Genomic DNA, 72,089 nt, shown 5'->3' with positions numbered 1-72,089 from the left:
TGTGGCCAAAAAAAAAAGCAGAGGGTGAAAGAAGGCAAGATACTTAAAGCAACAGATGGAACTCAGGACCATGTGAAAGGTCCCCAGTAAACAAAGTCACAGAAAGAGAAGAACAAAAGAACACATAGCAGCAAAGGCAAGATGTTGACATAGATATTTGCTGATTCTTTTGTAACTAACTGTACTTCCCTGATAATCCTGGATTCTCTTGTATTACAAAATTATGTTTAAATTTCTTGAATGCACGTAAAAGTTTATGGAGGCAGAAGAGTGCTTTTCAATCTTCATTATTTTTAAGAATTTTCAAAAATTCAGATTCCCATGTTCCAGCACTGAAATTGCAAATCAATGTGTTAGGTAAAAATAAGGAATCTATAGTTTAAGTGAGTATGGTAGGTGATCCTGAGGTAGATGTTTTACTGATTAGTCTTCAAGAAAGATTGCAATAGAGAAGGGAATTGTCCAAAGTTTCATATAGAATTGTTAACTTTAACCCTGGCTCTGTTGCTGACGCCTATATACAAATCTTTGGTTGTCAAATATTGAAAAAAAATATTGTATAGCCTTAGTCTAGTTACATAGTTCACACTAATTGAGACAATTTGGTACTCAACAGCTATTTTTCTAACCACCACCTTAGCTCTGTCAACAGTACTTTGAATCAAGATCACAAGAAATCTTGCCAGGCACCTCTGAGCCTCAGCCCAGATCCTTCCTCTTTAACAGAGATGTAGCTTGACTATCAAAGTATGCATTATGAAAATATTCAATTCTATGCCTTTAGGTTCCCATTTCTATGTCTACTGTTACATTTCTTCTTTTTTTTTTATAATCAATGCCAATCTGAAACATTTTCTTTCATATTTATAACACTAATTGGTATGTAACTTTCTAGCCATACTAAAACCAAAATCAAAGAAAAAGTAGAAAAACTAAGTAAATGAAATCTTACAAAACACATATGCTTGCATAATCGAAGCTGTGTATTCCTGAATATATCAAAAAAAATCTGAATATTGAAATATTCAAAGTCCATTTAAGGTATGTACACCATGGAATACTACTCAGCCATAAAAGAGCACAAAATAATGCCATTTGCAGCGACATGGATGGAACTGAAGACTCTCATACTAAGTGAAGTAAGTCAGAAAGAGAAAGACAAATACCATATGTCATTGCTTATATCTGGAATCTAACACATGGCACAAACAAACCTTTCCACAGAAAAGAAAATCATGGACTTGGAGAAGACTTGGAGTTGCCAAGGGGACGGGGAAGGGAGTGGGATGGATTGGGAGCATTGGGTTAATAGATACAAACTATTGCCTTTGGAATGGATTAGCAATGAGATCCTGCTGTGTAGCCCTGGGAACTATGTCTGGTTACTTGTGACGGAACATGATAATGTGAGAAAAAAGAATGTATACATGTATGTGTAACTGGGTCACCATGCTGTATAGTAAAAAATTGACAGAACACTGTAAACCAGCTATAATGGAAAAAAGTAAAAATCATTATATAAAAAAGTAAGAAAAAGAAAGAACTGAGTATACTTTAATCCATATACTGACATTGGTGATCTTTAATATTTTATCCACATCTTTAATATTTTATCCACGATGCTGAAAACCAAATTATGTATAAAGCAGTTTTTATATTAGTTTGGTTCCAAAACCTGAACTAAGCTAGTTATGCTTTTTGTTTTATGCATTTTGCCCAGGAAATATTGATGTGCTTGGTTATAGGATAAGTTACAAAATTCCACTGGTACTATTAATTTATGTATGTATATGTACATATTATAAGGTACAAAATTGTGAATCTTAAAATATATTTCTCCTCAAGTAACTTGGATACAAAATTAGGGACTATATTTGTATCTTACACACCATTTAATTTTCAGGGTTTACTTTTTAGAGAAATGACTAGAAAATACATATATAAAAGAACAGTCTCGGATATATTCTGCTTGATTTCTCTCTCTCTCTGCCCTACTGTTGTCACCTGCTTAACCATATTAGCAATGTCTCATGTTAACCTGGATTAGAATAACATTCCTTATAAAGAACACCTTTTTTTTTTTTTTTTTTTTTTATTTAGTCTTTTTAGGGCCACAGCCGTGGCATATGGAAGTTCCCAGCTAGGGGTCGAATCAGAACTATAGCTGCCAGCCTACGCCACAGCCACAGCAACACCAGATCCTAGTTGTGTCTGCAACCTAGACCACAGCTTAGAGCAACACAGAATCCTTAACCCACTGAGCAAGGCCAGGGATCACATCCGTGGCCTCTTGGATATTGGTCGGGTTCTTAGTGCTGAGCTGTGATGGGAACTCCAAGAACACCTTACTATTAATGGAAAAATAAGTTTTTACTTTAGATTGTGTTCCTGCTAAAATTGACATTTAAGTACAGGACAGTCTTACTACTGATTGCTAAGATCAGGTTGCTTCTTTCATTCTTATTTTCTTTTTTACTTTTTTTTGACTGCCCCGCGGCCTATGGAGTTTCTGACCAGGGATCAGATCCGAGCTGCAGTTGTGACCTACACCACAGATGCAGCAAAACCAGGTCCTTAACCCACTCTGCAAGCAGGATATCGAAACCTGCATCCCAGCACTGCAGAGACACCACTGATCCTGTGGCACCACAGAGGGAACTCCAAGAATAAGTTGCCTCTTTTAAAACACTCAGTAAAATTATGACTCTTCGATTCAATTTTTTTTCCTGGAATGATTTTTGCCACATTCCTGCTCTCTTATCCTGTCATGTGAATTGTCTGTCTTGAAACTTTCTGTTCCAATCACTCTTCTATCATGGTAACAGTTTAGGAGGAACTCAGAGAGAAACAATTCCTTTTAGAAAGTTGTATATACACAGGACCCATGATAATGTTTGTATGGTATTATTTAACATCTTTCCCCATAGTAGCTTAAGGGTGGTTCTTCTATGTTCTTACTTATTCATTATTTCCGTCTACAAAATGTCTACCTCTAAGCACTCTATCAGAAGAAAACACAGGTTAACAAAAAGATCTCGTGTAGATACATCTCTAGCATTTACAGTCTAATCAGTGCTTTATGACCCTCTTGTTATTTGACTTTGCACTTGGCTCTTTCCTCTTCCCTCCCTCTCTCTTAGTGGGTAAATGCTGTTATGATTCTGAATTTGGTGTCATTTCCTGTGGTCATGTTTGTCTGAATGATCATGACACAGGTAATAACAGCTAAAGTGATTGTGATCACCACAACCAGGCTTTAAATCTCCCTTTGGGTCTCTTTTCCTTAAGCTTTATCTTCTGTTCCTTGACCGGGTGTACGGCTTCAATTCCCACCATCTTTTGTAGAAGCGTCTTGTTTTATGAACAGGCAAGCTACCTCCTCTGCTCAACATTTACTCACCTCATCCCCAAGCTGTTATAGTCATAGGGAGGCTGGTGGAGGCGTTAAATGTTATTTCGAGCAGCAGCAAGTCTGCGGTTGGAAATATTCTATACTATACAATACACCTTTCTACCCACAGAGCACATTGAGCTGATGACTGAGGTCTGACCAAGAGGGCAGGACCAATCTAGACATCATTGCCAGGAAGCTTAATAACCTCCAACTTACTGTAATTAGTGACCTCTCTTCACACACACACACACACACACACACACATTCATACATATATATCTTAATGCTTTTGAGCACTTCTTAGGTGTTAAATACTTTGTTTATAAAGTAAACCATTCTCACAACATATTTCTAATAAACAATTTACTTGCATTTCGCTTTTTCAGAGGACAGAAACGAATATCAAAGGGGTCCTGTAACCTTCTCAAGTTTACACATCTAACAAGAAACAGACACTGGAAGCTACTGACTTTTATGACACCTCATATTTAGCAGGTTGAGGAAGGGCAGAGAAGAGTCAGGATCGATTAGAAATTGGTTTTGAATGCTAGACAGTCTACATTTGTATCGTCGTCTCATTTTCTCTGTGCTGCTATTTTTCTAGATTCTCTGCATGCCTTGTTTTGAATTATCCCACTGACGCCACAGTTTTCCTGGTGCTGAGGCAGGTGTGTTGATTCTGGCCGCAGTTAGTCGTTTTTTGTTTGCGGCTTTTTTAAAGTTTTTATCGAAGTGTAGTTGATTTATAATGTTGTGATAATGTCTGTTGTACAACACAATGATTCAGTTTTACATGCACACACATCCATTCTTTTTCAGATTCTTTTACCACATAGATTATCATGGAATATTGGATAGAATTCTCCATGCTATATAACAGGCTCCCATTGACAATCAAGAGACATTCAATTTTTTATGAACCTACTAATCTCCTGATTCCATTTATAAATTGATATATTCATTCATGGAAAAGGTAATTATTTTAAAAATCTGCTGTGTCTTGATTCTAGGAGTTCTAGAAACAGCAGTAAACAAGACGGGTAAAACCCTTGTTTTCATGTGACTTTTTTCCTGCAATCCTGACAGAGCTAAAGACAAAGCAGACGCTATTTTAGAGTCAGAGTTTAATGATACACAAATGAGTTTTCCTTTCTTATCCACCTCTTCTGCACTCTTGGAATTCAATTTGCCCTACAAAGAAGTTATAGCAATTTCTTCATTTGAACGTACTTTGGTGTTTTTTTGTTGTTGTTTTGTTTTGCTTTAGGTCCTGAGACTGTCATAACAGTTTATGTACTTTTTTATTCATATAATGAACTTCAGGGTTTTGTTTTTTTTTTTAGATTATTAAAAACCTGAGAGAGATCAAGATGGATATACAATAGAGGGGACAAGGTTTGAAATTACATCAAAGAGTCATTGGGGGAATGAAAGGGTGTATATGGAAATCAGTATAGTTATTAAATGTTATTATTTATAAAGTACTTAGAGAGTACATGGCTCATATAGTAAGTATTTGTTGTAGTTTGTTACAGAAATACGTAAATGCAAATTACTGAGAAAGTTCTCAGGCTCAACATCCACACTTCTCATGAACAGGCTGCAAAAAATATTATGCAAATGATAAAGCATTTTCCCTGTCTGTTACATAGTACAATAAGCACACAAGATGTCAGCACCATTCATTCCAATAATTCTTTCAGCAAATAGAGTCCATACTGGCATTTTCTGCATTACTTTTTCTAGAGAAGTATGTGATTTCCAGCTTCTGTGAATTTTTATCATCATCAGTAGTGATGCATTAGACGAAAATTGGCAATGAGCTTTTTATGTAAGAAGTGATTAGAAATACCTTTTAAGCAACCACCACAGGAGATAATTTATAAGAGTGTAATGAGGTTCCAAGACCTTATATGTTTGAATACCTCTTCCAATTTAGGAAAAGTGTATTCTTCTTCTTTGGAAAACAAAGCATTTTCCCCATTATTTTAATATTTCTCCATCATTGTTCCTAGTAGAGTTTCATTCACTCATATTAATTATAACTTCTAGCCAAAGTAACTAACTTCTATTGCAAAGAGAAAACTCCTAAGTTGGTAATTAGAAGCCATCTACTATGCAAAAAACATTTTATCAGACCAGAGGAACACACCAGTCCATATAACTCAACTTTCTACTGTTATACATATCCATTTTACATCTTGAAGTGATTAAAAATAAACACATTTTAACGTATTTATTGGAAAAATACACATATGCTTTTCACTGTCTTTAAGTTATTTTATAACTCTGTAAGTTGTAGAAAACTGATAGAACATTGTCAAACTCTAGCTGTTATCAACAATAAACTGTAACATAGTATGATTCTCCATTTGAGTGGTTACATCAGGAGATTATCAGAGTGCCTTTAGTTCTGATTTGTTTCAGTTTTTTTTAATAATTTCAAACATTATCTCTACTTTTATAATGAATATTATCACTTTATGAATAAACATTTGTTTTAATAAAGTTAAAATCTATTTAGAGGAAATATCAGTAACACCAAAAGTTAAAGCACGTTAGTGGACCACTTTTTATTCAAAAGAAGACAGAGATGCTGAACTCCTATCCCGGTCCTTGTGATTCCTTATTGCTTCATTGCTTTCCAGAAAAAAGATTGAGTTCCAAAGTTAGGCAGCTGTGATGACAAAAGCAGAGTGTACTCTTTATCCTCCTGTTCCTGGGTTCTCATTCTCTAATTTCTGCTCTCAGATTCCTCTCTTCCTTTGAACCAGCTCTGCATCTTGCTCTATTTTTCCATATGTATAGTTTCATATACTCTATAATGTCAGTATTTCCTGGAAGTGCAAAGTATGTTATGAGAAATAATATTCACACCAGTGAGTGTAAATCTAAGTATGACAGCCCCATTGAATGACTTCCAAAATCTTTCATTTTCTAGGGAAATGTTGCTTATTGCAGATAAGGAAATGGCCATGATGTTGGAGGGAGGGGGACTTTATTATTTATCTGATGTGAAGAAGGCCTGGGATAATAACAACCTACACAAGTCCACATTCTGCTGTGAAAAAGAGGAATTGGTAATGTATGCTTCTCCATATTTAGTAATCTCTCTACTTTGAATCCTGTGCCATATCTGGCATTTATCTTGTCATCTAACTACTAATAATTATAAAACATCATCTATCTTGGCAGGTTAGAATGGTTGTTTTACACTAGGTCCTTTGATTTACAGTCATCAACTTATTTAGTCGCCCTCAAACAAATGAGTTATACATTATGATTTTATGAACTGTGAAATTCTGGCTTAGTAGTTGTTATTTAATTCACCTAGCTAGAAGTGGGGGAGCTTCACTTTGAATCTAGGTCTTTCCAATTCCAAGGCCAAGTGTATGAATCTATGTTATTCATGCTGTGTTATTCACTACACTGGCTTAGGCCAAATCAATTCAATGAGTAGTCTGAATACTAGAATTTTACCTGAAATTAGTGCATCTAATTTAAGGAGAAAAAATGAAAACAACCATAGCTTGGAGTCAGTAATCATAACTGACCCAAATGGGAAGAAAAATCATTTATCTCAAACTATGGTTGGTCCAGTCAGAACTAACATGTTATCATAAAAGATACTTCTTTTCCTATGTAAAAGAATGTATATATTGATCATGCAAGCAGTCCTGATTTCTTGTGCCATTCAATTATTTTTTAATTTCAATAAAAGTTTAAAACAATGAAGGGAGTTGATGGGAAGAACTAAAAATTATAATTTACTTTATTTTATTATATTTAGGCTGCATATAGACGTTCCCAAGCCAGGGATCAAATCCAAGCCACAGCTGCAACCCAAATTGCTGCAGAGACAACGCCAGATCCTTAACTTCCTGAGCCACAGCAGGATCTCTAAAAATTTCAATCTAAAACAATAGAAATGCACCTTGAATTTTTCCCATTTCCAAAACATAAGATGTCAAATTTTATTGTTGGAAAGCTGCTAATATTTTAAACATAACCGTAGTCTTAATATATGTTTTTCTTTTTTGTTAACATCTTATTATAATTTAAAATACGTATTAGAGCTACTATTAGAAATCAGAGTAAATTTATTGAATTGTATCCTAAGTTTCTTGAATATTTATATTTGTAAAAATATAATAAAGGAAAATAAAGAGAAATAAAATTGCAAACAAAAAGAAAATGTTCATGTAATAATTGACATATAACAATGAAATATCACACACTATAAGGGGAAATCATAGAGGAGGTACTAAAAAAGATGGAGATTAACAGTCAAGAAGACATTTAGATATAAAAATAAGTTAAAGAAAATATGTGATGAATTAATCAGGTCTGTTGGCGGTTCCAAATAATGCCTTCTCTATAACCCCTGCTTTAAATTTAGCATTTGACTAGGTTTAAATATAAGTCAGTAATGTTACTTTTATTTTTATTTTATTTTGCTTTTTAGGGCCACACCTCTGGCATATGGAAAGTCCTAGGCTAGGGCTTGAATCAGAGTTGCAGCTCTCAGCCAACACCACAGCCACAGCAACATGGGATCCGAGCTGCATCTGTGACCTACACCACAGATCATGGCAATGCCAGATCCTTAACCCACTAAGCAAGGCCAGGGATCAAACCCACATCCTTGTGGATAGTAGTTGGGTTCATTACCACTGAGCCACAGTTGGAACTCCCAGTAATGTTACTTTTTGAATATATTTTCATGTTTATTTTGACCAGAATCTAAGAATGAACTAAAATTAATATTTTAATTAAAGTTGAAATGAAACTAATGTTTCTTGGTTAGATAGAATTTGCTAGATTTCTCAAAATGCTGTAGGTAACATGTGCATGAAGAAATGAAATAACATACAACACTTAGAGAAAAGAGTGGAGCAAGACAACACAAAAACCTGAAGTAGGTAAGTTCTTTTAGCTTTGAGTGAGCCTTCTAACCTATATGCTCATCTCATATTGTTTCTGTTACCTATTGCTGTGTGCCAAACCACACAGAAAGTTAATGGCTCACAGAAACAAGCATTTTATTATTTCTCATGTTTCCCTGAGTTGGACCAAGGCTCAGTGAGGATGGCCTTTATTTCTGTTCTGCATGAAGCTGACTGGGTTCATTCATGGAGCTGCTGTTTGGACAGAAGCATCCTTGATGTCATCAGTCATACATCTGGTTCCTCATCTCTACTGGCTGTGAGACTGAGATTTGTCTCTCCTTGGTCTTTATTCTCAAAGACTTCTCTCCCTTCATGGTCATTCATCTTCCAAGGGTCCTCTCACTCCGTAGCTTCTCCAGCACAATAGATTAGACTGCTTTCCATGGCAGCTTACTTATTCACAAGAGAGAAAAAGGCTCAAGGATTCTTATGGACTTGGGGAGGGAGCTTAAGAAACGTCCTATCAACCACATTGTTTTGCTTAAAGTAACCAGATAGACTCAGATTCAGAGTGTAAGGGGACAACACAAGGGAATGAATACAAGAAAACAATTTTCTTTAGGGGGTCATATTGTAATGATATACCACATATATGAATCAATTATCAATTTATTCATGTGTCAATAAATGTAAAAATTGAAACTGAACATCTGCTGTTGCTCATCAATGGTAGGTGCCAGAGATGCAAAAAGAGTAAAACACAGTCCTAGTCTGATGTCAGTAATGCTATGGATTCTGAGTCTCTACAAGATTTAATTCAATCAAAAGGACTTATTTTCATAAGATTGATTTGGTTCAGAAAAGTAAAAATCAAGAAAAATCTAGAAATGAGAAGGTAGCTCAAACATATCTAGGTTGTATTGAAAATCATAAATGTTGAGTTTTATTTTTTATTATTTTTTTATTTTTTATTTTTTTATTAAGGTATAGTTGATTTACAATGCTGTGCCAATTTCTGATTTACTTCACTTAGTATGAGAATCTCTAGTCCCAGCCATGTTGCTGCAAAAGGCATTATTTTGTTCTTTTTATGGCTGAGTACTGTTCCATTGTATATACATATATGTGACACATCTTAATCCATTCATCTGTCATTGGACATTTAGGTTGTTCCCATGTCTTGGCTGTTGTGAATAGTGCTGCTATGGACATAAGGGTGCATATATTTTTGAATTATAGTTTTGTCCAGATATATGCCCAGGAGTGCTTTTGCTTGATAATATGTTAACTCTATTTTTAGTTTTCTGAGGAAACTCCATACTGTTTTCAATAGTGGTTTACCAACTTACATTCCCACCAAAAGCATACAAAGGTTCACTTTTCTCTACATCCTCTCCAGCATTTGTTATTTGTAGACTTAGAAATAATAATTTTTTATTATTGGAGGTAGATGTTTGGCCATCTAAGTAAGTTGTTTCTTATTTTTAAATGTAGCAACTTTAGATCTTCAAAAGTAAATGTAGGGGGAAGTAAATGGGAGGGTACACCTAGCTCAGATATAATACTTCTGGGTTTTGTGCACTCCTTTGGTTTACAACTTAAAATTTTACTTGTATAAAAAGTTCTGCTCTAAAAGGTAAAATTTTGAAAATCACTGACTTAGATCTAATCCTTCATTTTGGAATCGTTGCAACTAATACCTAGAAAATGGACTTTTTCTAGATCACATGCTGGTTAATGGTGCAACTCTGTTTGCAGTACTTGTCTTCCGAGTCACACTTTAGCATTTCGGCCACCATACCTCCTGAATATAATTCCATTTAACTCATTTCTTTTATCCTGAACACGGAGATTTCTAGTTATTTTCTTTTTCTTCTAGGAATCAACATTTTAGTGTATAAATCATTTACTCAGTTTGTGTCTGAGATAAAGATAGTTGGGTTTTTTTAAGTTTTGACTTTTTTTCACTTAGGATTATAAGTATTTTTTCCAAGTGTTAGGCTCCTGTATGACCCAATGGACTAGCTCAAGTTAGATGCCTCCTGGCATCTACAGCCTCTCTACAAATATGAATCTAAGTGAAACCAGGATCATTTCTCTGTAGCACTATCTACAGTGACTTCAGTTGTGTCTAGCAAAGCATGCCTGTCTACAGTATAACCAAAGTCTGGGATAATATGTGCATTTTACTACCACTGATTTCCTTTGAATTGTAGCACGTAACATCTGTGGTGTTTGTCCTATTTCATTACTGGACAGTTAGTGCCCAGTATGGGGCAGAAATTACTCTTTTGTCCATAAAAATAATGACATTCATATATATATATGTATTTTTATGTAATAATCCCCAATACATCTGTGGTTATTTATGTTCTAAAAACCAAATAAAGACTCAAAATTACCAGGATAATTGAAACAAAATAACATACATTCTCTTACAATTAAACAAAGCAACTCTTTACATTTTTATCTGTTAGAGGTCAACAAAACTTAGTGAGACTATTTGGCCATTGCTAGTCAATTGACTTTGAGCAAATTTCTTTGATAATCCTGTGCCTTGTCTTCAACTATGAAATTTAAGAAATAATACTATAAATAACATGGGGTGAAGATTAAATGAGATAAATTATGAAAAATATCTAACACAAAACTAGCAAAAACTCCAAAATTGTTTTACTATTTTATGGATAATTATTCTATACTATAAATAAAATAAATTTTAGACTACCTCTCAACTAAAGAATTAAAGGGTAGCAGTTGCCCTCCTGGCTCAGTGGCATCAAACTGCCCTAGCATCCGTGAGGACGTGAGTTCAATCCCTGGTCCTACTCAGTGGGTTAAGTATCCAGTGTTGCCATTGCCATGAGCTGTGGTGTAGGTTACAGACCCAGCTCAGATCCTGCATTGCTGTGGCTGTGATGTAGTCTGGCAGCTATAGCTCTGATTCAACCCCTAGCCTAGGAACTTCCATATGCCACAAGTGTAGCCCTAAAAAAGGAAAAAAAAAAAAAAAAAAAAAAAAGAATTAAAGCGTGAATTACAAAATTTTAACAATAACCTTTCATGTGACTGTCTTTTCTCAGATTCATTTCTGGCTAGCTGAGCTCAAAAATGTGTAAATTGACATTCACCACTGGATAAGAGTTTAGCACAAAAGTTAAAAATTGATTTCTTGAGACTGACAGGTTTTTGCTGATCTGAATAATCTCCTGTTTGGAGATGCATCTCAGTATTCTTAGAGAATTCTTTTATTTACCCTGTCTTTTTTTTTTAATGCCCATTTCATCAACAGATACTGATCACAGAGTTTTTCAATAGAAATGTTTTTGCCTAAAGACCAAGAAAGAGACTCAGTGCCATTTTAATGATACTTCGTAAAACAAAACAAGACAAAATAAACTTGAGTTTTAGATTTCAAAAAGTTACCAATTTGTCACCTTTTGTTTGTTATTTGAGTGAGAACCCAAAGGGCCTCCAACAGTTCACCACAAACACTGCAGCCACAACAGCAGGCAGAGCAAGCTTATTACAGCTCTTCTGTGAAATTGGTACACATTGGCTTAAGTTTCAGGCAATGGGACTTATCAATTAGAAGAAATGTACACGGAGGGCTGAAGTTAAGAAATTTTGACACAAATTGTGCATTTTCTTCATTCTAGTTTTTATAAACTATTCCCAACCCTAAACAACCAGAGCATGCCAATGTTTTATCCAAAATGTATGTTACCAGTTAAGTCACCATTGTTTGAGTGCTTCTTTTTTTCTCCAAGGACACCTCATTTCATAAAATAGCTATTAGGTAGAGTCAAGTGCTGAGAAAGATCTAGAGAGAAGTCTGAAATTTTCACCTTGTTTTATTTCTTCCATTTGAATCTGAGTAAGCTCTTCCTGAACCAGATGAAGAATAGGTTGCTGCTATGTATTTATTACTAGTTTTAATCTGTTTATTTTTATGGGAAGCAGTACTTTTGGTTAATCAAAATAAACTTCATGTCAAAAAAGGAACACTTTCTTATGTTATGTTTCTGGTCAATATCCATGATTGAATGTGTAAATTTCAGTTAAAATTGCAACTATAAGATGGTACCATACTTGTCAAAACAAAAATACAGTATCCAAATCCATTAATATAATTATAAAGATACTGGGTAATGTGTCAGAGATCAAAGTAAAGTAATAAAGTTGAATAAGAACTGAAAATCAGATTCTCAACCATGATAAATAGTTCTCACTTGATTGGAGCCACAATGTGATCGCCTTAACTTCTTAGAAAAGGTCAGAGCAAGATATTTTAAAGGCCAACCCTAATCACCTCTTAGAAAAATTCCATCAGTGGAAATGAATGACCAGTAAGAAGTTGGCTACTCAAGTGTAAATGTTGTCAGGCTCTTTAATTCTAGGTAGTACAAAGTAATTCAGAGGTGTGAGAAACTGAAAGAATTTCCTATTGCTAGGTATACTTGTGTAATCTTTATATTAAAGAAAATACTGCACAGAGAATTCCTGGTATATTAATAAATTTCTGCAGCAGTGAAATAGGGGAATACCAAAATATTTCTTTAAGATTGAATATAGTCATTGAATTAATGTGTATGAGACCTAGACATTAAGCATTAGAATAAACATGTTTTGTGGGCTCAATAAATGTTGAAATTCTCCCCTACTGAACCAATTCATGAAATGAAAATTGGGAAACAAAGATAAAATTTCAGTTATTTGTTTTGCCTTTAACAACCTTACTTCAGAGTAACAAAATAATTGGTGGTAATTATTTTCTAGAATATAAAAATAGATTATGTAATGGTGTTTTTACATGAATTTACACATGTGATAAAATTTCATATAACTATATACACACAAAACACACATGAGCAGATAATATGCATGTGAAGCCTGAATAAGAGCTATAGATTGTACCAATGTCAATGTCTTGATTTTGACTGTGTATTCTAGTTATGATATTACCATTGGAGTTTCTGTGTTAATTTTTCAACTTTCTGCCCATCTATATTCATTTCAAAATAAAAAGTTAAAAAAAAAAAGAAAGATTAACAGACAACTGTATATTTATTCCCTCGGTATAAGCACTAGCCATCCTCATTTTTTTGTGCTTCCTAAGTCTTAGCTGCACTCTAGTTCTTTCGCTAAAGTAAATTCTGTTATATCCTTCAACAAAAGGTTCATTCCAAACCAGAAACTGTAATTCAGAGACTGTGGATGTGCTAAATGTTTTCAAATCAAAGCTCATGGAAGTCATTACTCCTTTATTATAACACTCTTTCTGGCTGAATTTGGACTTGAAGATTTCTAAACACTGCATTCCCAAATATGTACTTTAATTGAGTACAATTGGTACACAAAAGGTTATTCTCATCTTTTCACTGTAAAAACTCTAAACTGTAAAAAGTGTGTACTGTTCACTGTAAACTTGGACGTGGAGATCAGCGGTAGAGTCATTGCGAAAGACCAATCTTAAGAACATAGCAAAACAAAACCAAAAGCAAACATGAAACATTATTAGAAGGGGTCATCACTTTCCCAAAGGTCATCCTAGAAGTTCAGTGTCTCAAAATTTCCTTTCGATAATCATTGCTAGCCATTTTATTTTGAGTAAAATTGGCCCCACCTTCGTTTCCAAATTGGAGCCCCGTAGATGTAAGTCAGTCAGTGGAAATTTTGGATGATTCTCACAAGAACTTGAGCAAAATAAAAAAGAGGCAAAACTAAACTATAGTGTGAGAAGTCAAAATGGTGGTCATATCTGGAAGGAGAAAGAGGGTAGTCCCTAGAAGGTTAAATGAGGGAAAACCTTGAACGTGCTAGAAATCTTCTATTTCTTGACTGGGATAGTAGTAACGTGGCTGGTTACCTCTGATAAAATTTTTGTGCTTTTACTACTTTTCAGCATGAATGTTTTATTTTTAAAAAGAGTAAGAAGAGGAGTTCCCATTGTGACTCAGCAAGTTGAGGACACGACTTTGTCTCTGAGAGGAGGCGAGTTCCATCCCTGGCCTCTCCTAGTGGGTTAAGGATTTGATGTTGCCGTGGCTGTAGCATAGGTTACAGATGCAGCTGTGATTTGGCCATTGGCCTAGGAACTTCCATATGCTTCAGGTGTGGTCATAAAAAGAAAAAATAAAAGACTAAGAAGAGAAAACATGTCTGTTGAATTGTTTATTATTTAGGTTTTGATATGAGGCAGTTCTGTTAACTATTTCTCACTTTATAGTAAACACACTTCCCTATTTCCAAGTCTATTTAATTCTATAAAACCATGCTCAATTTTAATTTTATTATGAGTTCTTTGTTTCATTCTGATGTTGTCTCTCCCTTCTCTGTGACACTGCTCTGGACCAGAGTGGATTGGTAACAGATTCAGATCTGAAATCTGTGTGAAATTTGAGAGAAGAAAAGGAAGAGAAACAGGATAATGGTTCATCTCCACTTAGATTACCCTGGTAGGTTCCAAGCATGTTCCTGTGCCCATAGGTATTTTAGACTTATGCCCATTTGTATACTGATATGTGCATACAAACACACACACATGAAACCTCTTTACTTTCGTCCTGTAAAGTATAGGAAAAGGGGAATCTTAAAACCAAAACTACTCTATTTGTAAGAAACGGCTTATTTAACTGTTTACTTAGAAAAAAATCAAATCTCATCTGACTAAAACTGCAACCTCTTACATTTTAATAAATCATGCTTATTTCTCTACCTCTAGAAGACAATGAACTATATCAATGTATGTTTTATCTTATAATACATAAAGTACATTTGAACATGTGTATTGTTGATTAAACTTATATCTACATGAAATATTAAGATTAAGAAAAATTATTTTTACAATTTCCTTATTTTATGATAGTTTATTAAACTTAATTTGAGGCTTGCTTTGAAGCCATGGTTTCTCATAATGCTATACATATATCTTAAGAAACTGGGATCAGTATTCTTATTTTGCACCTAATTGTATAGTTTAGGCATTAATAATACAATTGAAGAGTATATGATTTGATTTCACCATTTCACCATACAATATGCCAATGTGGATAAACCCCATAATTTATTTCTTAAAATAGACAATGTGACCGTCAAATCCAAATCGTTTTTATTCTTGACTAAAGTGAGAATTAGGAAAAATAAACTTGTTATATGATAACAGATGCAGATTAGAAAATGCCGTCTTGGACTTCCCGTCATGGCTCAGTGGTTAACGAATCCGACTAGGAACCAGGAGGTTGAGGGTTCGATCCCTGGCCTTGCTCAGTGGGTTAGGGATCTGGCGTTGCTGTGAGGCTGTGGTGTAGGTCACAGATGCGGCTCAGATCCCACGTTGCAGTGGCTCTGGTATAGGCCAGTGGCTACAGCTCCAATTGGACCCCTAGCCTGGGAACCTCCATATGCTGAGGGAGTGGCCCTAGAAAAGGCAAAAAGGCAAAAAGACCAAAAAAAAAAAGAAAGAAAGAAAATGTCATCTTTCAAAATATATCAAGTCTAAAATAAGCTATGAATTATGTTTCTTGACGTTTAATTTTTTTTTTTTTTTTTTTTTTTGCTTAGCTATTTTTCTGCAGAAACAAAAGATGGCTATGCTTTAAAATTCCACAGTACGGAAGATCTTATTATGAAAACCAACAATTATTTTTCCTGTCTGTCCTCACTCCCGTCCTGCTCCAAGGGGCAGCTGATTCTCTTTCTGATGTTTCTACTTTCATTAGTTTTCTCTATAAAAGGATAGAAGGTGTTTATTATATTATCAGCCCAGGGTGAAATATTGGTCCTTTTTTTGTCTAACCTAGTAAATATTCAGAAATATTCTTTTCTAACTGATCATTAGGGTTCCATTCTGTTTTATTCTTATTCTTAATCTTATTCTTATTATTAATGCTGAGGACTTACAAGGATTTTCGGATATTGCAAGAAACAGGGATGTCTGATGGTGTTAAATAGGATAGATGCTGTCTCTTTCAAGGGGAGATTGTCTCCAGATGATAATAAGATGAATAGCTAGAATACATCTTGAGAGCAGGAAATGCATGATACCCTCCCACATAGAGGGTGAATCATTTTCAGATGTTTATCCATTTGCTATTATGACTCAAGATATTGAAGAAGGAAATGCTGACTTGAGTGGCAGATGAGTGTTGCCCAAAGCAACCTTCCCACTCACAATGCATTCTTTCCTCTCAGTAACACACAGCCTTGCCCTTCTGACCTCATTTTTATCTTCCTGCCTCCTCTGCCAGGGCACCAACTAGCTTATTCTCCTTTCCTCAGGCCAGGAGAATTTTTCTTTGTCTTAGGGATGGGTGACACTTTTTCCACACATTTCTTTTTTTGCAAACATGCTGCTGCAAATAGTTCCAGCATGTGAGACAAGCAAAGGGACCTGGGATATTTATATGCAAGTCCTGCGAGGTTCCTGTGCTTTCAGCACATCTTGGGGGAAAAGGAAAACTGGAGGAATGGGGGATGCAGAAATCTGTCTGTGTACAATGAGAGCTCCTGGGGATACAAAAAGGGCAATGATAATTTCTGCCACAAAGGAAGATGAGTCAGGGGTGGCGGGGCGGGGGGGGGTTAATTATGTACACATAACAGTATGCATGTTTCTCCTGATCTCTGTGGGCAAATTTTTACTGGTTCCTGAAGACGGTAGCACCAAGAATTGAATCATTAAATCAGACTCACAAGCAACATTGGAGATTTTACCCAGTAATAGGCTTTACTAGTAATTTCAGCGATATAATCACCGTGAGGTACAGACAAAGCCATGAGAAGTCCGGTTTCTTCCTTCTTGCTAATGCCCACTGACCAGGTCCTTCCCTTCCACCTTGAGATGTAGTGTGTTCCAGACTAACAGATCAGCAAGGTCTCCAAAAAACACTTGTGGCTGCATCACATACACAAAAGGAGATACTATGGTCATAATACATCATTTCATACTCAGATGATTATATGGGTTCTGAGACATTTTCTAGGATGCCATGCTCTATAAACTTAGAGATCTCAATTCCATCTCTTGCTTTGTTTTATTTTGACCATAAACAATGTTAAATAATCTAATACATCCTGCTAAAAACAGTCCATGATCAGGATTTTGAAAAGCAAAGCCCACTAGTCTTTGCTATTAGGTTTGTCATTTACATGTGTTTACACAAGGAGATTCTACCAGGTCAGAATCCTTTTTTTTTTTTTTTTTTTTTTCTTTCTCAAGAAGCCCTCCCTACCCCTTAAAAGGAGAATAGTTTGCAACCTGATGCTAGCAACTTTCTTTCCACTCAGAGAATGCACACATTTTCCAAGTAGTGAGATCAAAATAATATTCCCACTTGGGATCATTGGAAGGCATACTATGACCATGTTCTGGAACATTTTAGTTCTACATTGCTAGACAGGGGAAAGATCTCACTTTTGATATTTTAAATGGACAGTCCTTTATTTTCCCCAGCTCTTTGTTCGGGTTTGAATGATCTTTTATTTATTGGAGTTATCACTTATTTTGCTTTTGCTTTTGCTTGCAAAGGCAGTAGTAAATTACAACGGAGAAAAATTGTAGTTTCCTGCAGTGGAAGAAGAGTTCATACAAAGAGAGGGACATCTCCTCTGGAAGGGTACCTAACATCAAAAACAAACATTATAAGTGGAGTTGAACATTTCAAAGGAATTTCAGCCTGGGTTCTCTATGCAGCAGACCCTGATAAAGGTTGAAATGAAAATTTTATTTGGAATATATTTGCATAAAACTAGGAAAGGGGGTGTTAATACAGGAAAGGAAAGGCAGAACACATTAAAGTTTATTCTCTTAATCTAGATGCTTAACTAGAAGAGACTGGAGCCTAACACTATTGAGTGATTCTGGGAAATGGAGAAAAACACAATGTTCAAAATTGCCTCCCATTTGAGTCAAGATTACTGGACTACACTCAATCATGAGACCCATTGGTGGAGGGCCCTCTAGATGAGGGCTCCTCAGCACTTCCAGAGAGTCCTATGTGAGAGCAGCAGGGCTTTCAGCAGTTCAGGAGGAAAAAGTCTGCAGACACGGAGTTGCAGGTATTGATTGGCCGTAGTTTACAAATACCACAAGGGATGTGGGTGGGGCAATGATAACTTCTGCTCCAAGTGGAAATAAGTGACAGGGAAATTGGCACAAAACAAGTCACCTGCCTATGTACAAAAAGGGATCAATCAATCAGGGTTAATAGTTCAGAAAGAATTAAAAGATGTTTTATACATATGCACATATACATATATATGTACATATCACATATCACTATCATCTATCTATTTATCTATCTATCCATCCATCTATGTATATCTTGTGTTCATGCATTCAAGTGTGTATTCAGTTATTTTATTTGTGACTTGAGCCTAGAGGGTTTTTGTGTTTTGTTTGTTTGTTTTCCTTTTTGCCTTTGCTTGGGCCGCTCCCGTGGCACATGGAGGTTCCCAGGCTAGGGGTCCAATCGGAGCTGTAGCCGCCGGCCTACGCCAGAGCCACAGCAACGCGGGATCTGAGCCACGTCTGCAACCTACACCACAGCTCACGGCAACGCCGGATCCTTAACCCACTGAGCAAGGGCAGGGATCGAACCCTCAACCTCATGGTTCCTAGTTGGATTCGTTAACCACTGTGCCACAGCGGGAACTCCCCGAGCTTAGAGTTCTTGAACTGAACACATCTTTGACAGATTTTTACTTTTGAATCAGGGAACTAAAATAAAAAGAGAGAAAGAAAGAGAGAGAGAATGATCGATGTAAACTCTAAGCCTGCTTCTGAAAACTTAGAATGACTTCTGAAAGAAGATGGTCTGTTAGAGTGGGAAGTATAATAATCTTTTATAATATATTCTGTCAAAATTTGAATCAACTCAAAATAAAGCTGAAAACAAAATCCTACACTCCTATTTATTTAAGGCAATTTTACATGGGCCAAAAAATAAGCAAAATTAGGCCGCTTTTTCCTAGTCCAGCTTTGTACAAGGTTAAACGGAAGGAAAAAAAAAAAAAAAAGACTTCAAGAAGGCCCAGGATCATTTACAAATCACCACTCGACTTAGATTTGCATAAAATCTGGATGAAAAACTTTCATGTTTACATTCTCCACTTAAGATTTACGTATTAGCTGTTTCGGTAATTCAGTGAAAGCAGCCCGACACCCACCATGCAAATTTAAAAGACAGACACCTTTTAACTTCATGGAAATCAAGAAATCAAATCACAGGGCTTGGTTTTGCTTTTCTTCTTCTTCTATTTTTGCTTGAAAGGCTTGTCTTTTACAAAAAGGTTCATCTACGGTACTATTATAATGCTTCAAAATAAACAATATAAATAACAACAACAACGAAAAAGTTGGCAATCTATTTTTGTGTGGAGATGAATGGTAGATTGTATTTCTAGACACTTTATCATAGATCAAGGTCTCTGTTCTTTTATTCTGCCTATCTGCTCCACACCTGAACTTCCCACCATTAGGGTTAATTTTCAGAGGACAAAAGTTTGTTTTTGTTTTTGTTTTTTGTCTTTTTGCCATTTCTTGGGCCACTCCCGCAGCATATGGAGGTTCCCAGGCTAGGGGTCCAATCAGAGCTGCAGCCACCAGCCTACGCCAGAGCCACAGCAACGCGGGATCCTAGCCGCATCTGCAACCTACACCACAGCTCACTGCAACGCTGGATCGTTAACCCACTGAGCAAGGTAAGGGACCGAACCCTCAACCTCATGGTTCCTAGTCGGATTCGTTAACCACTGCGCCACGAGGGGAACTCCTGAGGACAAAAATTTGTAAATCGAACTGTTGGTATATTATCTGAATGAGACAACACAGTAAACAATTATAACAGTGTTAGTAAAAATAAGGACAGTAGAGCAGCTGCAGTCGTGTTAAAGACTCTAAGGCGACAGAACATGATGGAGTTAAGTATTAAAAGAAACATTTAAGTCAAGGTGAATGAGGTACTAAGTGTGAGCTTAGAACAGTTGAAGCAATTGTAGAGCATAGGGTGGGTGTGTGTGTGTGTGTGCATGGAACAGGCATGGGAAGTCTCTCTGGTTCTACCTTTTGTCTTTGCCTTCCATATCTGGATTAATGAGGCAGGGATCAGAAGCACAGAATGAGAGATGGAAATACCAACCACTCTGTACTAAAAAAAATAAATGAAAATTAACAAAATAGAGAGACAAAGAGATAGGCTTGATTTGAAATATAACCTATGTATGCTCTAGGCTTGACTTGAAATATATCCTATGTATGCTCTGGAAAAAGGCTACCTAGGTTTCCGGCTTACGTGACCTTGGTCAAGTACTTAGCTTTACTATGCCTTGGTTTTCTCATCAGTAAAATGAGTATGTTTGTATATCTTTATTATTAGCCATTTCCAGAGATAAATGAGCTAATGTATGCTGAGTGCTTTGAACTGTGTTTGGCACAGGTAAATAATAAGTATTTCTCATTATTAAAAAAGGAAAATTCTGTGTGGAATTTTGTTATACTAAGTAAATTTCAAAAGATGATTTGATGTTTAAATATTAAAAAAAAAAAACCTCCCTCTCACCTTCTTTTGTGATAGTCAAAGGGTTTTCATTACGCAAGTTCAGTGAGAATTTCCTGTACTGCGGTTCCAGAAACATTTTAGAAGATAACTGATTTACTGCTTCTTGTTCATACTACACATCCATGTCTCATCGACAGATGATTCAAGCAAACTTAAATACACAATTTTTCTTTACTTTTAAATTTCTTCATATACAATTTTTGGGGTCCTTAGCCTCCAGCTCAGCTCCGTGATCTAAGCCCATTGTCTTTCCTGCATCAACTTTGGGACATCATTTCTCATGGCAGGTACGTGCAGCCCAAGTCATAAAGTTAAAAAATAAGAATAACCAGGAATGATGTCTCATGAGTATAGCTAATTTCAGGCAATGCTTTAAGGGGAAAAAAAGTGGACTTTTTCAATTTCCCATGTATCAGCCCTTTCTACTTTAATTTCATTTTTCTGATTCTTCATTCTATAACTTGGCAATGACTTTGTGAAGCATTTCCAGCGGGTTTAAAGGGTGGATTCTGACAGAGATAGCTCTAAATTCTGATTGGGTTCTGAGTTTACCAGGAAAATATATAAACAACATAATTCTAAGATGGTAATAAATATAAAATGTTAAATATTGACCACACGATGTTTAAAAGTTTTGTTTTGTTTTTTTTTTTTTAATTTACCATTTGGGTTGTGACATCCTCAAACCATTCAGATTCTCGTTTAACTTACTGAACTGTTGTTAATGACAACCCTTTTTGGGAATGTCCAAATGTTAATACAGACTCTCCTGCGGTTGGATTGTTTTAGGGGAAATGCCTTTAAGCAAGTGATTTTGGGTATGAGAAAATATAATGTTTGTAAAAAAATGGTTCTTGTAAAAAATGATTGCTTGTGTATCATAATTCACTGTACTGTGAAAGGAGTCTAGTAGGTAGAGTATTATGAGTAGGTTGATTGGGGAACCTCTCATCACTTCAAGTCCAGAATATTCCTGTGTCTTCTTTTCCAGGTGCAGCATCTACGAGGCTGTGAGCAGCCTAACATTTCTGACACCGAGTTTAGCAGAAGGCATAGTCTCAAGTGGTCTTTGTGACCATGAGAGAGTATGTTAAATGAAAGACTCTGAGTCTAGACAAATTTTGATTTGATTTCTGACTTGGATACTTAATACCTTTGATACCTTGAGAAAATAACATGATTAATGGACCCTGAATTTCCTTGTCTACTTAAAGGGGATCATGGGGATCATACTCTAATCTCGTGATTTTTTGTTTGTTTGTTTTTGTTATCTTCAGAACTTGATACCCTTGATCTCTTCTTACTACCTATCTCTAAGCTGATCTTTCAAATGGAAAAAATAAATGGTAAATACATTTTATTGAGACAGGGCTGATAAGGAGGAAAGGGTATGGATAATCTCACTGAAGAATAAAGTACATACATCAGTTTTGGTCTTGGGTGGACTTCTGAATGGAATGTCCTCATTTTACCATGTTTCCTTGGCAAAATGATTGGGTTATCAAACCAAAGAACTTTTTGGATTTTGTCATTGATTTCTACTTTTGAGAACCTCACCTCCTATGTTTGTTCTTTAAATAATTACCCTACCTTTCTTTCTTTACAGCTTTTCAGACCACTGCATGGAGGTTGATTTCTGGTGTCTTAGGAGTAATATGCCTTTTGTTGATGGCCGCTTTGGGAATTTTGTTGAAAAATTGTGAGTTTTTCTAGTCAAGACTATATAAAGATCAAAACTGAAATGAAACTATTTTACAATAAAGGTTTTAATTTACTTATGTGGAATATTTTGTTATTTCATAAGCCTGTGTCTGCTTAAGTAAATTTCAAATCATTTCTTACAGCATTTAATAAACAAAATGTTCAACCAACTCTCTCTCCAGGACCCTCCACAGATCCCCTGGAAGGTAGGTTCTGAACTTTGGGAAACTTTAGTGTTGGTAGAGCATGAAATAGACAGTTTCTTGTTTTTCTTACAGAGAAGCATGATAGAATATTACACTTAGTCATAAAAGTTTATCTGATGATTGTAGGATAGTATCATTTCATTGTTCATTTCATAATTCATTAAATTGTATCAAATGTATATCATTTATGTATTTAAATAATAGGGAAAATATTTTTATATCCTGAAATGACATATATTTTCCTATGGGAGTGCTCATGTTTAAGTAACTAATAAAAAGTGAATTACGGTCAATATCATAGCTAACCCTAATAACTTGCTTGTGTTTGCACATAACCTATACTTTTTTAAATCTCTTTACCTTTACGTCTGTTTCTTCCATAACTGAGAAAGCAGCACAGAGATTTCTTAAATTCTGAACTCTTCATAACCAGTGAAAATCAGCTTAAAGCCCAAGTTGTTAAATGTATTTTTCCCCAAGCGCTCTCCAAGTCATGTCACCATTTTCTGTATTCATATAGCACTTCATTCAAATATTTTTTTTCCCTTAGCCTTTTCCCAGCTTTATTGAGATGTAATTGACAAAGGACCTTGCTTAAGTTCGAAGTGCGCAGTATATTTATTTGATATACCTATTACAATATAATCACCACCATAGAATTACCTGACATTTCCATCATGTCACGTAATTACCATTTCACTTTATGGTGAGAAATTTAAGAGCTACTCTTGAAGGAAGTCACAAGTAGATAATATAGTACTATTAACTCTAATTACAGTGGTGTGAAGTAGATCCCCAGAATGGATTCATCTTCTCCCTGGAAGGGTGTGTGTACTCTTTTGACCAACACCTCCCCATTTCCCACACATTCCAGCCCCTGGTAACCACTCTTCTACTCTATGACATAAGCACTGTTCATTTGGCTGATCTGAGTGCCTACCATGTGTTATGGCTTTTATCAGTGAGAAGAGTAAATATTGAGGACACCGTCACTAGTAAACTGGTTGGTTGGGCTTTATTTATCTTCATTTTGAAAATAAAATATCTGGAATTCTTTACTGACTCGGAAAATATGCTAAGATGCTTTCTTCCTTTAACTATCTCTTTCATCTAGTTTACTTTTAATAACACCACATAGATCAGTTTTGGGTCATTTCCTCACCAAAGGCTCTTCTAGCCACCCCTCATCCTACACACTGCTACATGACATTTTAACAACTGAATGTCTTGTGTATACCTATCCCAATTATCCTTAAATATAATTCTTAAAAGATTAAATTTGTATAATTTTATCTCTATCTCTAGAATATAATCTCCATGAGGAAAAACAGTCACATCTGACTCATTCACTACTTACATTAATATCCCCTGAACAGTGGTGTATGTAGTGAGTTCTCAAAGAATATTTGTATAAAAAAATAATTTTTGAATGAGAAAATGGCACTGGAAAATGGATTCAGCCAAAAAAAAAAAAAAATTGAATCTCCAATGTCATCAGGCATGTTTTATTTTTTCTTTTAGGATCTGACTGCTGTTCTTGCCAAGAGAAGTGGATTGGGTACCAATGTAACTGTTATTTCATTTCTAATGAATCAAAAACATGGAAAGACAGTAGGAATTTTTGTATTTCTCATAATTCCAGTCTACTTCAGGTGCAAAACAGAAATGAACTGGCATGTATTTAATTCTGATTTTCTACATTTTTTTTTTGATCTAGAAAAGTATATTATCTAAGTAAGCAGAATACTTTAATTTAAATCTTTAATCAGACAGTAAATGGATATTTATATTTGAACTAATTTCCTATACTTTGAAACATTCATAAAATCTACACAAATTTTCTCAAAGATTTACATTATAGGAATGTGACAGATAAAGTACAAGAAACTTTTTAGAGAGAATTCAAGTAATAAATAATAGGTAATTGTTTTTATTCAAAGTAATTTGAATGTTTAATTCTTTAAATGAATTTATAACTTATTTTGTAACTATATAGCTTTTGTTATCATTGATTGGTATCATTATCTTGGATATATTGTGAAATGAATGTGAAGAGTGCCCATTTCTTAAGAAAAGGTGAACATTTTCTCTAGCTGCATGCAGAATCTGTGCTAAGATTTACCCCTTAAAATAATGTTGATTTGAGATCAAATTCTTTTGTTGATCCCCTGAAGGAAGTGTTCCATGAAAACTCTAACTTCCTTTATAACATTTTTCATCTCCTCAAGAAGTGAAATTTTGTGGATTGTTTTTTTTTTTTTTTTTTTGCAGAAATGAATATACCTGATGAATGAGAAACATGAGGCATGTGACTGACTCTCCCTCCTAAATTAGGAGTTAGAATGATTTTACTTTGAATCACTGAAAAGCTGAATCTGATGCTGGACATTGACCTTCTTGAAAGTACATTATTCTTAGAGTAGATTCCAAAGAGGTTAATATGTTGGTCTCTGTTTCCAAGCAGGATTTTATGAACTCCAGTGCACAGTTTTACTGGATTGGACTCTCTTTCAGTGAAGAGCATCATGCCTGGCTTTGGGAAGATAATTCTACTCTATCCCAAGATCTGTAAGTTTCTGGCAGTCAAAACCTGTTTCTGTTCCATTTTTAATTTATCTTTAGAGCTGACTGGAAAATGCAATATCCAGGAACTCTTTAGCTGAAATATCCTGCTGAGGGCATGAGAATATGGAAAAGAGAATGGATACAACAGAATAAAATTTTAGCCCCATCTGTAACACCCAAATGTATGCTAAAGTAATATGAAGCTAGTGTACTTACCATACAAAAGAGGGTTTGTTGTTGTTGTTGTTTTCCACTTTTGGTCACCCTGTGGCGTATGGAGTTCCCAGGCCAGGAATCAGATCTGAGCTGCAATTGTGCCCTCACCAACACCAGATCCTTTAACTCACTGTGCCGGGTCAGGGGTGGAACCTGGTCCTGGTGCTTCCGAGACACCACTGATCCCATTTTTCCATACGGGAACTCTAAAGAGCTATTGATCTATGCTTTTTTTCCCCCTGACTTGATACTAGCACTTGGATATGTATGAGCATGTACAGAGTCTCACATACACAGAAGCTGTCCAGGGAAAACAGTGTATCCATTATTTTCCTCTTCTGGTGGATCCCCAAATTCTCAGCATTCTCTCATGTTTCAATCATTCTAAGCTTCTTTTCTGTATATTTGTAATCTTCAAGTCTCATTTTCATTCATAGCCTCATGACAAATTTTATGCTCTGATCTTTTTCCCAGACTAGATTAGCTAATACATCTTCAAACACAATAGAAATATATAACATACCGAAATTTAAAAACAGCAAAAATAGAAAATCCATGACCTCTATGCTATTGATTATTGAAACATTTACTGGGTTTTTATAAAACTGTGTAAACTGACTTGAATGAAAATAAGATAATGACACAATGTGGTAATATCTCATTCAAACACTTTTAAATGTTCTATCGTTTAACAAAGATATCATCCTTGAACATTCTCATTTCCTTTTTCTATATATTAAACATGTCTTCTTTATTGCAGATTCCCTAACCTTGTAAATACAGAGAATTGTGTAATCTATAACGCAAGGAGAAATAGTTTAGATGAAGACTGTGGAAGTCGACATCTTTTTATCTGCAAGCAACACCTTAGTTAAGAGGTTCTTGGGCAGAAGAAGTGGGAATGAAGATCTAGTATTACTTAGAATGGTAACATACTATTACTATCTACCTCTGGGATCTGTAAATGTTTTAAATTGTGTTTTGTACAATTTTGATATACTTGATAACTTGTGTTTAAAATTTTTTTGTGAAGTTGTGATTGACATAACATTATACTCGGTTCAGATGTGCAGTGTAACAATAACTAGACGGTAAGTCTAGTTGATAACCATCACTATACATAGTTATCATTTTTTATTTTGCCGAGTGTTTTAAAATTGATGAAACTTCTGTACTTACACCTGAAATTATAGTCAAGATAATTTATAAATGTTTTATATATATGCTAAATATTGAATTTAGTAGTTTTATGCATACAGTCTTGTAAAGTTTCTGAAAAAATTTAAATATAATTTAATTCATGCCTAATAATATATAGCAACATTATTTCAGTCCTTCATATGGCATAATGAATTGAGAAGTTTCATCCTCTTCTTTTTTTCTAGAGGTGAAAATAATTTTAATGTTCTTTGTTAATTCTTTCTGGCTATCTATACATCTATATGTCCTAATTGAGAGCTGAAACTGCAAAATAACAATTTCCCCACATGCATCTCCCATCTTCAGATGGTAGCACATGTGTGCAACTTTTCTTCGTGCTACCGAGTTCTGCAGAATATTGGAGGTATTTGGCCAAATATATGATTCTCACGTGATTGTTGTCAGATTTTGCAAGGGTAAGGAGAATCTAAGCTTTGATCACATAAAGTTACAATACCTATTTCTTTCCTTCACAGATCTTCCTTAAAAGTCACTCTATGCATATAAATGTGCATTGAAGATTTTAGTCTCTAATCAATCCCCAAAACCTTTTCCTGTAAGTTATGCGTCAAATACTGAACAATTATCCTTTCCGGGGCACAGCGAGCAGCCCATTTTATTAAGGGGGTCTCTGAGTGGGTCAAAGAAGGAGTGGGAACACAATGAGTTCTGATGCCAATGACCTGGAGGGGATTTTCCTAAATTAACACATATCAAAAGCCAATTCTCTTTTTTAAATAACTATTGGATATACGTCTTAAGAAATTGTATTGACATCTCTGTTTTTTACAGCAGGCAGATAGTTAGGTATGAGCGGAGAAGCGGGGGCATAGGACCAGATGGCAGGAAACCACACGTTGTGCAAACGGCAGAGACCATGGGCAGACAAAGAAAAGCAGGAACCTCCAGGCTCACAGGAAGCCACACATTTGGGGGTAATAAGTGCCCTGGAGGCAGACAAAGAAAGGTGGGAAAGGGTGTGAATCTCCAGCATCTGAATGTAACTGGTGGCTCATCATGCCCTCGTTACAATAACACTGTAATAAAATTAGCTATGCAGATAAGAAGTATCTGTTTAGCATGGATGCCATGACAGTAAATAAGGACAAAAATCCCTCCTCCCTTTGGGAAGGTGGAGCTAGGATGAAAATGAAGGAAAATGACCCTCTAATTGGAAGATGTGTTGACTGAAAAAATAAGCACAACCTAAAAGTTGAGAGTTATGTTCCATTCAATGGACAAAACTGAGGACTTAAGCCCAGGAGGCAGCATTTCAAGTAACGCTAAGAAAACAGCTCCAAGGAGGTGAGGAGGGAGCTAGGATATATAGGAGTTTTGCAATAAAGGGCAGGTGATAGAAACAAAGGAATATTGTTAATGATGGTGGTGGCTAAAATTACTGTTGATGATGGAAATGCTGGCTTACGGGAAGGATACTGGTCACCCATGTAAAATGTCCATCTCACAGTTGGCCCCAGCATATTAGTTACACTCAGTCAAGACCATCCAAACAATTTCATTTTATTCTTCTTTCCACTTTTACCTGAATTCTGCTTTCCTTCATTCTGAAAATATCTTCGAGGTTCTTGGGAAGGGAAAGTTTTCTTTTATATAAAAGTTTCACGTAAAATATTTTTTTTCCCTCTGACATTATATTTCTGCGTATTCTCTAGGGAGAGATACTTATTTTCTTTTTCTTTTCTTCTTTTTTTTTTTTTTTTTGCTATGAAATGTGCTAATATAAATGGAAGTCTCTAGTTAAGTGAATATCTCATTGTTGGATATAGAGAAAATGGAAGACGGTAAGGAAATGAGCAAAAGCCCCCCACCCCCAAATTACAAAATAATATTGCCAAGAGTTGGTTTATTCTTAATTTTCATCCTCTTATTTTGTATGTGTTACCATTGCTGAAATGTGGCCTCTGTCTGCCAGTGCTGAATAGAAACATGAGACAGAGTTTGGGGAGAAGGAGGGAAAAAAAAGTTTTTATTGCTTTGCCAGACAAAGGAGGTCATAGGAGGCTAATGCCTTAAAGACTGTGCCCTCCTTTGGAAGAAGTGGTTTTATAGTTTGGGAGTGGAAAACAGGGCTACAGGTAAAGATCAAGGTAGATGCAGGCTTTCATTCTTCTTCACAGTTGGTGTTTAGTGGCCCCAGGATTGGTTCAGATAGTCCTCCTCTAGGGTGTTCATTTGTTGGGGGTTTTAATTCTGCAGAAAAAGTCAAAGATTTTGTCATGTATATTCCTTGAAGGGGAGATAAGACCCTGCCCCAAGGCAGCACTACTGTTTATTGATTGTTCTTCCTCCTTTGTCTCTGCATCCCCTTCCTTCCTTGGTTATCAACTGCTTGAACCTGCCCTTTGGAACCCAGGGAAGATCATGAGGGCTGAAGCTTTTTCCCTAAAAACAAGAAATGGGTACACAAACATTTGTGCCCAAGAGCCCCACAGGGCCCTGCTTAGATTCATTACCCATTACTCATTATTATTTTGAATGTTACCCATGATATGATGTGAGATATGTGCCACATTACTTTAAATTTAGAAACTCAAAACAGCACAAGTTTATTATCTTTTATCTATGGATAAGGAACTAGGTGTGGTTTAATTTTGTAATTTGCTCAGGGCTGCTCAAGGATGGAACCAAGGACTTGACTGGGCTGCATCCTTATCTGAAACTCAGAGCTCATTCAGGCTTCTGGCAGAAATTTCACTTCTTGTGGTTGTAGAACTGAGACCCATAACCTGCCCTCTCCATAGGAAGTTACACTGGGGCTACTTTCTTCTTCTGGACAGGGGACAGGGAAGAGTTTCCTTGACTCTTTATGGTCTTTAGGGCTGTTCAAATTGTCCACCTGATGAGGCCAGGTCTACTCATAATAACCTCTCTTGATGAACTAAAATTCGACTCATTTGGGACCTTAATTATAACTGAAAAGTGGCTTTAACATTTAATGTAATCTAATCACAGAGAAGCATCCCATCATATTATAAGCCCCGCTGATCTTTAAGGGAAGGGGATTATACAGGTGCACACCAGGCATAATTATTTGGGGAAGTCATCTTAGAGCTCTGCCTACCCTATTAACACATCCAAAAGTGTGTCGTAACTACTACTTCGTAGTTATATTCAATTTAAATACTTCTTTTTGATTCCTGATGACATATTCCTGATTCACATATTCCAGGGCAAGTAATCTTTTTCTATTTATTCCAGTGACATCTAAATTTGCCTAATAAAAATAAGAGTTATTTTACGACTGGACTGAGACAGTCTTTTGCTTATCTCCAGAGATACTTGAGACTTATTTTTTGACTATTGGCCGTGATAAGGGCAGTGAGTTAACTAACAACTAATTAATGATTTATGATGATTTTTTAAAGTTAAGAAATCCAAGTGGAATTATATGATCAGTTTGCTTATTGATAACTCACACTTGAGGGAATTGATTAGATATCCTGTCTTTGCTATGTGACCAGACACTGCAGGGAATTTCTGCCTCAGCTCTCCTGAAACCCAGTTTCAGCACACATACCTCAGCACAAATAACGGTAGTTTCATCCAGAAATGATGAATCATGTCTTCAGGCAAGAACACTGTAAGCTTTGTTCCTGGATGTTTCTTTGAATGATCTTTCTCTTCTTCTCTCTATAATTTGCTTTTATTAAAAGATTTCCCTGAGGATGCTCATTGGAGCACTTGGATTTGTTTCAGTGATCTAAACTTGGAAATCTTTGGAACATTTAAACCACCATTTTCATTCCATACTTTTGGAAATTTTGGAACTTTTCTCTTTATATCCTAGTATAGAGGTTGAGATATTTTCTCTAAATAACTGAATAATAAATTTTTCAACTTTGTGGGCCATTTCTATTGAAACTACTCAATTCTGTCATTGCAGTACAAAAGAAAATGTTGTTAATACATAAATGAGTGGTTTGGCTGTATTACAAAAGAAGTTTATTGACAAAAAAATGATGGTGGGACAAATTTGATATACAGCCCATAGTTTACCAACCCCTGTCAAAATGTATAAAAGGAGAATGGCTAGAATCAATGTTATTCTACATTTTGCCTTATATCCTTTTCCAGGTTATAGCTCATCAGTTATAAATGTACTTATAAATTTTGCTGTATAAAAACAGTTGTATCTTATATTATCCATGTGTACTGGCTATTATAAAACATATTGTAAAATCCAGTGTGATACTCTTCCCCTGTATATGTTTACTCAGTTCACCATTAAAATTGTTAGACTTGCATTTTTCAGTCATTATAGGCTACTGCTGTTTGTTAAAACACTAGATAAATAACCCAAGGCTACAAGAAAGCAAATGCATACATGGAGAACAGTCACCTCGGCTTAATATTTAAGAGTTCTTATTCACTGAAAACGTATGAGTTTTCTATACCAGCTTTACTAGTTAAGAGTATTAAATAGATTTTAAGGAAAGATCTAAAAGAAAGGGTACTTTAATAGATATACTAGCTAAATCCTCAGTTTTATATTGCAAAGATGGTTGCCTGATTCCAAATATCCCTTGACCCTCCCAAAATCCATAAAAATCAATAAGGAAAGCAAATAAAAGTCCTCTGTCCTTTCAGCATTTCCAGAGTAGAATAACTTTCAAATTGTTTACAAGTAGACGTAAAAAGTGTTCACAGAGATTTTGCTGCAGCCTAATAATGAATGGTTATGATGCACGCTAGGGAAACTAGTCTTTAGGAGTTCCCATTATGGTGCAGCAGAAATGAATCCAACTAGTAACCATGAAGTTGTGGGTTCCATCCCTGGCCTCACTCACTGGGTTGACAATCTGGCATTGTTGTGAGCTGTGGTGTAGGCCAGCAGCTGTATCCCTGATTCAGCTCCTAGCCTTGGAACTTCCATTTGCTCTAGGTGCAGCCCCTAAAAAGCTAAAAAAAAAAAAAAAAAAAAAAAAAAAAAAAAAAAAAAAGAAAGAAAGAAAAGAAATTAGTCTTTAAAAAATATTCTATGAAAAAGTAAAAATAGAAGACATAGATGAAGTACAGACATAGTTAACCTATAAAGATAAAACTGCAACAATAAATTACAAACTGTTTAACATAAGTAAGGTCTTGGTAGTTCATAACACTGGGAAAGTTTTTGAAATGTAGGACAAGAAGTGAGGAACTTGGAAAAGCATATTTTTTTTTCCTTTGGAGAAGGTAATAAAAAGAGGGTGAAACCTCTGATGAGATGTGAATGTGAAGAAATAATTTGAAGGATTTAGACCCTGAAGAAATGAAGGAGAAAAAAGACATGCCTTTGCTTTCCTCACCTCCCTATCAATATCATCTATGAAGGAAACTGCTAAGAACAGGGCAGAACTAACAGAAGAGGGAGCTCTTTAACTAGTGACCTTGACCATTAAATAAATAGGAACAGAAAAAAATGTATACAAAACCACTACATCTATGTAAACTTTAACACTTCTAGAATGTGAATAAAATATTTTCTACCTACAAAAAAACTCATCCACCTTAAAAGGGAAACAAACATAAACATAAGGCAGAAGAACTGTGATATAACACTGCAAATTAAATTAGATATCCTTATACAGTCATTAAAGTTTGAAGCAAAGTCGAAAGACTCTGTGGAAGAGAAAAAGTAGAAACCTCCCAAAGTTTTCTGGTCTTTAGGAAACAAAGACTACACAGAAGAAGGGGTTATAAACCAAAAAAACAGTAAATAAAAGCCAAACTGACAGTGGAAATCTGCATTGTGTTCACATCTGGTGACAATGACTGATTCTGGGAACAGCTAGAAGCTAAGAAACCAAGTTTGTCCCTTGGTAGAAGACCACAGCTTCAGGACAAAAAAATAAAGTGGAAACTTTACTGTTAATGAGGGGGAAAAAATGGCAAAAATGGAGAAAGATGGGATTTTAAAATACATGGCTGGAATCAACCTCAAGACATTTGCCAAAATTTGATGTAGTGTATAGCAAGATTGTAAATAATTACAATGAAAAAGAGAACTGAATTTCTCATAGATTACAGGGGTATAGTAACTTGGTGTTACCCAAACTTAATCCTTCTAATTCCCTAATTAAGGTAATCATCTCCCCACCCTCTCAACTTAAAAGAAACTCAAAAGAAGGACTATTTTATAGTGGAAGCTAACTTCATCTGGACCAATGCGGTTCTTTTATACACAGTATCTGATTATATGCCAATACAATAGAAAAAAAACTATGTCTTTCAAAAAGGCAAGAAAATATTATCGATAGTCAAGAATCACATACACACAAGCATGAGATTCAGATACACAGAGTCCATATGCAGTGTTGCAAAAGATGACTTTAAAATAACTATGATAAATGTGTTAAAAATTATGGAAAAACATGTAGTAGGTATAATCAAGAGGTGTTAAGAATTTCCGTGGAAATCTGAATATCCAAAAACAGCCAAATGGACATTTTAAAACCGAAAAGCTGTAATATCTGAAATTAAGAAAGCAATGGATAAGTTAAACAGTGATTGAAATGGAAAATATAGCCCTGGTGAACTCAAAGACTGGCCAATATAAAAATATATGAACTCAAGCACGGAGATAAAGTAGAAAAATGAAAGCAGATAGATAAACAAAATGTGTTACATATTCAGCAGGACAAATTCGTCATAGGACAAGAATAGAGAAAGAATATGACAAGTAAACATCTGCCCCCCCTCAAAAAGAAAAAAATGAAATGTGGCAAACTCAGGACAGAATAAACAGGAATAAACTCACATCAAGGCATGGCATAGTTAAAATGGCAATAGCAAAGATGAAGAGAAAATATTAATGGGTAGCTGGAGAAAGAGAACAACAATAACCTAAGAAGTTAACCTCTTAACAGAAAACATTCAAGCATCATTGAAGAGTATTTCACTTTGCAAATGGCAAACACAAATATTTTATATCCAGTAAGAATATCTTCCAAAAATTAAGGTAAAATAACAGTTTTTGAGGAAAATCAAACTTTGGCAATGCCTCAATAGCCACAGGATATTAATGGAGGTGGTTAAGAAGTGACGGCGCTGATGCATGTATGTGTATCAGCCAGATATACTGATGCATTAGATGCAGTGTGGAAGGGAAAGAGAGATTTCATGGATGGCTCCAGAGATTTCATGGTTTTGTTTGTTTACTCTAGTTTTTTTAAATTTTACTTAAGTATAGAGAATTAACAAGGTGTGATCATTTCTGCTGTACAACAAAGCGACCCAGTCATACATATACACATACCCATTCTCCCTCAGATTTTTTTACCGCATAGATTATCACAGAATACTGGGTAGGGACCTCTGTGCTCTACAGCAGGTCCCTGATGGCCAATCTTTCCACCTCCCTCAGTGTGTGTGTGCCAATACCATACCCCCAATCTCTCCCTCCCACCCCCACCACCAGTCCTCTTAGGTAACCGTAAGTTTTTCAAAGTCTGTGACTCTGTTTCTTTTCTGCAAATAAGCTCATCTGTATCCATTAAAAAAAAAAAAATTCCACATGTAGTTGATATACAGTTTTTTATTCTCACATAATTTCATACTTACAAAAAGCCTGAAAAAGCAGTACAAAAGATTACTGTATTCCTTTACCCGGACTGCTTAAGTGTTAAAATCTTATCATATTTGCTTTCCCTCCCCCACTTGCCTCCTCCTCCATCCTGTCTCCTCAATATTTGTTTCTGTGTCTGAGAAACTCGGAAGGTTATTTGCCAACATTCTTTTAAAAAGCAGGTTGAAGTCGCCTTCCCTTGGAAAGTTTTAGTATTGTTAATTGTCAGACTATCACCTTGAACACCTTGAATATATTTTTGGGTGCAATACTCTTGGGCTGCGGTCAGGCAGGCTTTGACCAGTAAACTAAAAAGAGGGCTCATGTGTGATCACAAATGCTCAGTAGAGATTTTTATTTTCTCTTCCATGTCCTCAAAGGTCAAGTCTAGCTAGCACAGCGTGGCACAACCTGACCTCTACCCATCTTAGGTTTTCAGGCGGGTCTCTTTAACAAAAAGACAGATTAACAAGGGGAAAATATTCATTAACACATGCACTGCTGTCACGTGGGAGAAACCTAAAAGGAAGATCAACTCAAAGTGGGGACTCAGAGGTGCAGGTTATATAGCATCTTCACAAAGAACAATGAATTTGTAGAGAAATGATAGGCTAAAGATAAACAGTTTTAAGCTTCTTGGGCAGCAAACTGTGGGAAGGTAAATACATGGGAAGAAAGGAATGGAGTAAGGTTTGTAGATTCCTCTAATGCTGTCAAAGGGTTGATAAGGGTCTGTTTGCAATAAAAGTGTTTATAGCCTGCTCTTAGGCAGAAAAGGGAAGAGTAGAGTGACTTTCCTGTGTTTGCTATTTTGGTTTATTTGTTTTGTTTTGTTTTTCAGTAATAAAAGGAAACCACCAACAGACCCCACTCCCCCCCCACAGGCTCACTGAGATATAAAATAACATATACATTTATTTATTTATTTTTTTGTCTTTTTGCTATTTCTTGGGCCACTCCAGCGGCATATGGAGATTCCCAGGCTAGGAGTCCAATTTGGAGTTGTACCCACCGACCTACACCAGAGCCACAGCAATGCGGGATCCGAGCCGAGTCTGCAACCTACACCACAGCTCACGGCAACGCTCATGGCAACGCCGGATCGTTAACCCACTGAGCAAGGGAAGGGACCAAACCCGCAACCTCATGGTTCCTAGTCAGATTCTTTAACCACTGCGCCATGAGGGGAACTCCTAATATTGTATAAATTTAAGGTGTACATGTGGCACAGTGGAAATGAATCTGACTAGTATCCACAAGGATTCACGTTTGATCCCTGGCCTCATTCAGTGGGTTGGGGATCCAGCATTGCCGTGAGCTGTGGTGTAGTTTGCAGACATGGCTCTGATCCCAGCATTGCTGTGGCCGTGGTGTCGGCCAGTAGTTGCAGCTCTGATTTGACCCCTAGCCTGGGAACTTCCATATGGCACAGGTACAGCCCTAAAAAAGCAAAAAAAAAAAAAAAAAAAAAAAAAAAAGTGATGATTTACATAGTATGTACTGTGAAATGAGGACCACAATAAAGTTAGTTAACACATCCCTCACCTCTCATAACCATTTTTCACTTTTGGTGTGAAAACATTTCAGATTTACTCTCTTAGCAACTCACTGAACAATGAACCCCAGAACTTACTCATCCTGCAGTTGGAAGTCTACCTGTGACCAGCATCTTCTCATTTCCCTCTCCCCCTAGCCCTTGGCAACCATGATTCCAATATCAGTTTTTGTGAATTTGGCTTTTTTAGATTCCACATATAACTGACATTATTCAGTATTTGTGTCTGGCTTAATTCCCTTAGCATAATACCTTCCAGATTCATCCATTTGCTGTAAGTAGCAGGATTTCCTTCCTTTTTACAGTTGAACAATATTCCAGTATTTATGTATCACATTTTCTTTATCCATTCATCTGCTGGGAGTTGATGAATACTTAGGTTGTATCCATGTCTTGGCTTTGTGAAAAATAATGGAATGAACATGGGATGTGGATATATTTGAGATAGTGATTTCAAGATGCTTCTTAATGATCCTTAGTTCAAAAATAGTTTTTGTGTCAAAGAGGCATATTTTGGAGTGGCCTATTCCGGTTTGCTTCACTAGCAAGGGGCCTTGTTCCCATTTCCTGAAATGCAGGATTTATTAATCATTCCTTATATGAGACTGTAGCCTTTGAAGGTCACAGTTTTAGAAAGATAACTTGTATTTTACCCTTTGGTTAAGTGGCCCCTGGGCATTCACATAGATTCCCAGGGCTCTGTGAAAACCAACAAAACAGAAACTAAGTTTCCCCAAGTTTATTATAAAGCCTCAGAATGAAAACCATTTTCTGTGGTTGCCTTTGTCTTAGGACTTCCATTTTCACTGAATTCTGAGCTTCTACAGAGTTTTTAGCATTACTGGTTTAACAATGTTTCTCTAAGCCATAATATTTTATACAACAATGTTTTAAAACTTTTTTTGTTACTTTCAGTGGACCTAGCATCTTCTCTTCCTTAGTTCTAGAAGCAGAAGCGTAGCCCAATTAATATTACTTTATTTTTCCAAAGCAAACATATGGGCTTTTTTGCATACTTTCTAAGACAAGCATTTAATAATAAAATCTTAGAGCAAATGTGACAAAATGTTAACTTTTGTTTATTCTGCAGAGTGCATACTACAAATTTACACAATTTAAAAACCGATTTGGACCAACACATTCTTCAACCCTTGACTGACTATGATGAAAATGAATGGTTTTTACATGTGATTTTATACTAATTTCCACCTAAAATGCTATTCAACCCACTTCTTCATGCCCTTCATAAAAAACACAAAAAGGGCAATTGCACTTAGAATAAAACCCAAAATTATGAATAGGCTATTTGAAGCTCTGCATAACTTAGCATCTGCTTCCCTGTCCACCACTTTTTATGGTTCTCATCTTCTCCATCATTCTGCTTCCACAAAACTGGCTTTCCCTAGAGTCACAGACTCTTCCAACTTCTGCACATTTGCAAGTTTTATTTCATTTGGCAGTTATTCTGTTACCCAGATGATTTGCCCAGGCAAGTTCTAGGCATTTTACAAGTTCAACTCAGATGCCATTTTTTTCCTCAAAGCCTTGTAAGTTCTCTTCATAGTCAGTGTTCTATTTTCTATGCTTTGTAGCAATCAGTGCCCTAATCTTATTGCAAGGAGTAATTCAATTTCTACCAAACATGTCACGTGCTATATTAAATTAATAGCGATATTTGGAAATTTTGAGAGTGTTTATATAATTTTTTATTTTGAAAATTTTCAAATATAGCAAATTAGTGAACTATTATATACTCTTCACCAAGTTTTAATTTTATCTAATTTTCAAAACTTTCAAGTTTGAAAAGATCTAAAAGCCTAGCCTTTTTGCATATTTAATAAAATTATAGTTTAAAATTTAGCTCATCATCAGGTATTATCCATAGTTTATTAAATTTAAGAATAAATCTGTTCATCACTTAAATGTTTTCAAAAATCAAAACATTGTTGTAGGAGATAAGTTCTTTTAATTGTTCATCTTTATTCTCTGCAAGGATTTTTTAAAAATACATATTTTACATGAAAAAATAATTCAATTACTATGGCTGGAATTTTCTTCTGGAAGTTTTCAAGGTGAACACTCAGAAAATGGCTTTTGTGTCTTTAAATCCTTTCCAGTTTATAAATTACAAGCTTTTAGACAATCCTCTGCATGCAGATGTATGTGTTCAGAGTTAAGCAGTTTTCCGTATAACCTTTAAAACTTGAGCCATAGACTGCACAGCTTCCATTCTGCATTTCAACCATTGTTATTCTAGATTAGAGAAAAGGACAGATTATATTCACAACTTTACTGATACAGAGATACAAAAATGAAATAATATTTAAATATAGGTACTGAAATAATATCATTTCAGGAGATTTTAGGATCATGGTTGGCCTTTTTAAATTCATAGACATGCAAAATATAGCCAATTCAGATGATAAAAGTAAAAATTACCTTCTATTATACATTTTGTGCCAGTGGTTTTTATATATTAAAAATTTAGTCAAGGGAGTTCCTGTTGTGGCTTGGCAGGTTAAGAACCCGACACAGTGCCCATGAGGATATGGGTTCCATCCCTGACCTCATTCAGCAATTTAAGGATTTAGTGTTCATAGGTTGTAGATGCAGTTTGGATCCCATGTTGCCATGGCTGTGGCATAGGCTGGCAGCTGCAGTTCTGATTCAATCCCTAGCCCAGGAACTTCCATATGCTGTGGATGTGGCCATAAAAAGAAAAAAAAATTGATTAATAAAGTCTGTAATCTTTTCATATAGGTATGTGAATAAAAATGAAAGTTTAAAAAATTTTAAATAAATACTTAGATTAGAAATGAATTCATAATTCAATTTAGAAGTCAGCAGATGTCATGTTTTGTGCAAAAATAAACAATCATCTTCATATATATGCAATTTTACTCAGTAAAGATATAAAACTAAATTGTGAAATCCTCTAATATGTATATATACTCATACATAAGGATGTGTATATGTGTTTAGGCATTTCCTGTAGAAATAGTTATACCTGTACATCTATTTTGCCCTGGGATCTTGGATATTTTGTTGTTATATAATTGATGTAACAAACGGTGATTTGTTTTCTACTAGGAACTGGTGGGAAATTGAAGGCTGAGAGCAGAGTAATGATGCTTCATTAATGTGAAATTGACCAAAAAGTACCATGGGTAGATATTACATGTATTTAAAAGGACAAGAGAATGATACAGTGACAGTTAAGGAACAAATCCACAAGCAGATACCTATTGGTACAGAAACTCACTGGTTAGGTGAGAGGATGGAACCATCTTCCCACTGCCAGGATCTGTTTGTTGGAATTTGTACTAATCCCATCCAATGATATGACTTCACCAATTTGAAGAAATCCTGTATGAAACCACAAATAAAATGAGTGCTTAGAATTTCATAAGTAAAGGCCAAAATCACTTAATCACTTAATCATTTTTCCCACTCTTTGTTCTGTCCTCTGGCATAATTCTGACTTAAATACTACGTACAAAATACTTGAAAATCCTGTGCTTTCTTATTTATTTTATTTTATTATTATTATTATTTTTGCTTTTTAGGGCCGCTCTTGTGACATATGGAGGTTCCCAGGCTGGGGTCTAATTGGAGCTACAGCTGCCAGCCTACACCACAGCCATAGGAATGTGGGATCCAAGCCTTGGCTGCAACCTACACCACAGCTCATGGCAACGCCAGATATTTAACCCACTGAGCGAGACCAGGGATTGAACCCGCAACCCCGTAGTTCCTAGTCAGATTCATTTCTGCTGCTCCATGATGGGAATCCTGTGCTTTCTTATTTTTAATGCAGAAAGATTTGGGGTCTTAGTGCCTCTCTTGTGCTTCAGGCTCATATTCCAGTGAGTTGCTTCCTAGGTTAGGACAAAATATAGAAAGGGGAATTAAAACAAATACTCAACCTGGTCTTCTCTGCTGTATATCTTCAGAAGACTGGAATTTTGAGATCTACAAGAAGCTTGGCTCTGGAGCCAGGTCTTGCTCTCATTAGAAAACTGGTAGCAGCTATTTCGATAGCATATCCAGTTTTTAGGACATGGACCACAGTAACTTTCTAGAAAGGTAAAATATATGATTAATTCTGCACATCTGAACATTACAGCAGATTTATCTAGACAGGTTAAATGCCTTTTTTATTCCGACCCTAAAATTCCAGATAATTAACTCATTCTGATCCTGCCCAATGACACATTTATACATAGAGAGAGGCCAAAGCTACTTTCTCTACTTTTTACAAGAATTTCCTCCTTATAAGTAAATAAATAAATCCACAGTGAATTATGGACAAGAATTGCTCATTTTCTTCTTCTACACCATTGGATACATGACTCTACCAATGTGCAAATGCATGCAGTTTGTGCGCTTCAAAATATTAGAAAATTTTCACTCACCTTTCAAAGGACTTGGAGCCTCTTGGTTGAATAACACTATTAAAATAATCATAGTTATTGACAGGGTTTGTATCGTTAGTAACTGATAATCTAAGCAAAAATGTCTCTCTAAAAAAACATAAACTCAAATTGCTAGTTTATAGTTCTGTGCTTCTGAGTACCAATTAAAGTAATGCATTACAATCATTAGATTAATAATGTTGCTATTTGCTTCTCTGCTATCACTTACAATTTATGATCATGCCACTGTATATCATTACCATTACAATGAAACGGATCCCCATAGCTATAGCGATGGATCGGGCAAGGAAAAATGGAGATGCTGTTAAAGAAAAAAAAAGGGAGAAAGATAAGAAAAAGATTTTAGGGTTCTGGTATCTATGTGTAATATAAATATTAGAAGTGTTTTTATGGTAGAGGAGGCATGATATCAGTGCTTTTCCTTTTTAATTATTTTTCTCAGAAAGGGAAATAAGCATTTTGTAAATTAGAATAAGGGTAGAACGATGTAATAGCTATTCCTTTCTTCAAATTCCCAGTCTTCCCTTAGAAAAATTCACAGTTATTATTTTAAAAATTTAAAATTTTCCATGTATAAGAAATATGGATAATTTCCTTCAACTCCCTTTTTTAAAACACGTATTTAAGAAACCACACAAAATATTCTGGAAACATAGAGAAAATATCATAGTGATTATTTCACATCATATCTTACAAAGTTATCAAATTTTTATACATAGCTGCTTGCATTGTGTTACATTGCTATATGGACAAAACCTAATTATTGGCAGACTTTTAATTTTTTTCTAGTGCATATTTAAATTGTTTCTTAATTTTTGCTGTTAGATACAATGATATGAGTAATATTTCACAGACATCTATGCATATTTTTGAGTACCTTCCTAGGAGAAATTCCCAAAAGGGTCAAGGGTATACACATTTTAAATTTTTGTAATTATTGAAAGTTTTAGTCCAAATAAAATATATCAGTTTATGCAGTACCAAAAATAAATTTAAAAACCCGTTTGCTCACACCTTCCTCCACACTAAATATTGCTCACATTTTTAGAATGTATAATCTGATAATCAGTATTATTTTTACAATTTTAACTTTGTTTTTCCTGTCATGAATAAGATTAAACATCTTTTGCTATGGTTAATAATGTTTTCATTTTATTTCTCTGAGATTTCTCTTGTTTGTATTAAAGAGCTTTTTTCCCCCTTAATTTTCAGGTTAGGAGTATTATTTTACTTTTTGCCATATGTTTGCAAGTATATGTCTCAGATACCATTTCCGTTTTCACTTTATTTATGATATTTTTGGGGTGCTAAAATGGTTAATGGTTGCTTGATAAAACTTTACGGTTTTTGTTTTTTTATACGAATAAAAGTGCCTTCATTTTTCTGAGTTTATAAGAAATTATGCTTATGTTCCTTCATACTATTATATGGTTTCTTTTAAAATTTTATTTATTGGGGTGTGTGTGCATTTATGTGTGTGTAATAAATTACGTAGGAGCTCAAATTTATAAAAAAAAGTTCTTTCCAAGTGGCCAATGAATTTTTCTAACAAATTTGCTGAATAAATCAATGTAGCCTCATTGGTATAATATACTACCTTTAGCATATAATGCATTCCAATTTGTATTTGCATTTATTTGTATTTCTTTAGTCTGTCTTTCCATTTAAATTCTAAGAAAAATTTTCTTGTTTTGTAATATGCTTGAGTTTTGATGGTGCCCACAATATTATATTACATTTTTCTTTTAGACTATTTTCTCTTTCATTACACTTTATATACGGGCCTTAAAAACTTTGAAATCAACCTTCCAAAATCCTGTCACTTTAAAAATATGGTACATTAGTCTTTCAACAGAATCATATTAAATGTATAATACAGAGAGATAATTTACATCTTTAAAATGTTGTCTTTTATCCTTGGATAGTTTCTATTACCATTATACATGACTTATTTTATGTTCATCAGTACAACCTTAAATTAATAAGTTTATTTCTAGGATTTTCAATTTAAAAGTTTTCTGTTTTTTTCTGACATTTTCCTTACTTTTGTAGTTAGTAAAAACAATTAATTTTTATATAATTTTCAATAAAGTCCACATATATATTAGATTTCCTTATTGCTTATAACAGTCTTGGGTGAAGGATTTGAAGGTTTTTAATATTTTAAGGCACATTATTAAAAGAATATTTATTTTGCCCTTTAATTTTAATTTCATATCATTCACTTTTTTCCTTTTCTTGGTTATTCACACTGGCTAATGCTAGCAGAACAATCAATATTACTCAATAGTAATGATACTAAAAATTCTTCTCTTTTTCTAAATACAGTGAGAATGCTGCTAGTATTTATCAATAAGCATAATGATCACTTTAAAAAAGATATATGACAGTATTTATATTTTAGAGGTTTTAAAAATTGTTCTTTTTAACTAAGAATTCATATTGATTTTTATCTGAAACCTTTTCAACATTATGCATATGATTATACAATCTTTCCCCTTTGATTATTACACACATTTTCATTCCTATAATTAATTATCGTAAACCAATACTGTTTGAGAATATATTTTTCAACATTTATTCAAGGTTTATAGCTGAGAATAGTCTGTTGTTGTTTTTTTTCCTTTTGTGTAAGCTATTTCAGGCTTTCCTTTTCATGATACTCTGGTTTGATAAAGGACAGAGAGCATATATTCTTCACCACCTCAAAACATTTCTGTGAATAGCAGTCAAGTCAGTTCCTCTGTGCTGTTTAAGAATATAACTCTGAAGGTTATTTTGTATTTTTCTCTTCTGCTTTCCATTCCTATTTACTCCTCCTTAAGGCTAGTTGTTCAGCAATCCTATGGAACCTCAATTGTCATTATTATGATGATCCCATTTTTAGGGCATGAAAAGATCCCAAATCCAATGGTTTTTCCTAAATTTTGGTGCATATTCCAATAGTATACGAAAGTTAATCTCATTTCTGCTTTCCTCAGGAAGGTAAATGAACTGAACGTTTATCACCAATTTAATCACATTTTCTAAGACTCATCTCAGTATACTGAGAGAAGGCAAATGATTGTAGGACTCACGGTTTTCTCCACATTTGCTTGTGATTAATGTCTGCGTTCTCTTCTGCCGCGACTTAAAAGCACCACGGTTTATCACATCACGATTATGCAATTCCCTTATCTCTGGAGAAAAACAGTTCGGGTCACTATGTCATGGCTTTTCTGCCACTTGGGTCATAAATGTTTAAAATTTAAGTTGCCATTTCCACTCAATCCTTTTTAAAGTATAACATCAAGTTAATTTTGTTTTGTATAGCTTTGCTATTATGACTTTTACACTTTGTAATAAAAATAAAATTTTATTATTCTATGGCAAAATATCTTTAGCGAGATCCTGTGTATTATTAAAATAAGTTATTTCTTAATGTGTAATGAAATATAACTAAAATAAAAAAAAATGGGTCTAGGGAGTTAAGACATTTTTAATTCATAGGGCCACATTTCTAAGTTAATAACTTCACAAACTGCAAGAAGAAAAAGGAAGAAAAAGGAGGACGGTGAGGGAGGAAGGAAGACAATACAATCAGATGTGGATATTTTAAAAAGTGAAAGAAAAGAATATGCATATAGTATCAATAATGTCAATCGCATGGTAAACAGTAAATGCCGGTGTATCTAATTTTATTTATATTGAAGGTAGTACTAAGAATAGGATAGCAGGTTCTAAAATTTTAGGATAAAGACAAGGAATCTTGCCTCTGAGCAAAATGAGTGAAAAATCATTTTCTCTCTTTTGAAATCATAATTTTCATAATACTGAATATATAAAGACCTTTTAAAAATGAAATGCTAAGACTAATTGCCTTTTATACCTGAAATTAAACTAAAGCATTGGTTTAGTTTATAAATACAATGTATACAATATATATATACAATATATATACACAATATATACAATATATATTTAATTAAATTTCATTCTTAAATGTGTGAAAAGGGCAGGTGTTATTTTATGGGTGAAAAAAATTAAATCTTATGGGTGGCCAAATTCATACTGCTTATTTAATATAATCCTATCCTATCAACTGAATTTATAATACTTTTAGTTAAGAAGCATTTTCAAATATACGTCACTTGCGTTGAACAGCATAGAAATCTCCGCTAAGGTTAATGTGTCATGTTTGATATCTCTATTTAGTAGAAAAGGAAACAAGTCTGTAAAGGCTGGGGATTATCCTAGATCTCAAAGCTAGAGACTGGAAAAAGTGTGATTAAAATTCAATCAATCAAAAGTTTGATTTCAATTCAATTCAAAATCCTAATGCCAGTTTTATTTTAGGCTGCCTCAAATTGTAGTTAATGAAACGAAGTGGGGGGAAATCTTTAAAGCTTTTGAAGACTTGATTTAAAATATGACATGAATATACTGTGAAATGAACATAAGTGAATCAGAGGAAATTGCTTTCCTATGACTTATGTGCTTATATCAAATTCTGGGCATCCTAGAATTATACAGACAGACCAAATTACCTTTATGTGGAAAGTACATACCCATGCTGGAAGGAGCCCACCGATCTCGGACCAGTCCCATCTTATAATTATGCCTGTTCATCTACCACAAAGATGAATCAAAAGTCTTCATTTTTTACAAAGGATTCCTGAGTAAAATAAATGAAACTGTTTTCTCTCCTTGTGGTGAGTTGTTAAATTAAAAATTAAAATTAAAATTTTAATAATTAAAAATAAAGAAGTGAAAATACAGAAAAATTTTACTCATGCATGTATGTAAAAGGAAAGAATGGAAATGAGAGTTCATATAAAGCCAAGGATAATTAACTTTTAAATATTCTCTTGCTATAAAATAATAAGCAATTATTTGTGAATGTTAAAAAATGTAAAAGCTGTTTCCAATTCACCTAGATTAAGACTTAAATTTTTTTCATCACTGATGAAAACTATACACACACAGATTTTTTTATATATAATTGTCTTATTTCATGATAATTGCTTTCTTTGCAAGGTAAATCTGGGTAAGAAATATGCATTTTTTAAAATGGTTTTTCTCAGAATAATTTAATTCAAGTTCTGTCCATATAATTGTCATTATTTACAAGTTATCATCCATTGTCATTAACAAAACTAATCTTACACTTTTTTATATAGTAACATCTAAACATTGTCCAGCAGAGCTCCCAGAAAAAAAATGTATTTAATAAATATGCATAGTGCTTAGATTTTTTTTTTAAAGCTGTTTCATATTTGGTCAACTAAAAACAGCAAAAATAACTTATTTTACATATGGGGTTGTGTGTCACAGAAGATAAGGGGCTTGTTCAAGAGCTGAAAACTTGTTAAATTAAATTGAAGTTCAGTTCTCTTATCTCAAAGGAAAGATTCATTCTTCTAGTTTTCTTTAGAGACAAGGCTTCATCTCATAGCAACATTATAACTTCTGATTCTTCAATAAGTACATCCTACATACCTATTATTAATAAAATGAAAAAGTACACATCAGAAATAAGAAGTATTCCTTGCCTTCAGTAAGCCAATTCAAATGCTTAAGAAAGAAGTAGATGACGTTATAGCATACAATTTTTAGAAACCTTCTTGAGGTTAAAACCTCTAGAGTTTCTTATGTCTTGAACAACAGTTTTTAGAAACACACACAGACATACCTGATCAGTGGTGGAAGATCCTGATTCTTCTAGATAAAAGCCTCCTTAAAAATTAAGCATGTCCTGAATTCTTGATTTAGAGTTGATGCTAGAGATATCCAGTCATTTTCATCCCTGAAAAAGATATGACAAATGTTATACTAATCACAACTTTTTTGATTAAAGAGCACAGCACAAACCACAGTATTTCCGGCTTCTGACTACACAGAAAATCTCCCTTTTTGGTGAATTAAATCTTAGGTGTTAACATCATTTTATGACTTAGAAATATTAAATTCAGTGATAAGGAATTTTCAGGGTTTTAAGAAACAAATGGTGGGATTATATAATCTCTGAATTGTTTTCAAAAGTGAAAAATTTGTTGTAAAATATGATTGTAAGTACTGTATGAAAAACAGAGGAAAAAGTCAAAACTTCTTATTTTATGCATAGGCTTTTATCAGTTTGAGTGGAATTAAGTATGCTGTATCATATAAATTGAAACTATAGAGAGATAGCTTTATATATATATACACACACACATCCATATATATATGTGTACACATAAAAGGTGTGCACATACATGACTTTTCTATAATGAAAATATAGGCTGTATGTTAAATAAAAACATTATATTCCTAGTTTAAATAATTATCAATGTATGGCCGATATTATTTCATTTATGATGTATGTGGGTGTCTCAGATCTATCTCTGCTAAACAGGGCTCTTTTCTCCTTTGTCTTTGTGAACACCACTCATTACATTACTCTCTTTTTTGCTCAGAACAATAACACGGAATCTCTTGCCAGAATAGCAACATACTCAACGAGTGCCTTAATGTTCTGATTTTTAGCCATTTATAATTTCTGCTACATTAAGAAGTGATGACAGCCAAACGGAGTTTCAAGAGACTGAATGATTAAATGTAACATGAGATCCTGGATGGGATGATGGAACAGGAAAAGGATAGTAACTAAAAACTAAAGAAGTATAAATAAAATATGGCTTTATTTAGTAATAATAGATCCATATCAAGTCCTTCATTGCGAAAAATGCACCATGCTAATGTAAGCTGTTAATAATAAGAGAAACTGGACATTGGGTGTAGAAACTCTCTGTACTAGTTTTTGCAATTTTCTGTAAATTTATGATTATTTTAAGATTAAAAGTTTATTTTAAAATAAGTATTGGTACTTATTTAGAAGTTATTCTACAAAATAATAATTATTATTATCTTCGTTACTTTTATAAATTAGATGGCACAATTTGAAGAAGAAAAATTTAAAAAAATACTCTAAAGGCAAACAGCTAAAAAATTTCATTCATATTAACCCTCAATGAACATGTGCTTGTGAAAACAAAACTTCAGCCAGTACATGCACAGCTTATTCAATCAATAACAGAATATTATCGGGCAATAGTTTTTAGTTAATAGAACAATTATATCAACACTATTTACTATGTACGATACATGTGAGATAAAATTAACATGGGCAAAAGTCGATTCTGCAAAGTTTGATAAAAGCTAATAATTTTTATGAAATAAATAAGTTATTTAAAATCTTTCCATAAGAATAACACCAAAGCCAAACAGTTTACAGGAGATAAATAACAAATTTTCAAGGGAGAAATCATTAAAACTCATACAAATGTTTCTAAACTATAAGGAAAAAAGGAATAGTTGCTATTTTTTTCACTACAACTAGAATTACCTAGATGTCCAAATTAGATGAGAATATGTTAATAGGAAAAGGAAAAATTAATCTTATACATGAAAATTGTTGCAAAATCCTAAGACTGCCAAACCAAATCAATGTATAAACTATCTTGTATATAGATGACCAAACTGAGTTTATTTCAGGATCGTACTAATAATTTTCCTTTGGAAGAAAAATTGTTAAATGCCATTTGCTACAAATAATAGATTGAAGAAATAGAAAGAGTGTGATTACACCGAGAAGGAAAGTATATTTTTTGTAATTCAACGGCTTTTCATGATACAAACAGTCTTTAGTCCATATACCAGAATCTATATAAATGTCATTCTTAACCTCAAAGTATTAGGAGGCTTTTAGAAAATCATTAAGACATGGTGATCATAATACCACTTCTTTCTAATATCACTGTGGAGATTTTCCAGCACATTTAAGACCACCACAGAAAATTTTAATTTTTAAAATTTTAATTTTAATTTTATTTTATTTTCTTGTCTTTTTAGGGCCACACCCATGACATATGGAAGTTCCTAGGCTAAGGGTTGAATCAGAGCTGAAGCTGCTGGCCTATGCCACAGCCACAGCCACAGGAACACCAGATCCGAGCCCTGTCTGTGACTTACATCACATATCATAGCAATACCAGATCCTTAACCCACTGAGAAAAGCCAGGGATTGAACCATCGTCCTCATGGATAATAGTTGGGTTCGTTACCACTGAGCTACAATGGGAACTCCTCACCATAGAAAATTTTAAAAGTAAGGACTTAAAAAATTTTTGCTGAAGATATATTTATCTACATAGAACATAAAAAGTAATTTAATGGGAGTTCCCATAGTGGCTCAGTGGAAACAAATCCAACTAGTAACCATGAGGTTGCAGGTTCCATCCCTGGCCTCCCTGAGTGGGTTAAGGATCTGATGTTGCCGTAAGCTATGGTGTAGTTCGCAGACACAGCTTGGATCTGGCATTGCTGTGGCTGTGGTGTAGGCCAGAGACTACAGCTCTGATTGGACCCCTAGTCTGGAACTTCCATATGCTGCAGGTGTGACCCTAAAAACAAAACAAAAAAAAACCCCCCAAAAAAGAAGAATTTAATGGCTGGTTAGTAGAAATAATATTAGTGTAATTGAATGAGGCATTAATGTGCAAAAACTATTACATTAAAGGTCAATAATAAAAACTATTATTATTATTATTGTTATTTTGTCTTGTTATTTTTAGGACTACACCTGCAGCATGTGGAAGTTCCCAGGCTGGGGTGAATCAGAGCTACAGCTGCCGGCCTGTGCCACAGCTGTAGCAACACTGGGTCCCAGCCATATCTGCAGCCTACACCACAGCTCACAGCAGTGCCGGATCCTTAACCTACTGAGTGAGTCCAGGGATCGGACCAGCAACCTCATGGTTCCTAGTTGGATTCGTTTCCAGCTGTGTTGTTTGTTTGTTTGTTAGTTTTAATATATCATTCACTTAACAACCACAACAGAAATACTGTAAGGTACTTAGGAAAAAAGCTAACAGGACTAGACAAGATTAATATGGAACTTTTTGTATGATTTTATAGAAATATTTTCAAAAACAATGAAAATTTTATAGGACCACGGATCTAATAAAACTATCAACTAATGCTAAAATATTTTGGAGATTTAACTCAATTACAATTAATATGCCAGGTTATGCTATGTTCATTAATGTAAAATCCAAGAGTAGACTTCTCACTACTGAAGAAAAAGTGAGGGTCGTGTCCTACTAGATATTAAGACCTTTGCTAAAGCTACATTGATTACAGCAGAGACAGGAGAACACAGACAAATCAGAAACGTTGCAGATAAGAAAACGTCATGGGCATAGAAGAAAAAAATAGATGAGGTGGCACTGCAGTTCAAGTAGGAAATGAGACACTGTTAAATAACTCTTGCTGTGAAATTTTTTATACCAATGTAAAAACAGAAATTTAAAATTCTACTATGTACACATCATATGCAGAAGAAATAGGAATTTAAAACACATGCCTGGTGTACATAAAAAAAACAAACATATGAGAGTTGATACCAATTTAGAAGATTGATTCGATGTACTTTTTATTTATTTTCATTTATTGAAAACATTGAGATAAAATATAAAGTAAGATAGGATAATAAGACATAAAATTTTAAGAAAAAGTAAGATTATAAAAGTGAAAATTCCTAAAGATATGCTAAGGAGGGAGGAAAAGTAAAATTGGTGCTATGTTTCAACTTGGACAATAAACACTTTTGTTTGACACAGTCATTTTTGGTGACAACTATTTGCCAGCGCTTTTCTAGGTCTTGACAATGTTAAACAAGCTACAAAAATTTCTTGCCATGGAAGAGTTTCCATTTTAGTGTAGGTGATAGAAAATGGATAAGCAAGTGTGAAACAAGTTAAAGCATAAACAAGATAAATGAATATAAAACAAGCTGAAGAGAAAAGAATAATGTTATTTTCCTACATTTATTTCAACTAATCCACATTTTCCATTGACTGTTTTAAATAGTAAAATTAGTTCTCTACATCGGAAATGTAGGCTGGCATTTTCTTACAACCCCATTTTAAAAAAGATTTGCTTTATAAAAGGAAATGAAGGTGGGCTTTTTATGGGGAAATCTAAACCACATGTGATTGAAGAGTTACTTTTTTTTTTTTTTTTTTTTTTGTCTTTTTGCCATTTCTTGGGCCGCTCCCGCGGCATATGGAGTTTCCCAGGCTAGGGGTCTAATCGGAGCTGTAGCTGCCAGCCTATGCCAGAGCCACAGCAACTCGGGATCTGAGCCGCGTCTGCGACCTACACCACAGCTCACGGCAACGCCGGATCGTTAACCCACTGAGCAAGGGCAGGGATCAAACCTGCAGCCTCATGGTTCCTAGTCGGACTCGTTAACCACTGCGCCACGACGGGAACTCCTGAAGAGTTACTTTTATGTTAGTGGCTTTCGATTTAACTGGTATTGCGTGTCTAAAAAAAAAAAAGACCAAGAAAAAGAGATAGGAATAGGGTAGAAACACACCATCGGAATATTCTACTCATTTAGTTCAGATGGGAACCTATAGTCCTGTGGGAAAGTCACAAAAGCATACCTACAAGTAGAGTTTTTGGAAACAGATACCATGAGAATACTAAGGAAGCACGGGGGGCTATGGTGTCATATGCAAAGGAAGGGATTCTTTTTTTTTTTTGAAGGTGGGGGGAAAGTGTTTTAAATTAATTTTCAATTAACTGAGGTATGATTGGCTTATAACACTGTATTAGTCTCAAATGTATAACATAATGATTCGATATCTGTATATATTTCAAAATGATCACTGCAAAAGTCTAGTTAAGATCCACCTTAAAGGCCATGCCTGTGGCAAGGTGCAATTCCTGGGCCAGGGACCAAACCCAAGACCCAACAGTAACAACGGCTGGGTCCTCAACTCACTGAGCTGTCAGAGAACTTGAAGAGATATATTCTGAGTCAGGATGGTGAGTTAAAAAAAAATAAAAAGCAGGGGAGAAGTTAAAAAAAATTCTTTGTATAAAGAGATTGGATGTACAAAGGAATTCCAGTTTCTTTCTCAATGCTGAGTCCTTATTGAGGACTTGCTGAATAGTAGCGACATTTCAGTGATATGTGAAAATGCAAAAAGACATGACATAGCTTTCAGAAAACATACTCTCTTATATGTGGAATCAAACCAACAAATTGAATTTAGACAAAAGCTGTAATTTGACTACAAAAATACATAGGTTTTTTTGGTTTTTTTGGTTTTCTTTTCTTTCATCTCTTTTAGGGCCGCACTAGTGGCATATGGACATTCCCAGGCTAGGGGTCTAATCGGAGCTACAGCTGCCAGCCTAAGCCAGAGCCACAGCAACGCCAGATCTGAGCCGCATCTGCGACCTACACCACAGCTCACAGCAGTGCCGAGATCCTTAACCCACTGAGCAAGGCCAGGGATTGCTCATGGTTCCTTAACCACTGAGCCATGATGGGAACTCCCATACATAGGTTTTGTATGAACCTATTTATCTGACCTTTTAAAACTATTGGAGATAGAAATTTACAATGCGTTGCAAACAGGCTGTGTTCAAGTCATTTGAGAATAACACACAACTATTTAGAAATTGAATTTGTTAAGTGAGTGTAACCACCACGGCCTTCTTGGCCAGTAAGATACAGTCGACTTACACGGCTGAGCGTTTATTGACCTCTTCCTGTGTACTAACACTGCAAATAGGTGTTGAAGCCGCAGTGAAGTTTTGTGGTGAGAAATTTTCCTCCCCAGGCAAAATACACATTGCAAGCTGTGATACTAAAACTGATGTGGTCAAAGGTGTTCACTGGACTATTGCCTAGAAATGAAGGCATAAGATATATGGCCATGAGCAAGGGAAACCTGTGCAGTCTTGACTTTTTGGTAAATGTGTTGGAATGGATAAGAGGCATGACGAAAAGAGTCTAAAATTCGCAGGAGGAACAAAGCAAATAAATGGGCCTGGGAGAAATAGAACTGAGCCTGGATATGAACAGCATATTGAAGCAGAAGTGCAGTGCTGAGCAACAACCACAACAACAAAGTGAAAAATCTGCAGACACAATTGAAAAAAATATTTATTCAGAACATTCTGCTAAATATGACGTAGTGGGCAAGGCACATGTAATGCCAATGACTACATTGTAATAGAATGAAGACAAGGCAGATTATTTCCTAAATCTTGAATATATACTTCAATGGGAAGTGAAAGAACATAGATCACCATCTTGGCAACTAATACTGCTTGACACAGTTTCCTGAGCTAGCAATAGATAAATAATTCCTTTGCCCCATCTCGGTTGAAACCTGTAATTCTAAAAACATGCAATTCAATTGAAATGTCATTTCTTCCGCAAAGAAATATTTTGATGATATTAACCTAGCCCAAAAAGGAGACTTCTTTTTTTTGTTTCATATTCAACTGTATGATATTATGAGACAGAGATATTTCCCCCACCCAGTGGTATTAACATAGAATTTGTGTATAAACAGTCATGTGAACAGTAACTCTTTTCAAAGTTGCTCTCAAGTAAATCACATGAAGGACTTACACGTTCGATGACTTCACATTTTTATTAGCATCCTAGTTGTTTGCCTTTGACTGCTTGTTTACTATTTAACCTTACACTTCCTGCCACAGTGGTTGTCTCCACCTTCATGAAAATAAAAACGGAAAATGGGGGAGTTCCCGTTGTGGCTCAGTAGGTTAAGAACCTAACTAGTCTCTATGAGGATATGTGCTCAATCCCTGTGCTCACTCAGTGGGTTAAGGATCTGGCGTTGATATGAGCTGTGGTGTAGGTGGCAGAGGTGGCTGGGATCCATCCGCTGTTGCCGTGGCTAGGGCATAGGCTGGCAGGTGCAGCTCGCATTGGACCTCTAGCTTGGGAGCTTCCATATGCCACAGGTGTGACCCTAAAAATAAATTTAAAAAAAAAAGGAATATGGTATTTACAACTTCTGCATCTGCATCCAAATGGATTGTGTGTTTACTTCAATAGTATAAATATCAAAGAATAGTAGAATTTTGTAGATATCATGAAATTTGGACATTACTTTTCCCAGGAAATAGACCTAGGAATAAAACAGTACTTTTTTCCAAGGATAAAGGCTCATTATTTGCTGATCTAGGTAGAATCAAGTTCTCCTAAGTTACAACTTTTAAAACATTCTAATTGATTTATTTCATCTTTATTTATTCCCAGTAAATTCATTTGTGTACACAGGAATAAAAATACATTGTTTTGAAAAATGCACTCAGTTTAAACCCTACAATTCTTACCCTCTTGGAGAGTTTTACAATAAGCACTAAAATCTTAAAATGTTCTTTCTATGGTGTTAGCCAACCTGCTGGGGCCTTTTTGTACTGCATTAATTTTTTTCTCCATTATTTTACATAAAATCAATAGCATCAAAGCACAGCAGAATATGTAAACAAAAATATGAATAGGAAGCTACTTAAATAGGAGTGTTTCCTATTTATTATTGGAGCTAGTCTCTGTTAAAAGTTTCTCCTTTGTGTCAACATATTTCTGTTAAAAGTTTCTCCTTTGTGTCAACATATTTCTGTTAAAAGTTTCTCCTTTGTGTCAACATATTTATATATCTGTATAGTTTAATATAGTATAAAGCACAACCTCTATCATCTAATTGATCATAATCTACCTAACACATTGGTGTAAGTATATGGCTTTAAATTAATATGTAATTTGCAGAGGTACACAGTTACTGGGCATAATTGAAGATAGGCTAAATAGTTGGCAATTTCACAATGGATTATTAGAAGCAACTATGAGGAAATGGTAGTAGAGAAGATGTCCTAGATTTGGTGATTTGGGGAGGAAAGTTTTTTTTTTTTAACTTATTTTGTCAAAGCACATTTGATTTACAATGTTCCGTTAGTTTTTCTGGTGTACAGCAAAGTGGTTCAGTTATGCCTATATATAATAGTTTGCATCTACTATCCCGAATTCCTAATCCATCCCTGCTCCACTCTTCTTCCCCCTTGGCAACCACAAGTCTGCTCTCCACGTCTGTGATTCTGCCTCTGTTTTGTAGGTAAGTTCATTTGTGTCATATTTTAGATTCCACACGTAAATGATATTATATTTGTCTTTCTGACTTCCTTCACTTAGTATGATAATCTCTAGATCCATCCACATTGCTGCAAATGGCATTATTTCATTCTTTTTATGGCTGAGTAGTATTCCATTGTATATATGTCCCGTATCTTCTTTATCCATTCATCCTGTTGATGGATATTTAAGCTGTTTCCATGTCTTGGCTTAAGAATAGTGCTGCTAGGAACAGAGAGGCATTGTATCTTTTCTAATTATAGTTTTGTCCAGATATATGCCCAGGAGTAGAATTGCTGGATCATATGGCAATTCTATTTTTAGTTTTTTGAGGAACCTCCGTACTGTTTTCCATTGTGGCTGCACCCATTCACATTTGGGGGTATTTTTTTTTTAAATATGTTAGATATCAAGTTTAAAGGTGTTGAAACATACCAAGAACTGAAGATAAAAATGACAAAGACATAGAAGAAAGAGACAATTAAAATGAATAAAGAGAGCTATATGCAGTCCAGTGTTATTGGTTTATTAGGTGGGGTTATGAGTATCTGGAGATGGATGGAACATGGGACGGTCTGGAATGACAAGAAGTGGATGTGAGTGAGGTATAGCATCTAAGCTATGTTGCTTGAATAGCACAACATAAACCATAAAAACCCTCTGAGGAGTTTTAAGCAAGGATCGACAGGTCTGATTTCCATGATATGGGTAGACCATTTGACCTGTTCAGAGGACAATCAGCTTGATATTAATGGGGATAAAGAATGAATAAGAAGAGCAATTATGTTTTCATCCAAGGTTGTGATATTAGTGAAGATGACACTAATTCAGGAGGTTACTGAGAGTTGATGATATTAAACCTTACAATAGGGGAAGACAAGAGTGGGGAGAGGGAAAAGATAAGATGTATAGTTTCCAGATTTTGCTGAATGAATTGTCGATGATACCATTAGTACAGAGGATACTATGTTAAGAAGCTTAGGGAAGGGGATGATGACCTAATATATGGGTATAATAAGGTGTAAATCCAGTAGGTATTTCTATTTTAAAATACAAATGGACTGTATGGGACATAATTGTTCACTTTCTAAATATCTTTAATTTTAGACATATTATTTAAAAATACTCTGTGGTGGAGTTCCCATCGTGGCTCAGTGGTTAACGAATACAACTAGGAACCATGAGGTTGCGGGTTCGATCCCTGGCCCTGCTCAGTGGGTTAAGGATCCCGCGTTGCCGTGATCTGTGGTGTAGGTCGCAGTCGCGGCTCGGATCCCCCACATTGCTGTGGCTCTGGCGTAGTCCGGCGGGTACAGCTCTAATTCGACCCCTAGCCTGGGAACCTCCATATGCCATGGGAGCGGCCCCAGAAAAAGGCAAAAAGACAAAAAACCCCAAAAAAACAAAAAACAAAAAACTCTGTGGTTTACAGAATTTTTTATTAGTTAAAAAAGAAAATTTGAAAGCTTATGTTTTCTCAAGGTTAACATGTATAATCACTATTACACTAAAATAACATTCAAGTGGTAGCTCACAAATGTGATTAAAAAGCAGAAAGCAAAATATTTCTTTGTAATTATTAAGTTATTAAGGACATGCGCATTTGTATTTTTTGAAGCAACGACTCACATTTGGAGTGATGCAGTTAAAAGAATGCAAACCTTGTAAAAAATACTTTTAAAGTATGTGCATTATTTACTTTTTTTTAAATACTCAGAAGTGGTCAAGTACTAGTCAATATCAGTTGTTCCTCTCTCTTGACCTATTGCTCATTTCCTTTGTCTCTTCAGCCTCATTGTTCTTTTTATTGTTACTTGCTAACACCGTTTATTTCTAATTCAAGAACTTTGGCTTTTCTACTCCCACAGACATAAATTTATTTGCCAAAACAGATTCATTATTTCCTTCAAATTTTGTCAAATGTTATCTTCTATGCCGGGACAAGCTCAGCAGGATGGGGCTGAAGAACGGGTGCTGTGGAACTTAAGGAAAAAAGTTAACATAAAACAAGACACAGAGACAGTAAAGGTGGGGACCCGGGGACTCAAGGTCTCAGGGACCAAGAGCCCTGCCTCAAGAAACCACACCCACCTTTATTGTGCTTTTTAGATGAGATCAAGTGAGAAGGGGCTATGGGTGGATGATCAAGCAAGAAGATTGGTTAAAGCAAAGAATGAAGATGGGATAAAGTAAAGGACAAGATGGAGTTTTCAGAGAAACATGTCTCACTACACTTCTAGAATTGTTCTCCTAAGCAGACTATGAATATGTTTTATTTCTTATTTTAAATTGTGTCATTTATTCTACCCCGTTTACTTGGTTTTTATATTTCTTCCTCACCAGTATCTAAACTAAGAAAGGATAGGAAGTTTGTCTTGTTCACTGATGTATCTTTAGTACATAAACAATTTATAGTAAATAGTAAATGCTCATCAAACATTTGTTTTTGAGTTTTATGTATTTTACCTTTGTATATCTGACATAACTGTAATTATTATATGTTATGTACATAAATGTATCTAGTCTTTAACTGATTGATTTGAGGGTTTACTTGGTTGCTAACAAAGTTTTCTGTTGCTCCAAGTTTATAAAAATATTCTGTAGAATTTCTAAATTGCCACATTCATATAATTTTCACTTAAGGAATAATATGACAAATACTAATGTGTCCACTATAAACCTTAGGAAATATACTATGAAATTAGATGTAAAATCTTTAATGTGCTCATTTCTAATTCCCATTTTTCTCTTTAGAAAATCCCTACTAACTATATATTTATATTTAATACATATGGCTATGTCTTGCCTATATTTTTAAAATGGATATAAGCAATGCGTAGTATGAATTTTTGGAATTATTTATATTGGCTCAAATTCATATTTTTTAATCCTTCCATATTGATATACTCAATATTGTGCTGTTTTATTCATTTTCTTCATAAAATACAGTCTATTCTGTGAATATAGTTCAGTATTTTTACCTATTTTCTTCTCTAAGGGTATTTAGATTCTTCCTTTTTTCTCCCTTTTTACTATCACTCAAAATTCTGTCTTGAATATTCTTCAGTATTTTTCCTTAACTGCATTTATAGGAGCATTTCTTCTAGAGTATGCACTTATCAGTTTGGGATGCTAGGATAAGTATATTAAAAATTTTACAAATATTGACAAATTACAGCCACTATGGAGAACAGTTTAGAGATACCTTAGAAATTTATACATAGAACTTCCATATGACCCCGCAATCCCACTCTTGGGCATCTATCCGGACAAAACTCTACTTAAAAGAGACACATGCACCCGCATGTTCATTGCAGCACTATTCACAATAGCCAGGACATGGAAACAACCCAAATGTCCATCGACAGATGACTGGATTCGGAAGAAGTGGTATATATACACAATGGAATACTACTCAGCCATAAAAAGGATGACATCATGCCATTTGCAGCAACATGGATGGAACTAGAGAATCTCATCCTGAGTGAAATGAGTCAGAAAGACAAAGGCAAATACCATATGATATCACTTATAACTGGAATCTAATATCCAGCACAAATGAACATCTCCTCAGAAAAGAAAATCATGGACTTGGAGAAGAGACTTGTGGCTGCCTGATGGGAGGGGGAGGGAGTGGGAGGGATCGGGAGCTTGGGCTTATCAGACACAACTTGGAATAGATTTACAAGGAGATCCTGCTGAATAGCATTGAGAACTATGTTTAGATACTCATGTTGCAACAGAAGAAAGGGTGGGGGAAAAGCTATAATTGTAATGTATACATGTAAGGATAACCTGACCCCCTTGCTGTACAGTGGGAAAATAAAAAAAAACCCAAAAAACAAATATTGACAAATTGCTCTCCAAAACTTTGATATTATTTGCATCAAAGCAGAAATACATACACTTCCATTTTTCCATACCATATCCATGATTTGGAATCTATAGTCTTTTAATTTTTTTAACCTCGAGAATACAAAATTTTCTCTGGATGGCTTTTTTTTTTCTTTTGTCTTTTTAGGACCACACCGACGCCATATGGAGGTTCCCAGGCTAGGGGTCTAATCGGAGCTACAGCTGCCAGCCTACGCCAGAGCCACAGAAATGCCAGATCCAAGCCGTGTCTGTGACTACACCACAGTTCACCACAACGCCGGATCCTTAACCCATGGAGGGAGGCCGGGGATAGAACCCGCAACCTCATGGTTCCTAGTTGGATTTGTTTCTGCTGTGCCGTGACAGGAACTCCTCAGGAAGTTTTAGTTTGCCTTTCCATGATTGTTCTTTATATTTAACTTTTATAATAAAATCATTCAGGGATATTTGGGTCTACTTCTTTGTGAATTGTCTCTTCACATATTTTCCTATTTTATGTTGACATGGTTGCCTTGTTAGGGACTTAACATGAGCTCTTTATATATTCTAGATAGAAATCTATTGTAAAGTGCATCCAGTGTAAGTTACTAAAAGTTTAATAACCTGTTCTCTGGTGGTAAGGGAGACCTCATTTGTAGACCTCAATTTGACTTTGTAAGTACTCTGATGATAGTCAAAGTAACGCCAGGAACAATCTCACTGAATGGAGAATTGGAAGGGAAAAGATTTATAGTGATACACCATCGTATAGTATTTACACAACTCAGATGTAGTATATGTGAATAACTGCATAAGTATAGTGTTTAGCAATTAACTACAAAATAATGTTTTGAGTATTTATCACTTTTATTGTTAATGTGATTTGCATTTTGTTTTTATAATTGAATTTTAATAAAGACTGTGTTTTAAAAATTTGCTCCCAAAATTCCTGAAATTTTAACAATCACCTCTTTGATCAGCCTGACCCAGCACACCATCCACTGATTATATAATTTGTCCTAGTCTGGGGGATATCTCTCCAATTTTAATGATATCTATCATTGTTCAGAAAATGAAGGTATTTATTTACTCATTCTTTTGTAGCAGCATTTGTACTTATGACTTGACTTTCTGGAAATTTGATTGAAAAATGTATCCTTAACCAAAAGGACTTAACAGTTTTTGATTACAGTTTCTCTTAAACTTGTGAGGACTTCTTTCATAATTAGACCTTTGATATTCATTACTTTTCCACAGGGAAATGATTTTTTTCAATTTCATTTGATTTTTATTTTATATTGCAGTATACTGATTTACAATGATGTGTTAGTTTCAGGTGTACAGTAAAGTGATCCATCCAATCACACGTATACATACATCCCACAGGGAAATTATTTTTCTTTCCATCACCTTTATTGAATGGTCTCTTCTTTCCTTACTTGCCCCATCATATTTATTGTTCAATAAGTTGTTCAAATTTCTAGGCAATTTTTCTCCTAGAATTTGGTTCAGTTCCTTGGACTAATCCCAAAATATATTCATCATGCCCTTCATCAACATGGTCTTGACTATTTTTGGTGTTTGCCACTTTACATGATTTGAAATTGAGTGGTACAGAACTCAGTCCCAGCTGCAGACCCTGCAGCTGCCTGGGAACAAGCTTCAGTTCCCTTTTGCTGTGATCAGTGGAAGACACTGTCTTAGCCAATCTCTCACAGACCAAATAATTCTTATGCAAGTCTAGGCTTCCAGAGAAGTTTCAGCACAATATTGGAGCCAAAGACTATGAGATGACTGCATTTGAGAAGATAAGAGAATCAGCCTGACTTTACCCACATTACCCTCCCTCCAAAGTACACACCTTAGGGCCAAGAGGGACATTTTAAGCACATCATTTCTTTCATCAGGAAACATAAAAGAGTATGAGCGAGCATGCAGCTTTCTGAGCTATATGGGGCACTGCCAAACAGGCTCATTTCTGTCTTGTCTCACCCAGTGTACTGCATCATGATATACATAACTAGAGAATGAGAAGAGGCTGAGAGAGAAACAAATAGGACTCTCAAAGAGATCAAGGGATGCAGATCTTACTGTGCCATAGTCTCCATCAAGAGACATGAGCCACTTGCATTTGCCCTATTGGCCCAGAGTCACCCTCAGTAATAAGTGCACTTCACCCACAAACACCCAAACCCTGTGGCCACCTCCCTGTGGGCATGCCCAACTGCAGCAGAGAAAGTGAGATCTGGTAGATGGCCGGAGAGAATACGCAGAAACTGAGCCTGAATCTGAAGGCCAGCAAGAGACCACAAACAAGAACTTTAGTATCACATTTCTGAAAACAAAAGAAAGGCTTTTAGCACCCAGCCTGGTGTATTGAAAGACTGTGATGAGGTATACAAGCTCAAAAATTCTACCACAAGAGGGAGCACAAAAGTGTGGAGCAAGTACCTCCATAGAAAGCCCTAGAAAGCTTCAGAATCACTAGCAGTTCTGATGGAAGGTGATTCTCCCCTGATGTCAGTTAGAAGATAGGAGACGGTGACAGCCACTTCAAATGCAAAGCAACACAAAACTTCAAAAAGCATGAAAAATGCCATCACCAAAAGATCACAGTAATTTTCCAGCAACCAACCTCAAAGACATGGAAATCTATTATGATTTAACCAATAAAGAATTCAAAATAGCTGTTTTAGAGAAGCTCAGTGAGCTACAAGAAAAAAGAAAGATAATTCAACACTGTAAGGGAAACAATATATGAAAAAAAAATTAGGTTAACAAAATAATAGAAGTCATAAAAAGAGCCAAATGCAAATGGAAGAATGCAATAAGTGAAATGAAAGTACAGTGGAGAGTATCAAACCAGGATGGATCAAGCAAAAGAAAGAATTTGTGAAATAAAGGACAAGACCTTTGAAATTATCCAGTCAGAAGAGAAGAAAGAAAGAACAACCAAAAAAGTAAAGAAAGCTCATGGGATATCATCAAAAGAACCAATTTGCAGATTATTGCAAAAAAAAAAAAAAAGGGACTCTATGCAATGTTGGGGAGATATAAATTTATATAACAATTATGAAAAACAGTACAGAGGATCCTCCAGTCCTATTTCTGGATTTATATTCACATTAAATGAAAACAGGATCTCAAAGAGATTTCTATACTCTCATATTCATTACAATATACTCGCAATAGCCAAGGTATGGAAGCAACATGTGTCTATAAAAAGATGCATAGATAAATAAAATGTAGTATAAGTAAATATATACAACATATTATTATTCATCCATTTGAAAAAGAGAATATTGTTATTTTTGTTTTTAATCTCATTTTTGAGAGCAACCTTAAAAGCCCTGTGAGTAATTCTGTTATTCATCACTTGCTGTATGCTAAGAAGTATAATTGAGGTCAGAAAGTTGTGTGATGAAAGTATGAGGTCTTAAAAGCTTGCAGTTCATTAACACAAAAGAAAACCCAACACAAACAACTTTCATTTAGTGAATAACATGCTTTTTCATTAGAAAAAAAATAAGATTAACAGAAATTTTCCTATTTTGAAAGAAAAACTGAATTATTTAAAGTTATAAACTGATTTTCATGCCGTAAGTTTTTATTTTCCAAATTAATAAAATGAAGAAATGTGTTTATGGAAACAAAGAGATTATTTCCATTATAAAATTGGAGAGAGAAATAATAATCTGACATATTTTTGCTTCTTAACCATTTGACTTAGCTGTGTAAATCAGTTTGAAATGAGCTAACTGCAAAATATTCACTAAAAAGAAAATTATGTAGTCTCAGGAGTCATGTTTACTAATATTACTTTTGCCATTGCTTTTATAGCTATTTTTCAAAGTTAGTAACAAGTGAAATTATCTCTTTAGGCTAAAGAAAGATTTAAACTAGACAACTAATCAATACATATATGTCCAACACACATATATATTTATGTACTAATATAGACTACTAATATTTTTTTCACATGGAGATTTAAAAAAAAATAGACTATCAATCATATCTCCAAGCATATTATTAGTATAAATAATATAAATGCAGTCACTGCAGTAGCTGATAGCCAAGTTTGGTAAGGGGCGACTTGAAATGTGGGTATTCAAATTTAATTTTTAACTTGTTAAAAATAAATAAAATTGTAATATTGGTTCCTCATTCACACCAGCCACATTTAACAGTGATGTAGAAAATTTCCAACTTCACAGAAAATTCTCTAACCAAAATAGAACCCTCTTTTCCGTATGTAGAAGACAATAACTAAAAATTTGAAAATCCTTATATGGTTTTTAAATTCAATAGTAAATGTCTAAATAATGGATGGGACACAGAAATTATCACAATGAATGTTCACAAGTCATATGAGAATTACAAAGAAAATATAAAACCAAAAGTCTGTCTTGTGAGGTCTTGATTGACTTGAATGTGTATCTTACAAACAAAAAAAAAACAAAGCAAAAATCCAAGCATACAACACAAGAAACCAAAAATGGAAAAGCTAAAATTAGGTGAAATTAAAACCAAATGAAGTAGGAGTAACAACAAATAGTACAAAATCAAGACAAAGAGCAAAATCACAAGAGAGAGGAACAACACAGCCAGATATACTCTCATTGAAAACATTTAATAAAATTGATAAAAGCCTATTAAAATTTTTTTGAAAAGAAATAAATCTTTTATATCTCTAGTCAATATGGGGATATGGTTTTTACAGATATTAAACTGATAAAAAAGCATAATTATGAATATATTGTAATATCTATATAAAATTTTAAAAATTCTAAAATGCAAATTACCAGAATACAGCACAATAAATAGAAACCTGAGTAAATCAAATGCATATGTAAGGAAATTGAGTTCATTATATAAGCCTTCCTACAAAGAAGCTCTAGGAGTTCAGACGGCATTGGTAGTGAATAATAACACTTAAAAATGTAGCAGTGCTCTTTCACAAAACCTGTCAAGTACATAACATAAATGAAAACTCAAATCTTTGTCAATATAAATGAAGAAAAAAATACATATGCTGAGTTTTTTAAAAAAGGACAATACAGATAATCACTGAAATTTTTGTTTCAGACATGCAAGATTGGTTTAACTTAGATAAATGTAATTTATTTCATAATCATTATACAGAGAAAACATTTATCATTCCATGGATGGAAAAATAGTACAAACATAACATGAATTGGTTGTAAAATTTGTTTAAAAATGAGAATATTATGGACTTGCTTTCATGTGAGAAAACATATGATGAAAAAAGCCTTAAGACAAAACTAATATTGGAGGATAAAATATTGAAATATTTTCCTCAAAGATAGGGAAGGATATACATAGAAATTTTACTGTACCTTCTATTCAACATTGGAAGTAAAACCCAAACCAATAAAAATAACTCAAGAAAAAAAATAATTACACTTGGAAAGAAGAAATAACGTGTGATTATTTAAAGATGCAATAGTTTTGTATATAAAAATCCAGGAGAATATATTAAGGATACCATTTACAAAAGGCTTAAGTGTGAAATACCCATGTATCTTTAAGATTTTAACATAGAATAATACAAAATACAAAATATAATCAGGAGAAATTATAGAAAAACCTAATTCATGGAAGGATAAAGCATGATTTTGACTGGAAATGCCAATATTGTAAAGATGAAATATCTTTACAAATTACCTTAAACATTAAATGCAGTCCCAAACATAATTCCAGGAGTTTTTTTTTTTTAATTTTAAACAGCTTTATTGGAGTGTAATTTACACAGCATAACATGTATCAACTGAAAGCATATAAATCAGTGATTTTTTTATAATATGTTCAGAGAGTTTACAACCATCAACACTAACAAATTCTAGAAGTTTTTATTACCCCCCAAAGAGACTTTGTAGTGCTTATCAGTCATTTTCTAACTCCGTCTCTCCTCAGTCCTTGGTAACCACTAATCCACTTTCTGCCTCTATGGGAATTACCTATTCTTGATATTCATATAAATGGGCTTACACCATATGTGATCTCTTAGAAAGGTTGAAAGCCATAAACATATTGTTGAGCAAAAAAAGCCAAGCAAAAAGTAATGATATCTGTACTTTGGGGTATATATTATGTTTCAATAGTTTTTGAAAAAACTTTCATATATTCCGTATTTCATATATGAATAACATAATTCGTCTAAAACATATGCAATCATAATATCATTGCCATTTCATGAAAGACAATGTTACCCAACAGAATCCAAATTCATATGCTTTATTTCTTAAGTTTATGCTTGCAATTATATGCATTTGGAAAGTCGCAGTTTTCTGCTTTAATGCCCATTGGGTATAGAACTGCACAGTTACGTTTACCAGGTGATCTATCTGTTATCCTGCAATAGATAAAAATGTACATTCTGTTATACTACGTGGGGGCAATCCAAGAAACAAAATCATTTTCTGTATAACTGTAATAGAAGAATATTTTAACAATGGGTAGTGATGCTCTTCATATAATTTAGTGAGAGGTGGTTATTAGGAAAACAGAGTAGTCCATTCTTTAATATTTATGTCAACATTTCATTAACTTTAACATCATTCTTCATTTTTCTACAGTTCAACTAAAGCAAATATTATTATTCTTAAAAATTATTGTTAGTATTTTTCCTCCTCTATATAGTATTATTTTTAAAACTTACTTTAGTGTGCAAGTTGAACCATTTATCCACATCCATGGATGACCACGGCTTTTACGAGAGACTGCAAGCCATAACACACTTGATAGGGATTCCAGGAATTTCTACCCCAAAATAAACAATTTTCACTTAATCATTATAAAAGATTTTATTATTTTTTTAAATGCTAGTAGTGTATTCTTTCATAGGTTCCTTAGGTTTCTGAATAAAATGAGAGTGTTGTATTCTAACTCTGAAGACATTAAAATTTTGAAAAGCACTTTCCATATTGCCAAAAACTTTTGCCAGCATCTGTACTTTTGATTTAAAATTAACCTTTAAACATTTATATTCGAAGTCATATTGGTTTTTTCTTAACAAGGAAAATTCTAACTCATATAATTTGTTACTCATGCTAACAAAACTAACTTAGAAAAGCTTTAAATAAGCTTCAGATACTGTGACATTCATTTCTCCGGATGCTGTGACTTTATCAATAGATTTCTCTACTATGTTTCTCAGAGTTTGAATTTTAGAAGGATATTAAGGGATTGAAATTGAAGGTAATAAGTGATGTGAAAGCCAAAGATTTGGTTTTTTGGACTCTCACCATTCTTTGACTAGATAAACCCCAAACGATCTGCTTTTGATTGGTGGAATCTAATGGACCAGATAAAGGATCAGGGACTCATTTCTCTCTGCTATGCCCTGCTTGGTACAACTGTAAACACAGGGACTCATGAAAGACACAAGTAAATAACTCTAGAAGGTGGAATGAGAAAGATGAAATGGTTTGAGACCCTGGGATTAGGGAACAACAATTGGGCCGTCTTATATTTCCCACCCTATAAAACAAAGAGACCCAGGCCTGCTGCTTCCCAATGCCCAACCTGTCCCTAGAAGGTGGCACAGGTGAGCCATTCCTCTTCAGTGCTGAAGGGAATCCTGAGGGCAACACCAGGCAAGTCTAACAAGGTAGTCCAGCAGGACACCTGCTAACAGTAAGCAGCCAGAGGAAGTGCTCCCCCTCCTGCCACTAAGAGACACCAGAATTGGGGAGTGGAGGGTGGAGGTGGGTCAGCAAAGGGGATCCTATAACTAAAAATATTGGACTCAGGAAGCCTCTTTATCCCTGAGATCCATCCTCAACCAGAAATACTGGATTGAACTGATTTTACAATGTTATATTTACATAATGAGCCGTGAAAATGAATAAATTACACATAAACACAATGATGTAGAGGAACTGCAAAAATATCATGGGAATGATAAGAGACAGGAACAAAAACACATGCTGTATCATTTCATGTGTATGAAGTTCAAAAACAAAGAGATACCATAATATCAAAAGTCAGGATCCTGGTTAAAAAGGAGTGAGGGGAAGTGATGAGAGAAGGTAGAGGAGTGGGGCTTCAGGGAAGTAGAAACTTCGATTCCATGATCTGATTTGCAATTGCCTGGATCTGTACACTTTGTGGTCAATAAGCAAAATCATGATATGTTTAATTTCCTTGATATATGGTAAAATAAATAGCACAGTTTATTTTAGAAAATAATAGCATTTGTTAACAGTATGGTTTTCCATGAAAAGCAAAAACTGGAAATTATCATTTGTGCATTAATGATATAAAAATACAAATAAAATATCATAAGGTCATATTCCATTGTTTAATGGAATGCTAACAGATCTTAAAATAAATGAACTACAAATATGTACGCATGCGTGAACTCTACAAATGTAATATTGACTGAATCCAGCCTTTAATAAAATGTTTGAAACATTTAATAACTCACCATTTCTTCTTCATTATCTATACGAAGTAGAGTAGAATTCCGTGAAGCACAGGCCATCAAACTCTCATTCCATGTCTTTTTTTCAGTAGTAGCATAATAGCAATTATTGGAATATGTAAACCATTCCTTTGGACAATTACCACAATGAAATTCTGAAGAAAAATTATTAAATATTATCCGAAACAATTTAAATTTAAAAAATTAAAATTAACTTACATATATATGTAAGTATATACACACACATATATATATGTAAATGTATATATAACATCTCTATGCACCCTCAAGGCTGGGGCACATAAAACAAACCACACTCATACGCATTCATGGAGAAGGGTCAGTCTCTTATTCCCCAATGTACATCTCCATATAAAGCAAACGCACACAAAAAATTCTCTCTTTACATTACCTGAAAATCAAGAAGTGAAACCACTCCTTTAGAATAGCAAAGTTATTTGTCTCTTATCATATTAGAGCAGGAGGAAATTTGAGCCAATTGGCAACAAAGGGTATGGTGATCACATTGTTGCACAGGGAGAAACACGCTCCTCTAATCATTACATATGAATATTTATTGCCTGAGTCTTATAATTTATTTTCTCCCCCCAAGTCAAGTCTTATTTTCTCAAGCCTAAGATAGAAACAAAATACAAACTGTATTTGTATCAGAATTTTGAAAATCATTAGGTACCTTTCTGGAGCCTTGTGATTGGAGAGGAGTCATTCTGCTCTGGTATTACAGTAGCTACAGAAGTAATCATTATAGAGATTAATATTGCTCTAAATATATCAAAATGACTTTAGTTTCTTAGTTTGAAATTTGGTTTATTGTTTAGGATTAGAATAATCTGGAATAACGTTGATTTTTATCAAGAAAGATGAATGAAGTCATGAAGATTAGGTGGAAAAGCTATTTTAAAAGCCTCAAGGAACAGACTCCCCCACTTCTTACAGCATTTGTTTTAACCAATCTCAAGAATTAATTTGTATTTCTCAATAAGATCTTTCAATCTCCTAAGGCAGGTGTTTGAGTTATGAAATCAGAATATATGTATGTACTCTTTATAATTATTTTGTATTGTATACTTTCGACAAATTCAGGGTAACTATTTCACACTAGTCTAAACGCATGCATTTTAATGAGAGGCCTATTCCATATTATGAGGTGCTTAGAGGCATTGACGTTAAAAAGTTCCCTTACGATTTTTCAAGAATTTACTTACCGGGAGTAACAACTATCATTGCTACCACAGCGAACATCAAGCCAAGACAGATGATTCCCAGGGTCCCAGCAACAAGCTTCTCTGGAAGCCATGATTCAGGAGAGAAAAGGAAACATCATAAGGAGATATGCAGGCAATTTCTTAGAAAGTTGACATACAAGAGAACTCACAAGCACAGGGAGTCATATACATGAACTTGGACCCCAAACCCATTTCCACCATTGTAATCCTTCTCTCAGAATATTCCACTGCATTTCCAGCAAATATAACACTTCCCAAATTGCTGATCAGACTAAAAATTACAACAATGCCAGAATAAAATCAGAATTCACATTAGAACACCATATCCAACTTTAAGCTCTGTTCGTCAAAATGAAAAATTTGTAAACTTATCCCCTATTCTTCTCCACATCTCTGCACCCTACCTGCATGTCCTAGGATGGTTCACTCGTATGACTGTTAAAATGTTTTACCTTGGCAGTGGTGGTTCTTATCATTCCCTTGAAGATTCTTAGAAGCATTCTGAAGATTCAGTTCTGTATAGACTATTTCCTGCTCAGTTATTGAAATGGAACTTTTAGTGTCCTTAAGTTTTATTTGTCGCCTCTTAGAGTTGTTGGCTACGTTCAGTTCTGCATAAGTAACTCCTTGGTTATTCATCTTTGTGGCCGAGTGATGTCAAGAACTGTGCTCTAAGATAAGTGTACTTAGGAAAAAATGACATGAGTTATGTTGAGATGCCTAGTAGAGTAAAATGGGCGGAGTGAAATGTATTAGTGCTCATTTTGCAGCTGAAGAATCTTAAGGCCTGGTTCTAAACTCCTTAGAGCTTTAGACAAATGTCTCATGGTAGAATATGTTTTGAAAAAGATATTCTACATTTGACAATATGATATCAGCTGAAACAATGAAAAGCAATAAATTATGGAGGAATAAAAAAGTTTATGACTAATAACTTCATTAATTTAAAGTCAGATTCCACAGACATGTTTTAACACTATCATAATGCTTGTGTTAAAAGTTAAAATGTATTAGAAAAGAGACTCACCTATATTATAATAATTTTGAAATCCAATAATGATTAAAGAGAGTACTCTAAGAATGTGGAAAGAATAATGTCATCTACAGCAATTTTCTATGCTAAATTACATTATTTGGTGACATATTTATTTATTAAAAGAGGTTACCGAAAGGTTTTTTTTTGAATGGTTGAGGACTTCTGAGAAAACATTAAAAATTTAAAAAATATTTCATATATTGGAAAATGTTACATGACACACTAAACTTATACATAAGCTAAACAATAATGAAAATAAAACAACAGAAAAAAGATTTAAAAATACTTATTTTACAAAATTAATTGATAATTGATTTAATGGCTAAAATATGAACCCATAAAATGATAAACAAGCATAGGTCATTTACGGAAGAACATTATGGGTTCAAACTTCCAGAAAGAGCCTACAGATGTCAAAGTTAGTAAGGGTCATTTTAGTTGTGTAAGTGATGGTAATACTTATAAAAAATTACTTGTAAGAAATCCAGGTAATATATCTTAATAATTCAGTCAAAAGGCTCAATAATCAGAAATATCTGGAAATTAATTCTGGCTTTGAAACTTATAAAATTGTGATCTTTAAAAAAATTATTTAGTATCTAGTAACCTATTTTACTAATCTAAAGTGAAAATACAAATATGTAAGATATACCACATGTAACGCTGAGCACTTAACCTGGCACTTATAGTTTTCAATAAATATTAATTTTAATTCTTATGTTAGTCACAATTTCAATGTTACTATTTCTGATTTATATCTGTTAGACCCTGTAAAATAATTTATTAAGTCAAAGGGTCTCTGAGTTCCTGTGGTGGCGCAGTAGAAACAAATCTGACTAGGAACCATGAGGTTTCTGGTTTGATCCCTGGCTTTGCTCAGTGGGTTAAGGATCCGGTGTTGCTGAGGCTGTGGTGTAGGTCGGCAGCTGCAGCTCCAATTAGACCCCTAGCCTGGGAATCGCCATATGCCGCAGGTGCAGCCCTAAAAAGACAAAAAAAAAAAAAAAAAAAAAAAAAAAGGAAGTGTCTTTAACTACTCTGGTGCCTCTTTTTTGCAATATCTGATTTTTTTAAAAAATTATCTTTTTATTAATTATAATTAAGTTTAAATTAGTTTAGAAGTGAACTTACCTTGATTTTTATTAAAAATCAAGCTACTTTTTTTCGGTCTAAATATATGCATAAGGAATTACCTATTGCCTTTGTTATGCCATGAATTCCTTTCCAAGAATCTATTTATAAATGTTGAGCAAAATATAACTTAACTTATTATTACACAAAAAACCCTATTATTATAAAATTCCAAAAGAATTGTTCCTTGTAATGATGTTTGTGGGTTTAAGTTAAAGTTGTATTGATTTACAAACTGAAATATGCATATGTGTTATGCACTTGACTAACTTCCTAAAGAAAGTAATTTGAATACTTTAAGAAATCTTCCAATATTTTTCATATTTTATGGTTTCTTTTTACCCCAATTTTTCAAACAAAAACATGAATGTTCTGCTTTGATTTTGCTGTATATTAATTGTACATCAATTGCATCATATCTAACATTTGCTATTTTCCACTTAAGTGAAGTAGGCTAGTAGAGAGACAGGAGAGGAGGCACACCTACCTTCTACTGGTCAGAAAGTAGTGCATCCTTTAGGAGGCCAGGTTACATTTATAAAAGAAACCTGTTCTATCTGGGTAATAAAAGGAAAAATTTAAAAACATAAATTCAGGACAACAGTAAACAATGTCTGTGACCTTCACACACCAACCTGTGAGGGCTCAGAGTGAGGCAAGAGTGGAAACAGCAGATTTCTCATCAATGTGTCACTTAAGGTTTGAACAGGAAACTCTCACACTTGGGCTATTTTAATGTCAGTTTATTTCACACACACCTCTAGAATATAAGAGACTTGGGGCTCCAATTGAAAGGACAAATGGACCTCTAAGTATGTCATTTAGATTTTCCACTTTCAAAGGCCTCTTAGAAATTGTTTTCAAGATGTAGAGAGACAGAAGTTCAACCACTTATGCCGTTAACATCTTTCCATTGCAATCACAAATACTGCAAACTTTCCTTTTTTTTTTTTTTTTTTTGAGGTTCCCAGGCTAGGGGTCTAATTGGATCTGCCTATGAACGCCAGATCCAAGCCATGTGTGCGACCTACACCACAGCTCACAGCAGCCACCAGATTCTTAACCCACTGAGCAAGGCCAGGGAATGGGACCTGCAACCTCATAGTTCCTAGTCGTATTCGTTTCCGCTGTGCCACGACAGGACAGGAACTCCATGCAAACTTTCAATACCTCAAGTTTTACTTTTAAAACTAGGTTGCTCAAATAAAAACGATAAAAAAGTAATTATTCACAAAATAGAAACAGACTCAAAGATTTTGAAACCAAACTTATGGTTACCAAAAAGAAAATATTTTATCTTTAACTTTTGAATTTTTATTATAATATGTCTTGGTGTGGCTCTATTTGGGTTCAAGTTGATTGAGGCCCTCTCTGATTCCTGTATCTTGATATCTGCTTCCTTTCGAGTTGGAAAGTTTTCAGCCATAATTTCTTCAAATATATTTTCAATCCCGCTTTCTTCTTCTTCTCTTTCTGGGAACTTTGTTACATGTAGAATGGTCTGTTTTGTATTATCCCATAAATCTCCTATATTGCTTTCATGTTTTTTTTCATTTGGCTTTCTGTCCACTGTCCTGTTTAAATGATTTCCATTATTCTATCTTCCAAGTCACTTATTCTTTCCTCTGCATTATTCATTCTGCACTTCAGTGCCTTTAACTCGGGTTGGTTCTCCACAAATTAATTTTCTAATTTTTCTTGGCTCCTCCTTATAGTTCCTAGTTCCTTTCTAAAGTAATCTGAATTACTGTTCCTATCTGGTCTTAACTCCTTCAGTATTTTCACTCCTTTTTGAACTCGGTGTCTGTTAGGCTACAGAGGTCAGCTTCATTGTTTCCTCCTTCAGGGGAATTCTCCTCTTCTTTAACAGGGAATGGTTCCCTGAGCCTCTCCATCTTGCTTATATTTTTCTTATTCTGTGAGTTTAGGCAAAACACCTACCTAATGCAATCTTGGAGGGCCATGTATATGTGAAAGTGACGCTGGGTAGCTTGTGAGGGTTTAATATATTTGCTATATATAAGTACACACACACACATATATGCATTTATATTATATATAAGCATTTATATATTATATATAATTTAATATATTTATCAATATTATA

At 34.6% G+C, this 72,089-nt stretch overlaps 3 protein-coding genes across 11 annotated transcripts; 1 reads left to right on the top strand and 2 right to left on the bottom strand.

Moving 5' to 3' along the window:
- The first annotated feature begins 19,899 nt into the window (after positions 1 to 19,899).
- KLRD1 (killer cell lectin like receptor D1) lies at positions 19,900 to 30,996 on the top strand. Of its 2 annotated transcripts, XM_005655677.4 has the most exons (7): positions 19,900 to 19,986; positions 21,057 to 21,130; positions 22,450 to 22,542; positions 22,688 to 22,750; positions 24,272 to 24,423; positions 25,215 to 25,318; positions 26,292 to 30,996. In XM_005655677.4, exons 2-7 carry the CDS (start codon positions 21,124 to 21,126, stop codon positions 26,404 to 26,406), a joined length of 534 nt encoding a protein of 177 aa, XP_005655734.3. In that variant the 5' UTR covers positions 19,900 to 19,986; positions 21,057 to 21,123; the 3' UTR covers positions 26,407 to 30,996. The 2 variants fall into 2 exon arrangements, with proteins under 2 accessions (XP_005655734.3, XP_084881257.1); XM_085025131.1 differs by lacking the exon at positions 19,900 to 19,986 and having other exon boundaries at positions 20,886 to 21,130.
- Positions 30,997 to 37,810: 6,814 nt separating this feature from the next.
- Positions 37,811 to 46,087, bottom strand: KLRK1 (killer cell lectin like receptor K1). 3 transcript variants are annotated; one of them, XM_005655674.4, is made up of 8 exons: positions 45,958 to 46,087; positions 44,834 to 44,940; positions 43,364 to 43,465; positions 40,495 to 40,587; positions 40,266 to 40,301; positions 39,777 to 39,928; positions 39,113 to 39,216; positions 37,811 to 38,103 (listed from the first exon to the last, which is right to left on the bottom strand). In XM_005655674.4, the coding sequence occupies exons 2-8, from the start codon at positions 44,892 to 44,894 to the stop codon at positions 37,986 to 37,988; spliced, it is 666 nt and encodes a 221-aa protein (XP_005655731.1). In that variant the 5' UTR covers positions 44,895 to 44,940; positions 45,958 to 46,087; the 3' UTR covers positions 37,811 to 37,985.
- Positions 46,088 to 62,733: 16,646 nt separating this feature from the next.
- LOC100523789 (NKG2-A/NKG2-B type II integral membrane protein) lies at positions 62,734 to 70,722 on the bottom strand. 6 transcript variants are annotated; one of them, XM_085025129.1, is made up of 7 exons: positions 70,618 to 70,722; positions 70,470 to 70,539; positions 67,795 to 67,875; positions 67,263 to 67,316; positions 66,572 to 66,723; positions 64,802 to 64,902; positions 62,734 to 64,495 (listed from the first exon to the last, which is right to left on the bottom strand). In XM_085025129.1, the coding sequence occupies exons 3-7, from the start codon at positions 67,829 to 67,831 to the stop codon at positions 64,378 to 64,380; spliced, it is 462 nt and encodes a 153-aa protein (XP_084881255.1). In that variant the 5' UTR covers positions 67,832 to 67,875; positions 70,470 to 70,539; positions 70,618 to 70,722; the 3' UTR covers positions 62,734 to 64,377. The 6 variants fall into 6 exon arrangements, with proteins under 6 accessions (XP_084881255.1, XP_084881252.1, XP_020948016.2 ...); XM_085025126.1 differs by adding an exon at positions 68,268 to 68,500 and having other exon boundaries at positions 70,470 to 70,645; XM_021092357.2 differs by lacking the exons at positions 70,470 to 70,539; positions 70,618 to 70,722 and adding an exon at positions 68,268 to 68,534.
- Between the last annotated feature and the right edge of the window lie 1,367 nt (positions 70,723 to 72,089).

This window comes from Sus scrofa, chromosome 5 (genome assembly GCF_054392235.1).
Source record: "Sus scrofa isolate SSC_HxYL_T2T_F1_AM1 chromosome 5, Sscrofa_HxYL_maternal_Yorkshire_Landrace_v2.0, whole genome shotgun sequence".
NCBI classification, from domain to species: domain Eukaryota; kingdom Metazoa; phylum Chordata; class Mammalia; order Artiodactyla; family Suidae; genus Sus; species Sus scrofa.
Note: the sequence above shows the minus strand (reverse complement) of the source record. Positions and strands in the feature narration are given on the sequence as shown.

Coding starts and splice junctions, on each gene's coding strand:
- KLRD1 (XM_005655677.4), top strand. Junction 22,543..22,687: donor GGGAATTTTGTTGAAAAATT/GTGAGTTTTTCT, acceptor CATTTCTTACAG/CATTTAATAAACAAAATGTT. Junction 25,319..26,291: donor TCTACTCTATCCCAAGATCT/GTAAGTTTCTGG, acceptor TCTTTATTGCAG/ATTCCCTAACCTTGTAAATA.
- LOC100523789 (XM_085025126.1), bottom strand. CDS start 68,454: ATGAATAACCAAGGAGTTACTTATGCAGAACTGAACGTAGCCAACAAC. Junction 66,724..67,262: donor AATCACAAGGCTCCAGAAAG/GTACCTAATGAT, acceptor ATTTTTCTTCAG/AATTTCATTGTGGTAATTGT. Junction 64,903..66,571: donor TAGATAATGAAGAAGAAATG/GTGAGTTATTAA, acceptor ATTTTGGGGTAG/AAATTCCTGGAATCCCTATC.
- KLRK1 (XM_005655674.4), bottom strand. CDS start 44,894: ATGAACAGGCATAATTATAAGATGGGACTGGTCCGAGATCGGTGGGCT. Junction 43,466..44,833: donor GTGGGCTCCTTCCAGCATGG/GTATGTACTTTC, acceptor GTTTTTCTCCAG/AGATAAGGGAATTGCATAAT. Junction 39,217..39,776: donor TATACAGCAGAGAAGACCAG/GTTGAGTATTTG, acceptor GGTTTCATACAG/GATTTCTTCAAATTGGTGAA.